The following is a 72,089-nucleotide window of genomic DNA, read 5'->3' on the forward strand; positions in this document are numbered from 1 at the left end:
AGGCGGTTCCAGGTGGTCCCCAGCTAAATGATGGATGGAGTTGGTAACCAAATGGACCCTTATAGATCTTTGACTCTCGAGAGCGCAAAAGGAAACCAAATGGACCCTTGTTAAACAACTGCATTACCTAATTTACAAGAAGTCTACACAATTAGAGAATGTAGAAGAATTGTTCTCTTCTAATGGTACCAACATCAATACAGCATGGAATTGTGGACAAAATATCCTTTAGTCCTGGGTCTGAGAGGCTAAATGTCATCAAATGGTGGTCCGTGTGGCTCAAATGCCGAATAAATAATGGCCTGACATGAACCCTGCCTTGAACGGGGTTGAAAACCACTGCTTGAACCGAACCGAAGTCTTGATTTCTGACAGAATATGGCTTTAATCCGTTGTTGAATTGACCCCCCACGGCCCCTCCACCTCCACCTCTCTGTATCTTGAAGCATGCATGGTTTTCTATGGTTTCGTACAGGCTGCGTTGATGCCTATTATCAATGGTGTGGAAAGAAAAATATATCAGAGCAAATCATGCAAGTATGTTGTGATGTCTTTCAAAACTATCGAAACATAATAAAAATAATCATTTTGTTATCTTTTCTACAATTAAACACAGCAGGGTATCATAGTCATTTTGTGCGTGTGCGTGTGCGTGTGCGTGTGTGCGTGCGTGCGTGCGTGCGTGCGCATGCGTGCGTGCGTTACATGCTTACACTGATGTGTGGATGATGATGTCATAGATGACGTTCCGTTGATATTTTTTTCTGCACTGATGTAAATGTCACATGGTTTGGTAGCACTGTTTCTCAACGTAAGGTCCGGGGACCACCAGGGGTCCAAGTCCATGGACCCTTTTACAGGTTTGTAACTCTTGAGTGTGGATTCCATTGTATGATTGTACACTCTCAGAGTTAAATTAACACTGGGGATTTCACAATGCAGATCTCTACCTTCCTGCCTGCCTGCCTGCCTGCCTGCCTGCCTGCCTGCCTGCCTGCCTGCCTGCCTGTCTGTCTGTCTGTCTGTCTGTCTGCCTCTCCTGAAATACCAATGGTAAAAAAGTTGTATTTATTTTTTTGCCCAGAGAAACATCCACAAACGGAATCGATGTATCCTCGCAGCAGGTCATTATAATGTGTAGGATATTACATGCACTAAAACTGTTTTCACTATTGATTAACACATAAATCATACACCATAGAACCTCCGTTTGTTTTGCTCCATTTAACAGTGGTGGAAAAAGTACTCACATGTTTTAATTTTGTAAAAGTAAAAGTAGCCTATCAATATTACGGTATGTAGAATAGAAAGTAGAAATACTCCATAGAAGTGCAGAATTCAAAATGTACCTACTTGAGTAGGAGGAAATTCGGAAAAAACTATTTTGATCCTGTTTTTTAAACTAATTTAATTAGCTGGGGACCCCGCTGGGTATTTTAAGTGGGCGCAGTCCCGTGCACACGCCCTCGGGTGACTAGACCTGGATTGTGGTGAGCTGTAGGCCTCTTTTAGACGGATCTCCAGATAAAACGGCAAGTCCCGTTGCGTTCTCATTTTTGATCGACCCTTTACACAATATGAAAACGCTACAAAGTGCATGCATATATATGCCAGGTCGCTAGGTGGCGCGTGTCCGTGTGGGTCCGTGTGACGTGGCGCTTATATAAACCATAGACATAAGTCACGCATGCGTAGAACTACTTCCGTTCTACTACACAGGAAGTAAACAAAGCCGCGTAAATAACCCTTAGTAGGGGGCCCATGACGATTATAAAAACATTTCGTCTCTGGTAATCAGTGTTGCTATGTCTGGTTATTATAAGCGACTTTGGGCTTGTTTTTCTGTTTTGATTGATTGATTGAAATATTTATTAACAGTACAGAAGTACAGTACATTTCAAGCACAACTCAATACAAAGACTGTTAACTGTGAGTGGACGACCCAATAAAGCATTACACTTGTTTACAAGAGGGTCCACCTTGTTCAATTCATCAAAACACATCTCCATGTCAAGGACCTCCACATTAATGTATTTGTCCAACTAAGGATCCTACATTTAAAAATGTTTTGTGCCAGGAACAACAAGATTTGTGTTAAAATGTTTCACATTTTTGTCCACATTGTTTTGAAACTAGCAGATCTACAATATATGCTATAGTTTCAAATGTCAGGCTTCTTTTGGGCTTGTTTTCATGGACCTGGTTGCTTGTTTCTCTCACACAATGTGGCAACACTAATAGTAATGAAAGGATAAGAGAGACCGAACCGGAGCGGTAGCAAATAACTATCAAATAACTAATAACTAGGGGCGACTGTGGCTCAAGAGGTAGAGCAGGTCGTCCAATGATCCATGGGTCGGCGGTTCGAATCCCGGCTCCTCCTGTCTACATCGAAGTGTCCTTGGGCAAGACACTGAACCCCAAATTGCTCCCGATGTGCTGGTTGGTACCTTGCATGGCTTCCGCCGCAATCGGTGTATGAATGTGTGTGTGAATGGGTGAATGTAATGCACAATCTATGTAAAGCGCCTTGGATAAAGGCGCTATATAAATGCACCATTTACCATTTACTAAATAAATAAATAATAAATAAATAAAAACGGGTTATAATAGGGTTATAATAAACCAACTGGCTATGCGAAAAAACGCTCCAAAACAGACAATTTTGTATGGACGGACGAAGAGGTAGAGATGTTACTCCACACTATACATTGGACTATAAAGCCTCCAACGCTCAGGAAAATGTAGATTGGGAATCTGTCCAGTCAAAATGGGCTGATATCGTGGAGGAATTTCTACAGCAGTACCCGACGAGTGAACCTGGATCATTAACCAAAACAGCCTACCCACACGACAAGATTTAATTTAGGCTTGGTCTGTATATGTCTTATTTTAAAGCACAGCTCAATACATACTTCTACACTCTTGCTTTTAGCTTTGCTTTTAGTTAATGCATTACTGCTATTATTTTAATGTTGTTTTATGTCTTTGCTTTTTTGCTGCATTTCATATCATAAAGGTGCTATACAAATACAGTGTTGTTATTATTATTATTATTATGCTTGCAATACATTAATTTCCGCATGCAATCAGATTACTTACTGGAACTATACCAAATGTACCCATATAGAAGCAAATAGTGAGTTACTCTGCTTTTTTAATGTTACTTTATAGCTTGCCTCTAAAGACAATTCAAGATAATAATTGCCTTTCTGGAAGCTATTATTTTCAATAACCACAAAGACCACAATGAATTGATGAATATTTTCCCTCTCTCTTTGCTCCTTCTTTTCAAGGAACAGCTCAACAACCATAAAGGTGACAGGCTGAAGAGGAAACTTCAAGTAGATATGCAGCAAGCAGACCTGGATATTAACAACTCATTCAGTGCCACCTGGCACATAAATAAAATAAAGAACATGAAATTCTATTGTGCATGTCATGTGCATGTCATCGGCCTGCACACCAGATTAGAGGCATTTAAAAAATATATTTTCAAAAAGGCGTCCAAAGGCGCCCATGGCACTTTAGGAATAAGGGGGCGGCGTCATTAGGCGTCCTGTGGCACTGAGTGAGTTTAAAATGAAAATAGTGGACATTATGGAGGAGGCAGAGAGGCGCAATACTGAAAGGCTCGACAAAATTGCTGAGGCTCATCAGAGGATGAGCAACAATTTCGAGACACATTTAACATCCCAGCCACAACCCTATGCACCACAACCCTATGCACCACAACCCTATTCAGCAAACCCCAATCGGAGGCATACTTTGGTTCGACATATCATTGGTTCAAAGGAGCATTGGTCCGAGGTGCGGAAGGGAGAGGGTTGGGAGAGGGTTATGGTTAGGTTTAGGTGTGCTGCCCCGTGGGAGGTTAGGTTTCTGGTGAGGGTTTGAGATAGGTTGTCGTTATCGGACCAATGGTATGTCGGACAAAACGCATGCACCCAACCCCAATACCAGCAGCAGTGAAGGTCATGTTTATTATTTATTACTACACAGCTCAGGGAAGATAATTTGAGTTCAGTTTACTGTTGACACTTGATAACGTTAATTTATTTTGTCTACTGTGGCTATTTCCTGTACCCGTAGATTGAGCTGTCACACTGACTGAAAAGCATTGGCAGAATGTTATTTCTGTTGTTCAGGACGAAGCATGCATAAATTACATTTGGCAGGTCATGCAGATTTATGTCCATAGGCCGCTGCAAAGCTGCAAACCTGGCCTTCAGCCGGCCAAATGAACATTCGATGACCATGCGGGCCTTACACAGCATAAGTCTGAAGTACTGTTCTGATGGGGTAGAGCCACCATTAGAGTACTCTTTCATGAGATAAGGCAGAAGGGGGTAGGCAGGGTCAGGTACCGTAGGCTCGTCATCCACAAGCTGCTTCTCCAGTGGATGTATCTTCCCGGTCTTCAGATAGGTATTCACCTTGGAATTAGCAAAGACACGTGCGTCATGGACACTTCCAGGCCCCTTTATGACGACATCCATGAATCTGTAAGGCAAAGCAACATAGTACCTTTATTACAAAGCAAATAATGTGTGTGTGTGTGTGTGTGTGTGTGTGTGTGTGTGTGTGTGTGTGTGTGTGTGTGTGTGTGTGTGTGTGTGTGTGTGTGTGTGTGTGTGTGTGTGTGTGTGTGTGTGTGTGTGTGCGCGTGTGTGTGTGTGTGTGTTGGGGGGGGGGGGGGGGGGGGGGGGCTGGTCTTACAATAGAAAAACAGTAGCCCTCCCTGACACATAACACAATACAAAGTCTTTATCAAACAAATAGCTCTTCAGCCTTCAGTACCTGTATTTGTAGTCGTATATACAGCTTGGACATTCAGGGAATGTCTGCACTTCTTGTTAATGTAGTCCATGGAATTGACAGATGGCTGTTTGAGATCAATGTGGGTCCCATCAACCGCTCCCAAACATTGAGGCGTTCCGTGATCCCGCATGAACCCAGAGACCAGCTCCTCTGCCTCGGGTACAGTGAACGGTAGCTTTATGTACTTTGGGCCGAGCAGGACAGTGATGGCTTTGCAGGTTTGTCTGATTATGACAGACGCAGTCGGGCGTGCTATGCCGAAGGCATTAGCAGTTTTTAGTAGCCGTCCCTCGTCACTTAAATAATAGAGTGTGAGAGCTACCTTTTTCAGCACTCCAACGGGTGCTCTCATGTTTGTCATTTCACCCTCAATGAAAGGACGATGTTCTTCACTCAGGGCGACAAGAGAGTCTTTGGACATACGGAAGTTGTCTTTCCAAGCACGGTCGTCCAGAGACGTCCCCTGGTTCCCCTCCGCCGACGTATCGGTACATTCATTATTTCATGCAAGTAATTAATTTGCCTTCTGCGGTGAGCAATATCATCCGTGAGGATTCGATACAAATCGAAAATTTAGCTCCTGACAGTTCAATAATAATGGCAGCGTGACTCGAAGGTCCGACATGGTTGTTGTTGTTCGTTTCCCCTAGCAACTGACGCACGCCTATGACATCATGTAAAAACTAGGGGTGTGCATCTCTCCCTTACAAGACGATTCGATACGTATCGATACGCATGGGCTACGATGCGATTCGGGGACGATACATTTTATATACAGAACGATTCGATTCAGTCCAAATCGATGCGATTTCGATTTTGTGGAATTTCATGGAATTTGATGCGATGCGATGCGATTCGATACGATACGGTGCGATCTGACACATTTAACCTTTTTTAGATTTTTTATTTGAAGCTAGATCTATAAAGAATAGGGTTGGGACTTCATTAAAAAACATCTAATTAATTGGAGGCTTTGTGATTAATTAATCTCAATTAATCGCATATCAATAGGCCTATTTGACCTGAGCAGTGAGCTTTTTTTTTCAAATGGATTTGGATATGAGTGAATCAATGAATAGTGACTACATAAGCATAGGCAATAAAACAAGTAGTAATAATAATAGAGAAAGTACTTAAAGACACTTTTCAAGGAGAACATGAGAAAACAAATAAAAACAACTTTATTGGAGAAAAACTAAGACTATGGAATAAAATAAATGAAAGTGGAATGAGATAGCAATATTCCAGAGGTGGGTTTGAATTTATAGGTGGTGGCATGTCTCTGAGTTTTGGGAAGTGCATAGTTTTGACAGGTCTGCCTGCTGTGGACAGTGAAACCCTGACCATTAAACACGGGCAGACGCAACGATACAGTCTATCATTCATTGTTAAAGCTCCAAATGATATTCCCATTCGTCTTTGTGTCTGCCCTCACACTCGCTGCACGCAGCAGCAAGTGTGAGGGGTTGGGGAACGGATGGAAAGCACATAGTGTTATTAAGGAGGACTCCTTCTAACTCCTTCTAACGATATGGAAGTTAAACTAACGTTAGCTCCCATGCTAGCTACTAGCTAGTAGCTTCCCTCGTCAGACAACAGAACACCACCACAGATCGGGTGGAAGCTGCTGATATCACTGCTTGTGCCCGTGGATGGGAAATAAGATTTAAAAGGCTATGGAAGCGTGGATGAAAGCACAGATGTGTGCAATAAAGTTGTGTCGGATCTGCCTGTGCATCCCGTCTGCTGCTCGTGTGTTCTGTTGTGACTGTCGCTGGCTGCTGATGCATAGTTAATGAGCGTCATAAGCATGCGCCCTTACTGCGCTGGAAGTAGCAGATCTACAAGTTATCTACCCGTCGCAATGCACAGCGCTTTGGGCTTGTACATCTGTGTTTTTCCTGCAGTTAGTTGAATTATATTGATTCACAACTTTAGGATCGAACCAACGTCCGATGCAGACGCTATTTTGACCGATCCAGACACACGTGCATCGGTGTAGTCGCATCGTTAATGTTAAAATCGATTATCGATTCATATCGATATTTTTTGACACCACTAGTAAAAACGTAGGACGCGGGGCGAGCCGACCAGAGCTGACGTAAGCCATGATGTCACAAGTTTTGCGGATCCACCGTTTTGCCTGTTTATACGTAGACCATAGGAAACGGCGTTGTCAAAAATTTCCACTCTGGGAGGTGGTTTCACTTTGTTGCGTTTTCACCTCCTGGAGATACTTTATTTTTGCCGTTTCTTATGAACACCATTCTCGTGTAAAGACCACCTTAGTCTGTTGATTCGAAGCTAAAGACGTTTTGCTTTGGTGATTATCACATCAAAACAACTTGTCCTTTTCTGTTATCACATCAAAACAACTGGTCCTTTTCTGTTATCACATCAAAACAACTGGCGTCTGGCATTTCATTTCCACAGACAGTCTCATGCATGCAGCTATAAGCCTTTCTTTCCCACTTGCATGCGTGTGTTTGGTGTCTGCTGCTGCAGCTCTATATATAACGGCGTGCGATGTGAGCTCTTTCGAGCACCCCCCCCCCCCCCCCCCCCCACGCCCCCCTGCCTTATAATTACGCTGCACACAGACACTGACACGGGCAATTAATTTGGTGGGTGAGAGGCTGCTCTTAATTGGCCATAAGTGGGGTTTTCTTTCAGGAGAGGAAACGACCACACAGCGGGGAGGGGAGGGGAGGGGAGAGGAGAGGAGAGGAGAGGAGAGGAGAGGAGAGGAGAGGAGAGGAGAGGAGAGGAGAGGAGAGGAGAGGAGAGGAGAGGAGAGGAGAGGAGAGGAGAGGAGAGGAGAGAGGCTGCCAGAGGAATGTAGAAGAGAGAAGCAACTGCAAAGCCTGTGGATAACAATCTCTCTCTTTACTAGTCCTTCTGGGGCATACATGGACAACTGGCGGCCCGGGGGCCACATGCGGCCCCCACCATCACTCAATGTGGCCCTCAGGTTGATATCACAATACTGAGTCTAAATTAGTAGCTAATTTAGTATTTAGTTAGTTAACATAACTGTAATTAAATTTAAATTAAATCAAAATGTTGCTCTTAAGGATTCCAATTGAAAAATAGCAAAACATTATTCAGGATTTCAATTCAAATAATAGCAAAAATAGCTGATCTACAAGCTGAAAACGCATTGCACTGCGACGCGTTTTGAGCTTGTAGATCGGCCCTCTGGAGTGAGTGTGGAAATATAGTGGCCCTCTCCATCGTCAAAGTTGCCCACCCCTGTTCTGGGGCATTAGGGGCAACAAGCCATCTCCTACTAGTCCTTCTGGGGCATTAGGGGCAACAAGCCATCTCCTACTAGTCCTTCTGGGGCATTAGAGGCAACAAGCCATCTCCTACTAGTCCTTCTGGGGCATTAGAGGCAACAAGCCATCTCCTACTAGTCCTTCTGGGGCATTAGAGGCAACAAGCCATCTCCTACTAGTCCTTCTGGGGCATTAGAGGCAACAAGCCATCTCCTACTAGTCCTTCTGGGGCATTAGAGGCAACAAGCCATCTCCTACTAGTCCTTCTGGGGCATTAGAGGCAACAAGCCATCTCCTACTAGTCCTTCTGGGGCATTAGGGGCAACAAGCCATCTCCTACTAGTCCTTCTGGGGCATTAGAGGCAACAAGCCATCTCCTACTAGTCCTTCTGGGGCATTAAGCCATCTCCTACTAGTCCTTTCTGGGGCATTAGGGGCAACAAGCCATCTCCTACTAGTCCTTCTGGGGCATTAGAGGCAACAAGCCATCTCCTACTAGTCCTTCTGGGGCATTAGAGGCAACAAGCCATCTCCTACTAGTCCTTCTGGGGCATTAGAGGCAACAAGCCATCTCCTACTAGTCCTTCTGGGGCATTAGAGGCAACAAGCCATCTCCTACTAGTCCTTCTGGGGCATTAGAGGCAACAAGCCATCTCCTACTAGTCCTTCTGGGGCATTAGAGGCAACAAGCCATCTCCTACTAGTCCTTCTGGGGCATTAGGGGCAACAAGCCATCTCCTACTAGTCCTTCTGGGGCATTAGAGGCAACAAGCCATCTCCTACTAGTCCTTCTGGGGCATTAGAGGCAACAAGCCATCTCCTACTAGTCCTTTCTGGGGCATTAGGGGCAACAAGCCATCTCCTACTAGTCCTTCTGGGGCATTAGAGGCAACAAGCCATCTCCTACTAGTCCTTCTGGGGCATTAGAGGCAACAAGCCATCTCCTACTAGTCCTTCTGGGGCATTAGAGGCAACAAGCCATCTCCTACTGGTCCTTCTGGGGCATTAGGGGCAACAAGCCATCTCCGACCTATACACTATTCTGAGGGGCGGACAAACTAGCGCTGGAAACCGACGCCTACTGGTTCACCGACCTATGAGCCCAGTAGAACACAGCTGAGAACGCTGACGTCACCAAATTTGGAGGGACGCCCTTCGATGTATATGCATCCGTTATTGGTTTAACAAAATACAAGGTTCACTCCCACTGCTATGCCACTTTTCCTGGCTTGTTCGCCCAGGCTTTTCCTTCCCCATTGATAACAAAACGCTGCAGTTTCCCGAGACTACATTTACACAAACTCCCAACACTGAAGACACACTATGTCCCTTAGCGGTCTTCATGTGGAGATAGACTCACTCTGTCCCTTAGCTGTCTTCATGTCCCTTAGCTGTCTTCAAGTGGAGATAGTGGAGGTGCGACAAAGAAAGCAGGAAGACCATCCTTCTGTATGAAATAAAACTATGTCCCTTGTGTCTTCATGTGGAGATACACTAGCTATGTCCCTTAGCTGTCTTCATGTGGGTTTGATATCCGGAGTGTTGACTTAGTGGAATAAAGCCTTTCTTTATTAGGTCAGAGCTCCTCCAGTCCTGATGCAGTCGTTACTCGTTAGCGATGCTGAGGCCAGATTATAGCTCCGTGGTTTCGTGTCTCTTGGGCTTTGGGCTCTGCTAATCTCCACATAAATGTCCAATTATCTGCTCTCCGGTCAGAGCCAAAGCTTTATGCTGCCTCTGTGTCCCATCGCTGACCAACTGGGAACCGCTACCAACATGACAGACGGCTTGTACTTTTACTTCACTTTTCTTCTGTTTTCTTTAGTCAAGGAGTAGACTGTGATGTTTAGCCCATTCAGGGCGGGAACCCCTTTTGGTGTTTGAAGCATTGTGTTATACTTTAGCTAATGAAAGATAGCAGATCAAAAAATTGAAAATGTGGCGCAAATCTTTTAATCACCGGAAGGAAAAATCTTGTCTATGGGGTTTTATCTTGGCAATTTCGGTAGAGGGCGCAGTGGAGTAACTAAAAGTGTTTTTTCTTCTGGTGAAAAAAAAACATTTTCTGGCATTTTATACGTGTGGTGGGGGGCTCAGAGTGCATCCACCGCAGAAATTAGGCTTTCTAATCACACAAGCCGCCTTTGTATTGGGGAGTAGCGAAAACGTTTTTATTTTCACTACAGTCGAGAGGCTGGTCTGCATTTCATGCGAGCGCAGGAGGTCGAAAGTAGCATATAGCTCTTAATGCAAAGGCCTTAGAGCTATGGACCAGAGCTAAGTTTGGTGTACTTTTAATAATAATAATAATAATAAAAAAACTTTATTTGTATAGCACCTTTCATGACATGACATGCAGCTCAAAGTGCTTTACAGAGCAATGGAGAGGAAAAAAAGAAAATAAAAGCAAGGCATAAACATTCAAAAACAAGAGCAGTAATGCAATACAGTGAGGACATGAATAACAAAAAAACAAAAAAACAAATCAATTAAAAGCAAGGGTGTAGAAGTGGGTCTTGAGCTGTGCTTTAAAAATGTCTACAGAGGCTGCCTGTCGAAGGTACAGTGGGAGTTTGTTCCACTTTAGCTTCATTCCTTTTCAGGTAGGTTGTTTTTGGCTGGTTTGAGGCTGTCCCTGCTGCTCTTGCTCGATCCTTACTACAGTAAATGTTCACCTTTTTGGTTACTCTGCTGTGTGGTACATTTATTTTAGCTATGTGTTACTCCCTTTTAGCTTAGACTCGCAACTCCTCGCAACAAAACAGTTTTAAGGTGAACCGCACCAATGCAACTCCTTGCAGCTGTCATTAGGGATAATGGTTGTGAGTACAGTTGCATGTTGCAAGGAGTTGCGCGGCGAATCATTGGTGCAGTTTGGGTTAAAGTTGTAACAATGTAACATGTGCAGAACAGGGTATAGTTCTGCTATCGTCCTTCTGACGAGCGCCATGTGAACCGTGGCTAACACAGTGGGTGATAACGAGACGGTTTGGTCTTTATAGGCATCATCGTCATCATGACTGCAGGACAATCTGGCTCTGCTGTTATCTGGGTATTATTATTATTCTTATTATTACACAGCCCAGGTCAGGCTCTCCTTGCCTGGGGTTGTTGTTTGTGGGTGTTTTTTGTCATTATCAGCGGGCTGGTTGGCAGCTTTGGTAATTGTGTGTCCACTACGTCTAACGGTCTGTCCCTGCAGTGACTGTGACTGTGTGGAGCATCACAGAGAGAGAGAGAGATAGAGATAGAGAGAGCATCAGTGTCTGTGAGGACCGTCTTATCCTTATTACAGTTTTAATCAGAGGGAGAACCAACCGTCCAGCCGGCCATTATTCTCATCACATTAGTGTCTCCTGGTGTTTCGCTCTCTCTCTCTCTCCATCTCTCTCCATCTCTCACTCTCCCTCGCTCTCTCTCTCTCTCTCTCTCTCTCTCTCTCTCTCTCTCTCTCTCCATCTCTCTCCATCTCTCTCTCTCTCTCTCTCTCTCTCTCCCCTCTCTCTCTCTCTCTCTCTCTCTCTCTCTCTCTCAGGGTGGAGAGACATTTGAAATGTGTTTGTTTGACAGTCATGAAAGATATGGAGTATGACAGTACACAATTAACCGTACCACTGCCACCTGGTGGATATATGAGTGTTCCGCCAGCAGTTGACAGTTGGATTTTAATTGGCGGAACGCTCCGTCCTGAGCAGTTTTTGTGTTAACTGAGTCACATGACGTCTCTCTGTCGGGGCATTGTGTTGAGGAAGGTGTGTTGCTCTCTCTCTCTCTCTCTATCTCTCTCTCTCTGTATGTCTCTCTGTATATCTCTGTGTATCTGTCTCTCTCTCTCTCTGTGTGTATCTCTCTCTCGCTCTGTGTATCTCTATCTCTCTGTGTGTATATCTCTCTCTCTATCTCTCTCTCTATCTCTCTCTCTCTCTCTCTCTCTCTCTCTCTCGCTCTCTCTCGCTCTCTCTCCTTCTCCCAGTTCAACACTGTATCCTGTAATGTAATCTCATACACCCAGACGGTTAATTGTCATTTTGTAAATCACATATCTGGACATCATGAGTGTAATTGACCGGCGTGTTATTAAAAACGCTGTGGTGAAATGGTCCAATGCTCTGTGATGTGGGAGAACAATCGTCGCTGCTCTCGAACGTGTGTACATTTTTCCGCTAATATTTCTCTGTCAAATTAGAAAAGTTTAAAGAAATGAACAATTCCTTGAGGGACGGCATAGTTGCTAGTGACACGTATCAAGTGCATATCTGCCTCGGCTGAATGAACGATGCCTCTTGGATAGTAATGCGAGAGGTGATATTTTATTAACGGGCTCACATGTGCGTGGGATCAAATGATGCATTTTTTTCATGACCGGATCGTAGTACGGTATACGAGTCCATGCCACGGTAGCCTGAAAGAGACCTATGCTTCCCTCGGCAGAGAGGGACGGGTCAATCTAGCGCTGGAAACAGACGCCGCCTCCCTATTGGTTCACCAACCTTGAAGGAGGAGTTTGGGTGTGAGCAGACTTTCGCGTCAAGAGGCACCAATAAAGCGCCTAGTCCAAGTGCTCAATGTGCTTTATGACAAAATGTCCCTATCCTTCTCGGGTCTGATGTTCAAGACTTTCTTCCACCACAGGAATTTCTCAGTCTTTCAGTTGGGATCTGGCTTCCGGGTTTTTAAACAGCTGGTGGATGGAAATGATGCTGGCTTCAACTTGTAGCGCTGTACAAGGTGAAGCCACGCAAGGCGTTTTCTAGGCGTTTTCTTGACGCGACTGTCTGGTTATATATATTATTATACTGGCTGGTTTATGTGTGAGAGATAGAGCGAGATTGAATACAGTTGCAGGGCATGATCTAATCAAGCAGAGAGAGAGAGAGAGAGAGAGAGAGAGAGGGGAGTTTAGCGCCATGGTACATTTCCAGGAGGTCTCTCCCAGGAAAAAAACATTCTTGAGATCAACGTTTAGCTGTAGGCTAAATGGCATTGTGTGTTTGTAGGCTTTATGGCTGTCATGTTGGATATACAGCATACCATCCATGCAGCCCAGCAGGTGCTCTGAGCCTTTGATTAGGCGGCGGCCTTTTATAGAGCAGAGCGGTCTGATATAAAGACATAACACACCGCTGAATTCAGCGACTGACCAATCAGAATCAAGCATTCAACCATGCCGTGTAATAAATTGAGATTAGTGCTATCTGGCTGTGAAATGTGATTAGAGAGAGACCTCTAAGCCCTTTGGTTTTCACCGAGCGAGGCACGACGCATCCTCAACAGCCCCGCCCACACAAGGCCGTTATTTCAAAGAAAAGCAAACGGTATACTCCAGACTAGAGCAATAAAACCCTGCGTTGAAATATAAATTAATAGCTGAGATGATGGGAATATGGGGGAAATGGCAAATATTAAAGGCCATGCGTGCACTGAACAGAATTAAATGAAATTGAAGTCCATCATTTTGAGCGACCCTAAATCCTTCAGATTCCTCTCCTGATCACAGCCGCTCAGGAGCGTACAGTCGGTTCACCGGTCGTGCACGCAGTGCAGCGCTCCAATTGAAATACATGAATTCAAATTGAGAATTATAACCGCGGCATTGTGAGCCTCGTTGTCAACGATGATGGCGCGTCTCGTTTCTCATCCGTCTGTGAAGTGCAGAGTGCTTCTCCATTTGATTAAACTCTAGCCACAGGCTGCATCAATTATGTATCGTTACAATAGAGCTAATGGACTGACTGCACACTGCAACACTCTCCACGATGACTTGACTCCTAGTAAGAAAAGTCTAACTTCAGCCCATTAAGGAAAGCCCCTCTTCCCATGGGCAGCCTTTACGTCTTCTCTGAAAAATGACTCTTCAAGTCTTTGCTTTCTTATTGTGTTAGAGGGTTAAAGGGGAAATCACACAACAACAACAACAACAACATATTGGTTTATCTCTATAGCACATTGTTGTGTATCTGATAATGGAACTTCCAGCATGACTGGTTAAAAAATGTCTAGAGATACACGTTTGTCGTTTACTTTGCCGTTGTGAAAATAAACATTCTTCAATAATGTATCTGGCTATTGTAAACAGGACTGGCCGAGAAGATGAACCAGACACACTAGCATCCCCGTTGTCTCACTAGGAGAAATCTGCAAAACTGAAACATTGCGGATAACTAAAATATGAAAGTAAATTAAATGGTATTTAAAAGACTGACACAAATCAACGCTGGCATGTTATACGTGTGTCAGCTAAGCCCATCCAACCTCTAGAGTCTAGAGGCTCAAATCGCTCCATCATAGGTTGATTGACATTGATTGATTGACGTGCATCAAAAAGGGCCTGTCAGCGCCTCAAACCCACAATGTAATACTACAGACATCAGTAGCATTATAAAGTTATATGAAAAAACCCTACCAGTTCCATTGCCGCACGTTTGCGCCGTTAGGTACATTTTAAACTATTTTCAGCAATGGGATTATACTTTTTTTTGTGGATCTTGTTGAGCTGGTCATTTTTAAAGTAGCTCGCAAGTCAAACAAAGTGTGGGCACCCCACTCTAGACGTTGTCTCCCTGTGGGGTTCTGAATGTAGTCCCATGGGTGGTCCTTCATAGCAGAGAACAGAAGCTTCTGACTGTAGTCCCATGGGTGGTCCTTCATAGCACAGAACAGAAGGTTCTGACTGTAGTCCCATGGGTGGTCCTTCATAGCAGAGAACAGAAGCTTCTGACTGTAGTCCCATGGGTGGTCCTTCATAGCACAGAACAGAAGGTTCTGACTGTAGTCCCATGGGTGGTCCTTCATAGCAGAGAACAGAAGAAGGTTCTGACTGTAGTCCCATGGGTGGTCCTTCATAGCAGAGAACAGAAGGTTCTGACTGTAGTCCCATGGGTGGTCCTTCATAGCACAGAACAGAAGGTTCTGACTGTATTCCCATGGGTGGTCCTTCATAGCAGAGAACAGAAGAAGGTTCTGACTGTAGTCCCATGGGTGGTCCTTCATAGCAGAGAACAGAAGGTTCTGACTGTATTCCCATGGGTGGTCCTTCATAGCAGAGAACAGAAGAAGGTTCTGACTGTAGTCCCATGGGTGGTCCTTCATAGCAGAGAACAGAAGGTTCTGACTGTAGTCCCATGGGTGGTCCTTCATAGCAGAGAACAGAAGAAGGTTCTGACTGTAGTCCCATGGGTGGTCCTTCATAGCAGAGAACAGAAGGTTCTGACTGTAGTCCCATGGGTGGTCCTTCATAGCAGAGAACAGAAGAAGGTTCTGACTGTAGTCCCATGGGTGGTCCTTCATAGCAGAGAACAGAAGAAGGTTCTGACTGTAGTCCCATGGGTGGTCCTTCATGCCAGAGAACGAGAACAGTAGGGGCTCATCTATGGATCTAGCATCATTCATTGTACAATCACTGACCCATCTGGCCACCATGGGCCAGCGAGCCTAAGAAACAAAACATCAGACACGTTGTGTAAACACCATGTCCAAAATACGTCAGGCTGACTGATCACACAGGCCTCCTAATAGGTGGAAATGTCTGTCCGTCCGTCCGTCCGTACGTCCGTCCGTCCGTCCGTCCGTCCGTCTGCACGAGGTGGGAAGTTATAGTTGTGGGCTCGCTCCAGCGAGCACACACTAGTTCGCTACAGACACTTTTTGGCATCTAACTAGAACTTCAACATGTTCAGCTTTATGCTGGTATTCATGCTCGTATTTTTTCATTTTGCTAAATTTTATTTTGTAAAAGTTTTCGCATGAGTAAGTCTTTCTAGTTTCACACTGAGGTGCTATCTGTGGTTGCTATAACACCATCCATCATCACAGCGCCGGGCCAATATGGTCCAATTTTGTTGTAGGTACTTTTCTTCAGCTTTAATACATTTTCTACTGTACGTTATATACATTGCGGGTTTTCAGCGAGCCCATGCACTTTAGGCAGGAACTGCTTTTCTAGTTTGATGTGTTATTAGCAGAAGTGCAGGATATGCACACAGGAGGCAAAGTGAGGGTTTCACACTGGATGGATTCTGGAATGAGCGGGGGGTCTCAACCTGTGGGTCAGGACCCCCAGGGCGGTCCCTGCATGATTTAATTTTGAGCGGCGCTAGCCCCTCCTATATACAGGTTTATGTTTGTTTTTAGTTCAACGTTTGTTTTAAAAACGCCATTGGCAATAAAGGGAAAATTTACGTCATCGTGTCCCTAACACAAACATTAAATGCCATTAATAATAAAGAGAATTTAATGTTTGTTTTACATCTCCATTACATCACCTAATCATAGCAACATGAGTTAGACTTTAATATATCAGCGCCATTCACTTCACACAGGTGTGATTTTTGATACATATCCTCCTATGCCCAGCTTTGTGTGTCTGTGTGCTTGTGCCACGGAAATGATTTGATTGGCTGAGCACGGAATGTGATGTATGATGATAAGCCAACCATGCATCAGCATACTATGGTCCGACGGAGCATTGGTTCGACATGCGTCCGCACCTCAGACTAATGCCTGCTCCTGTGCTTGCGGTTATTGGTTAGGTTAGGGTTTGAGGTGGGTTGTCGTTTTTCGGACCAATGAATAGTCGGACCAAACACATGCACCCTGCATTAGCAGGGTCCAGACTCCACAGATGTATCTATAGTCTGGATGGGCGGGTAATGCAGTGAGTTTATTATTCACAATAGACAACATAGTTGTCATTGGTGGATTTATTATTTATTCTGTTGCCTTCATGGCTGTGAGTTCCCACCTGATCGTGTGGGAGTTCAGACTGATCCAGACCGTATTGAATAACGGCTAGCTTGCATAACGTCTTCAAACCAGGATTCAAGTCTAGCACGTACAGTAGACTGGGTTTATCTCTGATGTGTCCTCTGAAGAGGATGACACGATCTCCCACCATGCAACAGCACATACAATTCATCCACAAAGGGCACTTCCCCTTAATTGGGCTCAACCTTCTTCCAGGAGAAGGTCAATGGATTGCATTTCCACAGATCATTGAAGTACTGCTTCAACTTACGAGAGTAGCCACCACATATGTACAGCTCTCCCTTGTAGGCAAAGGCTGAATGACCACCACGTCCTATTATAAGAAGCTGTGTAGAAGGCGTGCTCAACCAACAGCTGGGCTGCGTTCGAATTCATTCCCTATGCCCCATATAGTGCACTACTTTGGGGTTCCGCCATTTTGTTTTAGTGTCCGAATGTGTAGTGAGCATTTTTGCACCCTAATGTAGTGGACTGAAGTATCCCACAATGCACCGGGAATTGTAGGGACCATCCGATGGTCCCTACAATTCCCCATAATGCATAATGCATTGGCGCAAGCTCGCTCTTGAGCGCAGTTGCACGCGTTTGCGCGCGTGCGCTGCTTCTGCATGCATGCGCTCCAACTCAGATGGGCAGTGTGGCCTGTGTATAAACATTTTAGTGACGTCATGTGAGTCAATAATACATCATTATCATACTGTAGCCTACTGTACTGTACTGCAGGGGTCATGATATGGTTTTATTTTCTAGTCTGTATGCCAGGGCTTTGTCCTCGGGACAATATCTCTCCAGGACTTTCTAATCTGGGGCAAATATTATTTCTGGGGGCCCAGTTTTGGCCCTCGGGCCACCTGTTGCCTACCCCTGCTGTAGGCTGTGCCATATCAACATTATGTTTTTGTTTAATATTATGTTTAACATTGTGTTTAATATTTTATTTTGATTTGAGTCATAACTCTACATGAAAATAAAATATTTCCAACAGATTTTGACTGTCCACTTACATATAGGCCTACCTTCATTTTAATGATTTTTTAAATGTTTTCTTTCACATCAGGTCATAGTTTTCTGTCTTGTTGTCTAATGTTTTATTTTCCTTTATTGTTTGTTGACAAAGTGTATGTTATTGTGTCTAGAACCTCCTCGAAAACGAATAATTATTATTCTTATAAATCCTATAGGCTACCCTTGTATTCAGTAACAGTTACACACCTCCTCCTACAGGTGGCAGCAGCGTCTCCCTGCATAGGTTGCTGCGCAATGCTCGGTGTGACTGACACGTTGACCCGGAAGTAAAACGCGTCTTTGTTTTCATCGTAATGGCGGAATCGGACTTTGTGTTGCTGTGACGGTCTCACAACTAAGGAGCTCAAATATCTCGTAAAACGAGTTAAAATGTATCATAAAGAAGGTAAAACGCGTCACATGGAGTCTGTACGGTTGGAGATAAACGGACACATGACGTCGGTGGGAGAGCAGATATTGTGTGTTTTGGACAAACACACAACAAGCGGTGATGTTGGTCGGCTCAGAGTGTTTGTGTTGGAGCGCCTCAGCACGGCCGCACAGTTCATGTGCAGCCTCTTGCAGAGAGAGATGGAGACACCGCTACACACCGCTGCAGGTTTGTGTGTGTGTGTGTGTGTGTGTGTGTCATTTCTCAAACATGTTCATTTCAAATTATAGCTCTGTTTGTAACCTCTACACCAGTGTTTCCCAACCTTTTTTGTCCCGGGGCACACTTTTCATAGCCTAAAAATCTCGGGGCACACCTAGATATACGGGGGTGTGCATGTGTGTGTATATAGTATATATATATATAGTAAAACGTCTTTGATACCAAACACATTATACTTTTGACAGAGTAAAACTTATTTGAACCCAATATACTTTTAAAAACACACATGACAGCACTCATCAAATAACTTTAAAGAGAAAGAAAGGGACAGAGACAGTGCCTCAGTTTCATCAATTTATTTTTGAAAACTCAATATACAAAATATAGCACACACATGTTCAATTTGTCAATGCAAAGTAATACTTCTAAATAAAAAAAGGAGTTGTAAAAACAAGAACAAAAATATTTTGCCACAATACAATGGTCTTAAACTTGAGCTCAGAAATGACCCGACACAAGACACGATTGGTTTTGTATCCAGCGTTGCTGCAAGGAAACATGTCCAGCTTGCCCTTGCCTGCAGCCTGCTGCCAGACGGCGAGTTTGTTCCGAAATGAGTTCAGTTTTGTCGTGCTTGTAAGAATATTCTCATTTCGCCCTTGCATTTTCCTGTTCAGTTCATTCAGATGGACAAAAATATGCCATCGGTCCCAAGCTACATGGTATACAGACGGTCTTGCCATCAGAAACCTCCGTGCTGCGCTGTTTGAGAACTTGTGATATGTTTCAAAAGAAGCATATAGGAGACAGCGGAAACCTCAACGAATTTTCCTTTGGCGCAGAAGCCGTTAAGTATTTTTAATCTTTGCTTGACCGTTTTGGCAGCTCTGAAATTCTCTCTTCCTTCCTTCCTTGACTTCCTTATTGACATTGTCAATTAATTCATTCATTGTACCGCCTCCAGCGCCGGAACTGGCTAGCTGCGACAGAGCAGATCAGAGGCAGGAACGTAGGGACGCGCAGCTAGCCAACCTGGCGCTGGAGGCGGTACAATGGGATGTCAATAAGGAAGTCAAGGAAGGAAGGAAGAGAGAATTTCAGAGCTGCCAAAACGGTCAAGCAAAGATTAAAAATACTTAACGGCTTCTGCGCCAAAGGAAAATTCGTTGAGGTTTCCATTGTCTCCTATAGCTCCTATATGCTTCTTTTGAAACATATCACGAGTTCTCAAACAGCGCAGCACGGAGGTTTCCGACGGTAAGTCCGTCTGTATACCATATAGCTTGGGACCGATGGCAAGGGACCCTACGGGTGAACGATGAAAAGAGCTCAACCGCGGGGTCCCGAGAGGGGCTAATCCTAACCCTAACCTCCCACGGGGAAGCACACCTGAACCTAACCTGTTTTAACACACCCCTCACCAACCTTAATCCGGTCGTTTTAAAGCACCCCTCACCAACCTTAATCCGGTCGTTTTAAAGCACCCCTCACCAACCTTAATCCGGTCGTTTTAAAGCACCCCTCACCAACCTTAATCCGGTCGTTTTAACACACCCCTCATGAACCTTAATCCGGTCGTTTTAACGCACCCCTCACCAACCTTAATCCGGTCGTTTTAACGCACCCCTCATGAACCTTAATCCGGTCGTTTTAACGCACCCCTCACCAACCTTAATCCGGTCGTTTTAACGCACCCCTCACCAACCTTAATCCGGTCGTTTTAACGCACCCCTCATGAACCTTAATCCGGTCGTTTTAACGCACCCCTCACCAACCTTAATCCGGTCGTTTTAACGCACCCCTCATGAACCTTAATCCGGTCGTTTTAACGCACCCCTCACCAACCTTAATCCGGTCGTTTTAACGCACCCCTCACCAACCTTAATCCGGTCGTTTTAACGCACCCCTCATGAACCTTAATCCGGTCGTTTTAACGCACCCCTCACCAACCTTAATCCGGTCGTTTTAACGCACCCCTCATGAACCTTAATCCGGTCGTTTTAACGCACCCCTCACCAACCTTAATCCAGTCGGACCAATGCTATGTCTAACCAATGCTATGTCTAACCAATGCTATGTCTAACCAAAGTATGCCTCCTAACCTTTTCGCAGTATCGTTTCCAAAACGTAAAGGTATCAGAACCGAGGACAAGAGATCCAGTATAAATAAAACACAAGTCATTTTACACTTGGTTGCATGCTGAAAATAGCCGATCTACAAGCTCACAACGCGTCACGTTGTGTGCTTGTAGATCGGCTATTTTCAGCAAGTGTAAAAATCTGTCATTATGACGGCATCAAGGCCCGACAAAATACATTTTAGTCGACTAAATCAACTGTAGATTTAGTCGACTAAAATCTTATATTTAGTCGACTAAAACTAGACTAACACTAAAACATTGCAGGTGACTAAAATGTGACTTTTATTCCAAAGACTATGACTAAACTAAAATATAAATTTCTGCCAAAAACAACACTGCTCCCTATCTAACATGTTTACGTGCTAAGTGTATCATCTGTAGCTCGGTTCTGATACCTTTACTGTTTGGAAACAATACTGTGAAAAGGGTTTTCTCCACCGTTATTGTACGTCTCAACCCTCGTTCTACCGATGCAGGTGTAACCCAGGGTTGAAAAGACCTGAAATGTGTTCCAAACATAATGTTTATTTTATATGGTGAGCCATATTAATTATATTAAGACACTATAGTTAAGATAAGCTGTCAGGATACAAATGGTTAATATATATCATTAATCTAAACTAAAGATGTCAACTATTGTGAAGTCCTTATTTTGAGATGAGTGCTTTTATTTTGAACATGACACTTCCTGTTTGAGCAAGCTAAGCCCTGTGTGCAGACCAAGCAACTTCCTTTCTGAGCCACATGAGTGAGAGAAGAGACAGCAGCTACTGACTGAGTGAAGCCACAAGACAGTATTTAGTAACAAAATAGTCTGTAAAACTCAAGCTAGAACAGTCTGCTGACTGTATTACCCAGAATCTCTTCTGGGTAATACCTGGTGTCGAAGTTTGTGTTTGTTGGAGAGATAACCATGGTGAGAAGCTGTTCACTGCTATGCTAACTATGCTATGCTAGTAAACACACAGGGAACTGCATTGACTTATGCTACAAATGATAGCATGCTAATTCTGAAGTGGTCATGTGAGATAAATTATGTTGATGTTGATGTGATGTTTTATTGTATCTCTGCACAGCTTGTACAATGCTGAATGTTTATTGGGAGTAGTGTTAAACACTTTCCTGTGCCTTTTGCACACTAAGAAGCACTTTGGTGTAAGAACTATATTTTTACTGCATGTGTCTGTATAGGCAGCCTGCCCTTGCACATACTACTGGAGGCTGCCATTGCAGTATACAGATCACATAGCAATGTTTTGATTCTGGTGTAGCTGTGTTATGCCATTTATGTGAAAATGTTTTTGTATCAAGACTGATTATTTCATTTTGATTGTTTTATTGTTTTTGGGATTAATGGAATTTTACATTAGTGATGTAATGTAAAAGAATTACAATGATTGTATTGACATGAGTAATGTGAATCTGATAAGATAAAGTAAGGAATTATTTTATTATGGGGATCATAAAACCCTATATCAGAATGTGATATATACTCTGACTTACTTACTGTAGGTCAGGTTTTTTGGAAACCCTTGGATTTTGGAGTTTGATTCTGCTGATGTCCAGCATGGCGAGCTAAACCCACAGAGATGAACCAGAAGAGAACAATTGCATGCAGAAGATTGGAGAGTTGATCCGCTGACTGTCTCGATACCCACACAATCCAACTCACTCAACGGTGTGGTAGGAAAATCAGAACTCCACTGCACATATTGTGCAGTAGGACGAGTACACGTACCACCCCACAGTGGTGTGAACTGAACTATTAGTGGTGGTGAATCAAACAATTGGTTCTACATATACTGAGTGCACATCAGTAACAGAGACTGAAGGGAACTTGAATTTAGATATTGGCCAATTAGGATTTATTTTGTTTTGATACCCGGGTCTGTATTTTCTATTTGAATTGAATTGAGTAATTGTATGTGTGTTTTATTATTTTTCTATTTCATAATTAATTTATTAATATTAAAAAGGGAAGTGTTCACAGTTCATTAACTTCCAACAAGAGATAAAACTGTACACTGGTGTTTATTCTGGTACTTGGCTCCATAGTCGATCCTAGCACTTCTGGTAACTAGTCCAAAACCCAACATAAATATAGCAGGTATTTATATTTATGCTATAGCCATAACCCCTCTATTGTAACGGGTCACACAGGTTACATAACGTGGCGAGCTAGCCAGGAGCCAGATAAAACCAGAATAGACACCACTTTCTCATACAGCCCACCGTGCATTTCCACAAGATGGATATTGTTGAACAACAAAGTGTTAAAGTCCCAAATGCTGTTATAGTGAGTTTAACAGGGGCAGAGAAAGGGACAGAAAAAGACAAAGAAATTCAAAACTTCTTGGAGCCATATGGTTCAATACGTAGGGTTCTTAGTATAGACGACCCAGACTCAGAGTTCGATAAAAATATTATTGTTGAGTTTGACAGCGGCACCGCTTTACAAGCATTAGAACCCCGTTTGCCATACAGTCAACCATTTGCAGATAATCCTGATGTCACATTCCATGTGAGGGCTTTAGCAGCAGTTTACACACAAAGGGTGGGGAGCAATGTTACGCAGACTTACCTTGACGAGTTAAAGGGCATAGCCAAGCTGAGTGGAAAGGATTTTGAAGAAGTGTTGAGGGATGTCATGTCACAAATAGCAGGGTCTATTGGTGGTGAGTCCACTGAGCAATGCACTTCTAAAGCTACAGAGAACCCTGATCCGAGAGCAGAGCCCAGCCAACCGTCACAGTTGTCTGTCACTTCCCCTTCTTTTAAACCTGCCATCAATACTGCCCATTCCCCCATGTCAGGCCCGGCTGATATTCAACAGGGTGCGACATCCACCTTCTCACATAGATCAAGGACCCCCCTGACTCTAAACCCCAGTGAGCTCAATCCACCTGAAGTGCAAAAGATTGTGGTGGAGCACATTCACTCTACTGTGAGATTGAGAGCCTTTTCAGGAAAGCTCCCTAAACCACACAGTGAGGTTGACTACGACACTTGGCGTTCTCACACCGAATTGATGATGAAAGAGACAGTGTCTGACCTTGAGAAAACTCGCAAGATACTTGAAAGCCTTCTCGTCCCAGCTGCTGATGTCGTCAGGCACCTCGGGCCTGAAGCGCCACCTACTGCCTATCTGCAGATACTGGACTCTGCATTCGCCACAGTCGAAGATGGTGAAGAACTGTTTGTCCGGTTCATGAATACACTACAAGATTTCCCTGAGGAGAAGCCGTCTACCTACCTGCAACGCCTTCAGGTGGCTCTGAATAATGCTGTACGCAGAGGAGGAGTCGCAGTGCGAGACGTAGACAGGCACCTTCTGCGACAGTTTTGTAGAGGCTGCTGGGAGAACAGTCTGATAACTGACCTCCATCTTGAAGACAAAAAACTAAAAGATAATCCCCCGTCATTTGCAGAACTGTTACTGCTTATACGCACAGAGGAAGACCGACAATCGGCAAAAGCCACAAGAATGAAACGGCACTTAGGAGTCACAAAGCAGAAAGCTGTGCTGCGTGTACAGAGTGAGTGACAACGACGATGAAAGTCAAGCCAGCTCTGACACAAGTAGCATACAAGAGCTAAAGAAGCAAGTTGCCGACCTGAAGAGTCAGCTAACGTCGCTGTTGAACAACAAGCCAAAAGCTCCCAAGAAAGGCCAATCGAAAGAGACTAAACCTAAAAGACCTGACCATGCACAGACTGAATCCAATCCATCTCCCCATAAAAACAATAAATCAAAGCCAAGGCCCTGGTATTGTTTTCGCTGTGGAGAAGATGGACATATTGTTGCTACTTGTGAGTCTGATGCAAACCCTGCTCTCGTAGCAGCAAAGAGAAAAGAACTGAAAGACCGACAGCAGATATGGGAAGCAGAAGCTTCCGCAGATTCTTTAAACTGAAGTCAGTTCCTGTCGAGGGACAGACCGGAGCTGTAGATGATCAACCACGTCCCATTGAAAACAAACCCAAAGTGACTGCCAAGAAGCGTACCCTGATGAAAATGTCTCAAACAAAAGAAAGGAGTACCTTCAAGCTACCAAAAGGCTTAGTAGGCACAAAGAGCACAGCACAAGTTGAAATAGAAGGACACCTTGTCAACTGTCTACTCGATACAGGTTCACAAGTCACCACGGTCCCTCAGTCATTCCTGCAGCAATGTATGTCTGAATACCAGATCAAACCACTCTATGACTTGCTTGAAGTTGAAGGAGCCAACGGTCAGTCTGTACCTTATCTGGGATACATCGAGCTAAGTGTCACCTTTCCCAAAGAGTTTGTTGGTTCACAAATTGAGGTTCCCACACTCGCTTTAGTAGTCCCAGACATCAGAACTGATTCTAACTCACTTGTGCTGATCGGAACCAACGCGCTTGATGTCTTGTATGAGACCTATTCTGAAGCCACTTCTGAGACACATCAACCAGTAGCACATGGCTACAAAGCAGTGCTAAAGGTCCTTGAACTGAGAAAGCGTCAAAACGAGGATGGTAACCACGGGCTGGTTAAGATGCATAGCACAAGTCCCCAGTTAGTCCCAGCGGGCCAAACGGTGGTACTGGAAGGTCGTGTCACTGCAAATGTATGCACGACTGCGAGGTCTGTAGTTTTGGAGCAGCCTTCCTTGTCCTCCTTGCCAGGTGGAATTCTGGTGAACACCTGCCTCATTGACTTGCCCCAAAACCAACCTTACAAAGTACCAGTAGTACTTTCCAATGAGTCCGACCATGACATTATTATTCCGCAGAGGTGTGTCATTGGTGAGCTCAGTGCATTTCAGAGAGTCCTCTCCCAAGAGCATAGTGCCACTTCACCAAAATCAGAATCTCCCCAGAAATCCAATGCAAGGTTCAACTTCGATGACTCTCCTGTCTCTGCCGAGTGGAAGGAGCGTATCACAGAGAAGCTGAACAGCATGCCCGAAGTATTCGCTCAGCATGATATTGACTTCGGAAGAACTGATAAGGTGAAGCACCAAATCAAGCTCTCGGATGAAACCCCCTTTAAACACAGAGCCCGTCCCATACACCCTCAAGACCGGGAAGCGGTCCGTAAGCACCTGCAAGAACTTCTGCAAGCTGGAGTGATCCGTGAGTCGGAATCCCCATTTTCCTCGCCTATAGTAGTAGTACGAAAGAAGAATGGAGATGTCCGCCTCTGTATCGACTACAGGAAACTCAACCTACAGACTGTAAAGGATGCTTACGCGCTCCCAAACCTGGAAGAGACATTCACGACACTCACCGGATCCAAATTGTTTTCAGTTCTCGACTTAAAATCCGGCTACTACCAGATCGAGGTTGACGAGTCAGACAAAGCCAAAACCGCTTTCGTCTGCCCCATGGGATTCTGGGAGTTTAATCGTATGCCCCAAGGCATTACAAATGCTCCAAGTACATTCCAGCGTCTGATGGAAAAATGTATGGGCGATATGAACCTGAAAGAAGTGATTGTATTTCTTGATGACATCATCGTTTTCTCCAAAACATTGGAAGAGCACGAGACAAGACTGATGCGAGTTCTAAACCGCCTGAAGGAATATGGTTTGAAACTCTCCCTCGAGAAATGCAAATTCTTTCAGTCATCAGTCAAGTACCTGGGACATGTCGTATCCGAACATGGAGTGGAGACCGACCCTGAAAAAGTGAAAGCCCTGAAAACGTGGCCGACGCCCCAGACGTTGAAACAATTGCGATCGTTCCTTGGCTTCTCGGGGTACTATCGCAGATTCATAAAAGGCTACTCCAGCATAGTCAAGCCTCTCACTGACCTGACCTCTGGATACCCGCCACTGCACAAGAATGCCAAGCCTAAGGTGACAACTCACCAGTACCATGACCCGAAAAAGCCCTTTGGTGATCGCTGGACAACCACCTGTGAACTTGCATTTAACACCATTAACATCATTGACAAACTTACTACAGCCCCTGTTCTCGGTTTCGCCGACCCCAAGTTACCGTATGTCCTTCATACTGACGCCAGTACCATCGGGCTTGGGGCAGCCCTATACCAGGAGCAAGAAGGTTGCATGAGAGTTATTGCATATGCCAGCAGGGGTTTGTCTCGCAGCGAGTCACGGTATCCAGCCCACAAATTGGAATTTCTGGCCTTAAAGTGGGCAGCAGTGGAAAAGTTTGGTGATTACCTGTACGGAGGCCAGTTCACTGTCGTGACCGACAGTAATCCACTAACGTATATTCTTACCACTGCGAAACTAGATGCCACTAGCTACAGATGGCTAGCAGCCCTGTCCACTTTTGACTTCAAACTCCAATACCGTGCAGGAAAACTGAATTCTGATGCAGATGGTCTTTCCAGAAGGCCCCATGGAGAGCTGACTAATGACCTGATGTCCCAGAAGGAACAGGAGCGCATAAGCCAGTTCACCCAAACACATCTGACTGACCCTGAAGCTGGTCTAAGTCAAGAAGTTGTGCATGCCATCTGTGAGAAACACATGGTCTGTAACCCAACAGATGAAGACAGCGACGGAGCCATAACTCTGGTGCAGTCACTAGCAATTTCGCCTGATGCCTTACCAGATGACTTCGTGAATGAGGAACAGCATGGTGGTCTACCTGTCCTTCCTCACCTGTCTGAAACAGATATCAGAGACAAACAACAAGCTGACCCCTGTCTGAGGGAAGTCATATCCCACATTGAAAGTGGAGAAAAGGTCCCACCAACAGTCAGAAAAGAGCTCCCTGATATACCATTCATTCTAAGAGAGTGGAATCGACTCGAAATGCGCAACCAAGTTCTATATCGAAGACGGCAAGACAATAGCGGTGTTACTTATCAGCTTGTCTTACCTGAAGAGCTCCGAGCTGTTGTTCTCCAAAGTCTTCACGATGATATGGGTCACTTAGGTATTGAGCGTACCCTAGACTTGGTTAGAACCAGATTCTACTGGCCGAAGATGGCAGCTGACGTTGAAAGAAAAATCAAGACCTGTGATCGGTGCATTCGAAGAAAAACACAACCACAGAAAGCCGCACCATTGGTCAACATAACATCCACCAGACCACTAGAGCTTGTCTGTATGGACTTCTTGTCGATAGAGCCTGACAGAAGTAATACGAAAGATGTCCTAGTGATAACGGACCATTTTACAAAATACGCTGTTGCCATCCCAACACCAAACCAGAAGGCCCAGACGGTTGCAAAATGTCTCTGGGATTACTTCATAGTCCATTACGGAGTCCCAGAACGTCTGCACAGCGATCAGGGACCTGATTTTGAGTCACGTACTATCAAGGAACTATGCAAGGTTGCTGGTATCCGTAAGATTCGTACTACCCCGTACCACCCCAGGGGGAATCCAGTCGAACGCTTTAACAGGACGTTGTTAAACATGCTAGGAACGCTGGAAAATAAAGACAAATCACAATGGCGAAACTTTGTGAAACCCCTGGTGCACGGGTACAACTGTACGAAGAATGACGTAACAGGGTACACACCCTATGAACTAATGTTTGGTCGTCAACCAAGGTTGCCTGTCGACCTGGCATTTGGATTACCCCTGAAAGAAGGTGAACACAAGTCTCACTCACAGTATGTGCAGAATCTCAAGTCGCATCTGGAAGAGAGCTACAAGATAGCCACCTTCAATGCCAAAAAGATAGCAGAAAAGAACAAGACAAGATTTGACAGACATATAACCGCTTCTAGGCTAGAAGCTGGTGACAGAGTGTTGGTGAGAGCTGTCCGCCTTCGCGGTAAGCACAAGCTTGCTGATAAATGGGAGTCAGACGTATATGTGGTGGTGAAGCAAGCTGGTGATCTCCCAGTCTATACTCTCAGACCAGAGAACAAAGATGGTCCTCTGCGAACTCTACATAGAGACCTTCTACTTCCATGTGGATCTCTCCCACTGACTGAAGAGGAGCCTGATTTACCAAAACCACAACGACCAAAAACACGAAAGTCTGCTCAACAACCTGAAGATGTGAGCGTACACTCAGACTCTGAGGATGAAATTCCTTATGAGTGGTTCAGAGAGCAGCCTGCGGTGGAAAACACCAGATTTACAGCAGTCTATGAAACTCCCAGAGCAAACAACTGCCCTGATCCAAGCTTTCAAGATAAAACGGAGACAATACATGACATTGACCTACCTGATGTTGCTTCAGGAGAAGATCACTTACATGATGATGCCCTAGATGGTGAAGAGTACCTACCTGATCCCTTATGCAGTACAGAAGTGAGAAACGTACCTGATGTTCCGCCAGCCGCTTCTGGTGATGAGTACTTACCTTCTACTGCTGATGAGACAACTGAAAAGGATAAAAACACTGAAGAACTTACCGAAGTAAACTTACCGATGAATGTCCACGAGACTACTGAAGAGGAACCTCCTACCGATGAAACTTCACAAACTCCTACAAAGGATGTCCCTGTGGAAGAAAAGGAAACAGAAATTAAAAATGTTCCAGTGGCAACTGATGATGCAGTGCCAGCTGAAGATGCTGAAACCGATGGTCAAGCAAGTGCTGTCCGACGTTCAACAAGAAACAGAGGAGAACCTGAAAGATTTCAGTATTCAGCTCCTGGGAACCCACTGATATCCGTTGTCCAGTCCTTATTCCATGGTCTGAGCACCGCTTTCACTGAAGCCTTAATGGGAACCAAAGCCACAGACACTTACCTCAGCCCATTCCTAAGACCTGATAATTGCTCACCCCATCCCCTTAAACCTGTTACCAAGCAGCCGTGCCAATGCACAGGGACGTGCATAGATTCAAGAGGGGAGGGTGTAACCCAGGGTTGAAAAGACCTGAAATGTGTCCCAAACATAATGTTTATTTTATATGGTGAGCCATATTAATTATATTAAGACACTATAGTTAAGATAAGCTGTCAGGATACAAATGGTTAATATATATCATTAATCTAAACTAAAGATGTCAACTATTGTGAAGTCCTTATTTTGAGATGAGTGCTTTTATTTTGAACATGACACTTCCTGTTTGAGCAAGCTAAGCCCTGTGTGCAGACCAAGCAACTTCCTTTCTGAGCCACATGAGTGAGAGAAGAGACAGCAGCTACTGACTGAGTGAAGCCACAAGACAGTATTTAGTAACAAAATAGTCTGTAAAACTCAAGCTAGAACAGTCTGCTGACTGTATTACCCAGAATCTCTTCTGGGTAATAATAAATCTTCGAAGTTTGTGTTTGTTGGAGAGATAACCATGGTGAGAAGCTGTTCACTGCTATGCTAACTATGCTATGCTAGTAAACACACAGGGAACTGCATTGACTTATGCTACAAATGATAGCATGCTAATTCTGAAGTGGTCATGTGAGATAAATGATGTTGATGTTGATGTGATGTTTTATTGTATCTCTGCACAGCTTGTACAATGCTGAATGTTTATTGGGAGTAGTGTTAAACACTTTCCTGTGCCTTTTGCACACTAAGAAGCACTTTGGTGTAAGAACTATATTTTTACTGCATGTGTCTGTATAGGCAGCCTGCCCTTGCACATACTACTGGAGGCTGCCATTGCAGTATACAGATCACATAGCAATGTTTTGATTCTGGTGTAGCTGTGTTATGCCATTTATGTGAAAATGTTTTTGTATCAAGACTGATTATTTCATTTTGATTGTTTTATTGTTTTTGGGATTAATGGAATTTTACATTAGTGATGTAATGTAAAAGAATTACAATGATTGTATTGACATGAGTAATGTGAATCTGATAAGATAAAGTAAGGAATTATTTTATTATGGGGATCATAAAACCCTATATCAGAATGTGATATATACTCTGACTTACTTACTGTAGGTCAGGTTTTTTGGAAACCCTTGGATTTTGGAGTTTGATTCTGCTGATGTCCAGCATGGCGAGCTAAACCCACAGAGATGAACCAGAAGAGAACAATTGCATGCAGAAGATTGGAGAGTTGATCCGCTGACTGTCTCGATACCCACACAATCCAACTCACTCAACGGTGTGGTAGGAAAATCAGAACTCCACTGCACATATTGTGCAGTAGGACGAGTACACGTACCACCCCACAGTGGTGTGAACTGAACTATTAGTGGTGGTGAATCAAACAATTGGTTCTACATATACTGAGTGCACATCAGTAACAGAGACTGAAGGGAACTTGAATTTAGATATTGGCCAATTAGGATTTATTTTGTTTTGATACCCGGGTCTGTATTTTCTATTTGAATTGAATTGAGTAATTGTATGTGTGTTTTATTATTTTTCTATTTCATAATTACATTTATTAATATTAAAAAGGGAAGTGTTCACAGTTCATTAACTTCCAACAAGAGATAAAACTGTACACTGGTGTTTATTCTGGTACTTGGCTCCATAGTCGATCCTAGCACTTCTGGTAACTAGTCCAAAACCCAACATAAATATAGCAGGTATTTATATTTATGCTATAGCCATAACCCCTCTATTGTAACGGGTCACACAGGTTACACAGGGATATCCTGACACGGAACCTCTTTTCTGAGATAAAGCTCCATTATTTATTAACCCGACCCAAAACGTAGAATATTATTGTTGTCGTTGGATAAGATTTTGTCCACAATTCCATGCTGTATTGATGTTGATACCATTAGGAGAGATAACAAACAATCAAAATATTAATTCTTCTATATCCTCAATTATGTAGAATTATTAGGAATTAAATAATTATGCAGATGTTTAACAATAATTTAACCTTTGAGAGTGTAAAATGGAACCAAATCGACACGTAAGGGTCCATTTGGTTTCATTTTACACTCTCAAGTGGACTAGTCCTTATTCTTGCTGGGATCGATAACTTTACGTACATCGCATCAAGATCTTTCTTTTGTTTTTTGTTTTGGTGAACATGGGTGTAGGAATTGGTGAAAAAAAGAAGAAAGACAAAGAAATAAAGAAAAGGTCCAAAGGAAAGAATGAGACGGGTGAGACATAAAACAACATTACTATCTGTATTCTACATGTATGTGAATATTGTTGCTAAAAACAATACATTCTTCATTGTTTCACCTGAATATGGAGTGTCTCAATGACTGTTTGATCTGGGTTAGACTAAGCAATAATTCCTCCCCACACACATTTGATTGATTGATTGATTTGAATTTATTAATGCAAGAACAATGGCTTCCATAACAGCATGCTAACTAACTTCCATAATAGCATGCTAAAGTTTGGACAGGGCCCAAATTGTATCTCCATATATGGAGCTGGCCTGTTCTGACATCACACTGACACAAAAGCCTCTGCCTGGGCTCTGGACAGAGCGCAGATTTGCCAATTTAATTGAACGCAAATTGGATGAGTGGGGAGTCAATGGAGGCCAGTATTGAGTGGGGAGTCAATGGAGGCCAGTATTGAGTGGGGAGTCAATGGAGGCCAGTATTGAGTGGGGAGTCAATGGAGGCCAGTATTGAGTGGGGAGTCAATGGAGGCCAGTATTGAGTGGGGAGTCAATGGAGGCCAGTATTGAGTGGGGAGTCAATGGAGGCCAGTATTGAGTGGGGAGTCAATGGAGGTCAGTATTGAGTGGGGAGTCAATGGAGGCCAGTATTGAGTGGGGAGTCAAAGGAGGCCAGTATTGAGTGGGGAGTCAATGGAGGTCAGTATTGAGTGGAGACTGGGGAGTCAATGGAGGCCAGTATTGGATGAGTGGGGAGTCAATGGAGGCCAGTATTGAGTGGGGAGTCAATGGAGGCCAGTATTGAGTGGGGAGTCAAAGGAGGCCAGTATTGAGTGGGGAGTCAATGGAGGTCAGTATTGAGTGGAGACTGGGGAGTCAATGGAGGCCAGTATTGGATGAGTGGGGAGTCAATGGAGGCCAGTATTGGATGAGTGGGGAGTCAATGGAGGCCAGTATTGGATGTGTGGGGAGTCAATGGAGGCCAGTATTGAGTGGGGAGACAATGGAGGCCAGTATTGCAACTCTAGATTCATCCCATTATAACAAAAATCTAGAATTGCAAATTGCGGCTAGATCACCCCCCGATTTCCATATATGGAGTTGGCCTGTTCTGACATCACAATGATTGTTCTTACATCGGCATAGACTCCATATTTGGGCATAGGCCTACCTGACAAAGAACTCCATATATGGGCATGGAATGCATTTCCAACTTGCATCGTTCCAAGTAGGCCAGTGCCCAATGGGCACTGCTGTAGTTATTTACGATAGGCGGAAGCTAAAATGGAAACTGCATTTTCTGTTTTTCCCCCTCGCCAAAATGTTGTCAAATTTTGAATCAATGAAGTATTTACCCCACTTGCCGACAAGGTGGCATGACAAGGTCCCATTGGAAACCTGAGATTGTCTAGAATCAAAGAGCATCTATCTCTACATTTGAGCGTGTCACAGTCGCTGAAACAATCTCGCCGGTGTTCTAGACAGCAATTCCGCTGGTCTCATAGTGGTAATAAAACATTGAGGAAAAAAAATGAAAAAACCCCACACATACTTTTCCCCCGTATATTAGAGTCCGTATATTAAATCCGAACTAAAAAATAATTATAAGGGAGGTGTGTGTGGACCCGTCCTGGGGCCTCTACTATAAACAGGATTAGTAAACTGCAAAAGTGGTGGATTAAAAACAAGCTTTAAGCCAAAGTTAATATATTTGACTTAGACAATGTACGAACTGATGTACGTTAAATATGGAACGTCCACGGCAGTACAATACTGTTACTGTCACTGCCATGGAACTGTTTGGCCACTGTGCCAATTCTTATAAACATTTTAGTTCATTAGTTGATATATTAGAGGTCCTATGGATGCCAAACATGGATGCCCTAATTCCTAAAACTAGAAGAAGAAAAAATAAAGGGGCTGCACGTGGATCCTTCCGCGGGCCTCTACAATTAGACAACAAGTAGAATGACGGTTTTGTTCGCCAACAATATTATGTATTTTGGTAGGTTGTGGTACTGTTAAGTAACTTGAAACATAACCATAATAATGACAAAATATTGTGATATCGTGAATCGTCATGATACGGCTTGAAAAATTATCGTGATATTAGATTTTTCTATATCGCCCATCATATCGTAATGATTAGTCAACACTAGTTTTATTTCTTAAGTCTACATACAGGATGTAGACAGACATTTGTAGCACCCTGAGATAATACTTTGAATGAGCTCGCTGCCTGGCTTGCAAAGTGCGACCAAGTAAAGGTCTGTGACTGTGGAACGCTGTGTGATGGTGATCATCTGACAGCTGGAAGGCCGGGCCCCTGGAGTCCTGGGCTCCTGGAGTCCCTGGAGTCCTGGGCCCCTGGAGTCCCGGGCCCCTGGAGTCCCAGGCCCCTGGAGTCCCTGTAGTCATGGGCTCCTGGAGTCATGGGCCCCTGGAGTCATGGGCCCCTGGAGCCGCAGGGCCCCTGGAGTCATGGGCCCCTGGAGCCGCAGGGCCCCTGGAGTCCCGAGTCCCTGGAGTCATGGGCCCCTGGAGCCGCAGGAACCCTGGAGCCGCAGGGCCCCTGGATTCCTGGGCCCCTAGAGTCCTGGGCCCCTGGAATCCCTGGGCTCCTGGAGTCCTGGGCTCCTGGAGTCCTGGGCCCCTGGAGTCATGGGCCCCTGGAGCTGCAGGGCCCCTGGAGTCATGGGCCCCTGGAGCCACAGGGCCCCTGTAGTCATGGGCCCCTGGAGCCCTGCAGTTTGCTTAGCAGGCAGACATTGAGGTTGATGATGCCATCATATTCCTGCTCAACAGGGCGCTCACCCACCTCGACTCCCCGGGCAGCACAGTCAGAATTATGTTTTTTGACTTCTCCAGTGCCTTCAACACGATCCAGCCCCTACTGCTTGCAGAGAAGCTTGCACTGATGGGGATGGACCAAGGACTGGTGGCGTGGTTCACTAACTACCTCACGGGCAGACCGCAGTATGTGAGACTGCAGGGCTGTCAGTCAGAGGTGCTGGTGAACAACCAGGAGAGAACCTCCGGTGCCCAGCACCATTAACGGGGAGGTGGTGGAGGTTGTGGACAAGTATAAATTCCTAGGAATACACCTGAACAACTCTCTGGACTGGTCGGACAATGCTGTGGCACTTCATAGCAAAGGGAAGAGCAGGATGTTCTTCCTGAGGAGGCCGTTACATATGTTCTACCAGTCTGTTATGGCGAGTGTTCTCTTCTTTGGAGTAACGTGCTGGGGGGGGCGGGGGGGGGGGGGGGGGACAACGGAGCGGCTGACACTCACAACCTAAACAGGCTTGTGAGAAAGGCAGGCTCTGTTGTCGGGTCTCGCCTGGTGGGAGTGGAGGAGGTGGCCAGGGTGAGAACTGCAACTAAGTTGGACACAATCCTGAATAATCCCTCCCACCCCCTCCACCTAGAGATAATGGGGTACTGGAGTAAGCGCGGGAATGACAGATTCTCTCTCCCAACTCGCAGGTGTGAAAGACTTGGGAAGTCCTTTGTGCCTGTTGCGCTGAAAGGTTACAATGAGACACACAACGGCCGCTTGGCTAGGACAATCAAAGCTGGAAACCTGGTTTCTCATGCTTTCTTGCACTGGTCACTTGTTTTTGTTGTTTTTCCTATGATGAGACGCAGTAATTCACTTTATTATTCGCATATTATAACGTGGGAGTGGACGGGAGCTGTCGTGTTTATAAAGGCTCTAACATGGGAGTAGACTCTGTCTCCCTCTAGTGGACGGGAGCTGTGTTTATAAATGCTCTAACATGGGAGTGGACAGGAGCTGTGTTTACAAATGCTCTAACGTGGGAGTGGACTCTCTGTCTCCCTCTAGTGGACGGGAGCTGTATAGTATCCTGGTTCCTGGTTTCAATGGGAATCGAACGGTGAATCATAGGTTAGCTTAGAGCGCCACAAAACATTGGCAGTGTGGGCTTAAAAAAAAGATGTAATGGAAATCTATGGCAGGGAATTAATATGAATGTGAAATCTTGTTTGAAATAAAAAAGCTTTGTCTACTAAGGCTGTACCCTAGCCCTGTTTTTAGGACTCGAACTTCGGCAGGAATTTTCGAGCGAACATCCGAACAATTAGTTTGTAATTCATTTAAAAAAAATAACCTGAGGGGGGGGGGGTTGCATACGGAGTTTAGCACGTAACTTTGGGACTTTTGGGAGTGTCATAGTAGCTTGTTTACAACTGAAACGGACTTCCTGTGCACTAACTTCCTCTTCAAAATAAGAGCCACATGTAATGATTAGTCAACACTAGTTTTATTTCTAAGTCTACTTACAGGAAGTTAACATCTCATTTGAGTTCCTTTTGAATGCCTGTCAGATTTCTCTACATAACTATCAAATGAGCCTTGCATCTACCACACAGAAAACATTTTGATGCCTGCGCACCAGTTGTGTACCCCCCTGATTAATAACATCTAAACATGAACATGTAAACACAACAAACATAGTACTCTTATTATGCATATCACATTCTCGCCGAGATATATTTTAGAGTTGAAAAAAGGAGAAAAAAATTATATTCATTAAAAAAACACAACAAGGCCTGGGCCATGGCTCAGTGGTCCAGGCACCTTGGCTGGTAATCCAGTCTGGCAGTGAGCCGCGGGTTCGACTCCCGATCCCGACGGCCTTTACTGCATGTCTTCCCCCCCATCTCTCTCCCCATTTCCTGTCAGCCTACTGTCTGTCCCTCCATAAAATATATAAAATAAAGGCGAAAGCCACAACAAAAAACATTAAGAAAAAAACAAAAAAAACAACAACTAATGGTTCAAGCCCATTAATTAAGATTTGAGTGCCAACCTTAACGAGCGAACATTCGAACCCTGAATGTTTGGGGACAGCCTTATTGTCTACACCCTCCTCTGAGAAACAGACAAGTACTAGATACAATATGTTTTAAGTTTTATCATGAGCATGAGTAGGGGTGGGCGATATGGACAGAAGTATTATCACAATATTTTTTTCAAGCCATATCACGATAAACAATATCACGATATTTTTCTGTGCGTTTTTGTGGTTATATTCAAGTTACTTAACAGTACAACGTAACAAAAAACTAAAAAATACCATTTAGTAGACCCTCAAAGTCCTTGATTATGCAATGGGATATGCAGGGTTAGGGTGGTTAGATAGTTCAGGGTTTTTGGTTTAAGGACTTCAGTGTTTTGTACCATACTATTGTATGTACAGAACATGTACAGAACAAAGCATGTTTGCTTTCACCATCTTTGTTGAAGAAGAGTCTGGGAAGATTTAGTCTTACTAGAAACACTAAGAGTTTCTAAATCTTATATTTAGATTTAGTGGACAGAGGATGTCAAACACAGCAGTAATATATCACAATTCGGCGAGAATGCGATATGCATAATAAGAGTACCATGTTCATGTTATGTTTACATGTTACATGTTTAGATGTTATTAATAATCAGGGGGGCACACACAGGGCTCCAGACTAACTTTTTCACAGGTAGCACTGGTGCCACCTACCTTTTCATTTGGTAGCGCCACCACAAATTAGGTAGCACCATTTATTTCTTTGTATAGCGTGGTATTAATACATGATCTTATCATGCCCCCACATCGGGCGCCATTTATTTATGTAGTGGTTTCCACCATTAAAACCCCCTACAAAGGTCACTGTGTAAAAAACAGCAACCTACCTGGTTATACTTCAAAACACTGTAGATGGTTTCAACCCACCACAAAGTCACTCAGTCAATAAAGGCAATATTTATATTCCACACACAGAAAGTCAGTTTAAGGTTTTGGATTAATAAAGTGACAATTTGTACAATATCTCCATTACCATTATCCAAATTAATTCCTTATTATAATATTTCTACATTTTGGAAAAAAATCTTTTGCAATGTGAAATGCCACCAAATTCTTAATCCTTTTCCTTGTCTTTATGGGCCAACTTGTGAAAGCTGCATGCTTTTATTGTGAAGGCAAAAGTTTCGGAATGCTCTCAGAGCCTGCATATCTCCGCGTGCTGAAAATAGCTGATCTACAAGCTCACAACGCGTCGCGTCCGCAACGCGTTGTGAGCTTGTAGATCAGCTATTTTCAGCACGGAACACGAAGAATAAATCAGGCATCAGTGCTCTTCACTCACTGGGAGGGAGATTAATGTATTTTGTTGGCCCATCAGCATGTATGGACATATGGTATGGACACATAGGCTACCTCCTCGATGCAAACATAACAAGCTTTGGAAGCTATTTTTCGTGGCACATGTTTAATCAAACAACACGTTTACTAAGTTTCACTCAGTGTTTGGGTCGGGAGTCGGCTGTCTGTGTAGATCATGACTGATCATCATGCAGTTAGATATGCGCGCTGCGCGCTCCAGTGAAATTGTACAGCTGAGAAAGATTAGTTAATTTGTGTCGGATAAGCTGCGTTCAGACCTGAATATATATTCGCCTCGGTTCGTCCAGTTTGTACCGCGGCAGGTCGCGCCGCGCCCGTTTGCGCAATTCTCGTCTTTGAATTGACTTTGTATGTAATCGCGCCGCTCTGACCATCCAAGTCTGAATGGCTTATTTGTGGGTTTTCGTGAACGATCGTTCTTTGAACACTGCGTCAGGCGAACGTCCTCCACTCATCCTTCCAGCAAGTCGCACCTGTGCGACCTCATTCAATTTTAAGTATCACCCTTAATAAATTAAGTCGCATATGCGACCTAATAGGTCGCACGCTGGAGCCCTGGGCACACAACCGGTGTGCCAGTGCGCATACGTCGTCAAAATGTTTTCTGCGCGTTAGATCAAAGGCATGCAAGGCGCATTTGCGCACCAACAGCTGAGACAGTTATGTAGAGAAATCTGACAGGCATTCAAAAATAACTCGAATGTGATGTTAGAAATAAAACTAGTGCTGACTATTCATTACATGTGGCTCTTATTTTGAAGAGGAAGTTAGTTCACAGGAAGTCCGACACTTTCCCAAAGTTACGTGGGGGGGGGGGGGGGGGGGGAGAGAGAGTGTAAATCCACGCCCGTGTCATCCTCCATGGACCACTTTGTTGGATCTGCTGCATTTTAAATGACTCAACCGATAAGTCTATGGCAACCCAGTGGAAGAGAGAGCCAGAAAATGTCAATTAATCAATTACTAATTTAAATGTTCTCCCCCTAGACGTCCTCGCCTCCACAGAGGAGGTTCCTGGTGAACATCAGGAGAGGAGATCCAGTCTGGTCCAGGAGATCCAGGAGACGAGCTCCAGTCTGCTCCAGGAGATCCAGGAGACGAGCTCCAGTCTGCTCCAGGAGAGGAGCTCCAGTCTGGTCCAGGAGGAACCACAACATCAGGAGAGGAGATCCAGTCTGGTCCAGGAGGAACCACAACATCAGGAGAGGAGATCCAGTCTGGTCCAGGAGGAACCACAACATCAGGAGAGGAGATCCAGTCTGGTCCAGGAGGAACCACAACATCAGGAGAGGAGATCCAGTCTGGTCCAGGAGGAACCACAACATCAGGAGAGGAGATCCAGTCTGGCCCAGGAGATCCAGGAGAGGAGATCCAGTCTGGTCCAGGAGGAACCTCAACATCAGGAGAGGAGCTCCAGTCTGGTCCAGGAGGAACCTCAACATCAGGAGAGGAGATCCAGTCTGGTCCAGGAGGAACCACAACATCAGGAGAGGAGATCCAGTCTGGCCCAGGAGATCCAGGAGAGGAGATCCAGTCTGGTCCAGGAGGAACCTCAACATCAGGAGAGGAGCTCCAGTCTGGTCCAGGAGGAACCTCAACATCAGGAGAGGAGATCCAGTCTGGTCCAGGAGGAACCTCAACCTCCACACATTAAAGATGTACAAGAGGAGCTACTTCAAAGAGCAGAAGAGGCTGGTGGGTCAACGTTGACATTGCCAGCAGTGCAAAGTGAAGATGATGATGAAAACAGAGAGACAGAGCCTGTAGCCGGTACCTCAACCGAACACATGAAAACACAAGCTTATATAGAGTACTGGGTACGATCACAACCAACTAGTGATGAGCAGCACCTCTCTTCACACTGTTCTGAATCTGACACTGAAGACAGTGATGAGTGGGAGGAGACTAGGGGAGATCAGTCAGCTTTAAACACACTGAAATCACAAAACACACAAAATGTGGGAGGACAGCGCAAGCTGTCCCAGGACCTGAAATCATCAAAGCAAACTGACTCCATGAGGAGTCACACAGGGAAGAAACCTTTTAGCTGTACAGAGTGTGGCAAAATGTTTAATCTAAAGGGAACTCTAAAAAGACACACAATGATTCACACAGGGGAGAAACCTTTTAGCTGTACAGAGTGTGGCAAAATGTTTAATCTAAAGGCAAATCTAAAAAAACACATGAGGAGTTACACAGGGAAGAAACCTTTTAGCTGTACAGAGTGTGGCAAAATGTTTCATCACAAGGGAACTCTAACAATTCACATGAGGATTCATACAGGGACGAAAAGTTTTAGCTGTACAGAGTGTGGAAAAATGTTTAATCACAAGGGAAATCTAACAATGCACATGAGGATTCATACAGGGAAGAAACCTAGCTGTACAGAGTGTGGCAAAATGTTTAATCACAAGGGAATTCTAAAAAGACACATGCTGACTCATACAGGCGAAAAGGCATTTTATTGTACAGTATGTGGCAAAGGCTTTAATAATATGAGTTATCAAAAAATACACATGAGGATTCATACAGGTGAAAAGCCCTTTTTGTGTACAGTATGTGGTACAGGCTTTGTTTGTGCAAGTGATCTAACAAACCACATGACGAGTCACACAGGTGAAAAGCCATTTTCTTGTACAGAGTGTGGCAAAATGTTTAAGCGCAAGCAACATCTGAAGAGACACATTGTGATGATGCATGCAGCTGAAAAGCCATTTTCTTGTACAGTATGTGGTAAAGGCTGTCTTAACATAAGTCATCTAAAAACACACATGATGACTCATACAGGCGAAAAGGCATTTTCTTGTACAGTATGTGGTAAAGGCATTGTTAGTAAAGTTGGTTTAAAATTCCACATGAGGATTCATACAGGCGAAAAGCCATTTTCTTGTACTGTTTGTGGTAAAGGCTTTGTTTGTGCAGGTGATCTAAAAACACACATGAGGACTCATACAGGCGAAAAGCCATTTTCTTGTACAGTATGTGGCAAAGGCTTTAGTCAAACGAGAAGTCTAAAAACACACATGAGGACTCATACAGGCGAAAAGCCATTTTCTTGTACAGTATGTGGTAAAGGCTTTAGTCAAACGAGAAGTCTAAAAACACACATGAGGACGCATACAGGCGAAAACTAAAGCCATTTTCTGGTACAGGCTTTACTCAGAAGATGAATCTAAAAGTACACATGAGGACTACAGGGGGAAAGCCATTATTTTAAGTCGTATGATCAGTCAGTCTAATCCAAGATGACAATTATGCAAAAGCTGTCACAGTCACATACTTTTGTCATTCATTGTAATAGTCTAGGTCTTGTATTTCTATGTATAGTTTCCATGGTTCTATGTTTGTTTGCTCCAGCTGTGTCTCATTTTGTAATCAACCCTCATGTGTGTATCAGTCTTGTTCCCCAGTCAGTCCTTGTTGAGTCATTGTATCCTGTCACCTGTTTCAGTCAGTCTGTTTTAAGTTGTTCATGTTCACTGTCTGGTCTTCTGTATTAAAACACCTATTCATGGGTCTTGAACACTACCATGCCTGGCTGTCCTGCGTTTGGGTTCTAACCTCGCTCACACGTGACAAAAGCAGAGGAGCATACATAATCTGAAAATATCAACATGACTGAATAAAATGGACATTAATAGTTTCTTGTGATGTATTTTTGTTTTTATCTTGTGCATGTGTCTTATTTTCTATTCAACATGATGGAATTTCATTTGTATTTTCTCTTGCATTATTCCCTCCAGCTCATAGGTGACTGGTAGTACAATATGAGCATCAGTGTGTGTCCTGGTCAGGATTTAACAAGTCATATTTATTCATATTCATGCAATAATTATTATGTTCATTGATATGCAGTAAATTATGGTGCAGTAAAGTGCTGAAAAGCTGCTGGGTTTGTGTAGCTGTTCACTGTGTGTTGACATGTGTGTTGTTTACATTGTTACATTATCATAGTACATAATATGGTAGATTCCAGAGAGACAGACAGTGGACATTCCACATAGTTTTTTTTTTTTTATAGGTGTTTTTATAAACTCAAAGATCCACTTTGAGTTTATAAAATCCACTTTTATGGGGACACGGTGGCACTTAAAAGCGACCGGCCGTTTACCTCGCTAGATGCATTCTTTTGATGAATGGACACTTGTTGACACAAGGTGCGTTTCCATAAAGCCGTTTTTTTGCGCATTAAGGCTCTTGCGCAAAATCTCCTGGATGGAAACACATCAACATGCGAATAAGTCTCCATTTTTCGCAAAAACACTTTTTCACTTGGAGGTTGCGGATTTAGGCTTTTTCGAAAAAAGGGAAATGCGCAAATAGTGTATGGAAACACTTGCGGAAAAGGTTTTTAATTAGAAAGCATTGAACTCGCATTATATCGCTTTTGAACAGTTGGAAAATAAAATAAAACAACGATGGGGAGGCAGTGGAGTGAACGGTGCATGGGATGGTGGACAGAGAGGGAGAGGGAGTGATGTGGATACATATAAGGTCCCAATTTACTACTACCCGACCTGTCCGATTAATAATTGTGTAGCGTGTTCAAAGATCCCATATGAAGTCTGAATCCTCCCGAGTTGATCGGGGCGCTCCGATCATTTTGATATCTGGATCGCTACTGTATGGATGCAAGACACACACACACACACACACACATATGCACACACACACACACACACACGTGGACTACGAGTAGTGTAGTAGACTACACTTTTATATAACCTAGCTGCCTGGGTCCCTACTCCCTGCAGGCTATTCGATTTCGATCCATGCATATGCTTCATCTATTCTTATATATTTATATTCATTGCATAAGATAAGCAACCTAAACGTGTAGGCTATAGGCTATATAGCCGATGAAACAAGTTATTCACAACTGTTTGCAGCTGCAATCAATCAATTTACAGTATAAACGACCAGTATGCTCCAATCGAGTCCCGTGACAAATAGGCTACATGTGCCCCGAATATATTAAGACAAGCATTACACAAATCGTTCTTTGTACGTTCTTTGACTGTAGGTGTCGTCAATACTGTGAAAGCAGCAGACGGTCGGTCAGCCGCTGACCAGGGATCAGATTACAGCGCAGTATATGTGGGGTCCTGTCCGTTAAACTGATAGCACACATACAGCGCATCAAATCAATGGTGTGAACATCGATTAGGACTACTTTACATGAGCCTCACTTTACTGGCAAAACAGTGCAACCTACTGCACATTTCATGAACTTATTGCATATGCGCATTTTATCAGTTTAATGGAAACACCGACAATTCGCTTTTCTTTTTTCGACTTAATGAACATACGCTTCCTTTTTTCGCAAAGGCTTAATGGAACCGCACCTACAGATGTCATCTGCCTTTATTCTCTTACAGTAAAGGCAAGTATCGTGACTTCTTCAATTACTTTTGTAATTCAATTGTTGATCGTCTTTTGCATGCAAATGATTACCATACAATAATAACATTAACAGTGGTGTCGTTACGATCCATAATGCAGAGGGTTAATGCTTTAGTTGTAAATACATTTTATAGATCCTATATACTGTGGATCAGTGGTTCCCAAACGTATTCATGGCAAGGACCCCCAAATTTACACTAATTAGCCCGCAGACCACCATTTGAAAAGATATATGCCAGGGACCCCCATAAGACAAGATGTTTACTGCTAGCAGTGATTCTCAACCCGTTTAATTTCAAGGACCCCCAGTTTGACATGCATTAGTCTACGGACCCCCATTTAATGGCATTTCTATCTCTGAGACCCCCAATTTATATTGTAAAATCTATGTTAATTTAACTCAGAGTGTAAAGACCCATACACTATCATTTAGCTGGGGACCCCCTGGAACTCCCTGTTACTGTCCTGTTATTGCAACGTTAAGGCGTTTTTCAGGGTTCTGTTAGTGTTATATTTGCAACATTAACATTGCAACATTTTAAGGAGTCACACCAATTTGCCAGCCCATACATCCAAACAGAAAAGTCCTATATGATTGTCCAACACTTGGACAGAAAGTATAGTAGTAGTAGTAACACTTTGGAGATAGAAATAAGATAATTCAAGCTTTCTGTACGATATACACCTTTTTTGTTTTTTGTTTAATACAATCTGGTTGGATATGGGCTGTCAGTGGTTGGTGTTGCATATGTTGTTGTTGTAGTTGTTGTTGTTGTTGTTGTTGTTGTTGTTGTTGCTGCTGCTGCTGCATATTATATTGTAAATATGTTAGTGTTGATAGTGTTGCAAAATAACAAGTACTATAACGTGTGTAGATCTATCATATCTGAAAATCTGATGATCAAATGATCTGTATTTGCAGTTGATTTGGAGTAAGTGAAAAATAATGTACAGTGAATATATACATTAATATATTATATATACTGCAGTGTGTACTGTACATATCACCAGCAAATATATGAATTGTTCTACAATTTAATAAGTATGATTGAAGTACAGTCTCAAGGGTTACGCTTAACAGGCATCTGTCAAAGTTTGACAATGTAGGCCTACCCTACATACATATAAAATCACACCCGTGTGAAGTGAGGGGCGCTCTTATCATTTTGTCTTTAATGTTTGTGTTTACACAGACCCTCAAAGCTGGACATAGGAGGGGCTAGCACCCCTCAAACAATAGTACAAATTGATTAGGTGATGGTCCATTTGGTGCATTTAGATGGTTTAAAACAAAAAGGATGTTTTTTAATTCATTGCGTTTCATTCTTTTCCAAGGCGTAGGTGGGAATCGAACCCACGGCCAGCCCTACATTTTTATTTATTTAAAGACGAACATTGAACAGTGCTTCTTAAATAAATAATCACAGCTAATAACAAAATATAAGTAGCTACTTTTGTAAAATATTGTAAACATGTCTGTAACATGGGGTCCCAGTGCAGAGATGAAAATCATAATGAAATGGCCTAGGACCCTGTCACCCTAGGCTAATTCATATACATTTAATTTGGGGGTCCTTGAAATTAAAATGGCTGAGGATCACTGGATTAAACTGTGAGTTAATTCACAGAAAATACAATGACAGACAGCCTACATTCATTTTTATAGCCCTATGTTTCTGTTCTGCCTTGTTTGTTTTTGTTCTGCTATATTGTCACAACTGTGTGATATGTTCCTTGTTTTTAATTTTATTATATTGTTTATAGGCTACTGTGCAAATTGTTCAGCACCTTCTAACTTTGTTTCGAAAGGTGCTTTATAAATAACATTTACTCACTTACTTACATAACTTTTGAATGAGGGCTTGGTTTAGAAAAGCCTATATTTTGTGCTAAAGTAATATATTGAATAACATATAAATGTATATTTTAAGGCTAGACTGGCATATGGCATTGTGGGGCTGCAGGACTGAGGACTCTGGAGATAAGTCAAGTGTAAAAAAGCATTTTGTACAATTGTGTGCTTATGAAGGTACCAGGTCGACTCGCCCTTTTCCAACTCGCCCTCGCGAAAAGTGAAGACGGCTCGCCACAGAATTTCGAAAAGTGAAGACGGCTCGCCACAGAATTTCGAAAAGTGATGACGGCTCGCCCCGAGCCGTGGAGAGACCACCCCCATAGTGTGGACAGCTCGCCCCACAGCGTGGATATCTCGCCCCAACGCACGGATATCTCGCCCGTGTTTATTTCATGTTTATTTTACCTTATTTCTCATATTAGAACATTGTTTGTCAAAGGAGAACATTTAGAACCAGTTTGTTTGTTGTTGGTCAAATTAAAATTATGCATGGATAATGAATGGCTTACTCCCCTCCATTGTTCTGGAAATTCCATTCCAAGTACAGTACTTGAAATTATATGCACTCATGTTTACATAATGTTATCCAGTAACATTCGTTTTTGCATGTCATGGTATGGAGTTGCTTATTTCATTGTTTGGACAGGTGGATTTTTGAAAATGACTCAAATCATGAAGGCAATTTACGTGGAATCTTTCACAGACTTTCATACTAGTCTACTACTACTAGCCATATGCACTCATGTTTATGTTGCATGTCATGGTAGGCCTACCTGCAATTTTGTTGTTGTACTAATATACATAATAATAATAATAATAACAACATAATAATATAGGCCTACCTGCATTTTCAGCAGGTGGCACTAAAGTTCTTGTTGCTTCCCACTTACATAAAATTGTATTACATTTATTTCAGCAGGTGGCACTAAAGTTCTTGTTGCTTCCCACTTACATAAAATTGCCTGCCTGTTATTGTATGCTGTGTGTGTGTGTGTCAAGTTCTTGTTGCTTCCCACTTACATAAAATTGCCTACCAGACACCTTTGATGATGGGCCATTCTGTAGAACAGGTAGCCTACAGAATGCAAATGCTCCAACCTCAATACAGGTCCATATAGTCCTATAGATTACAGGAATTTAAAACCTTAGACCAGTGTTTCCCAACCTGTGTGCCGCGGCACTTTACTGTGCCGTTTGATGTGTCCAGGTGTGCCGCCTGTGATAGATAAATTCTGACATATAGATAAATTCTGACATGTTGTTTACACGTCATGTCAAGTTGGCCATTCCATCATATTCTGTTGCTCAACACATATAGAACTTGGGCCCAGACCGTGTTCCATATAGGTCATATTTGGTCATCTTGCCCTTTTATCATCATTTTACTCTTAGCCTACTGCCTGTTTACTCCGGGTTGTTCTCCTTATCCTACTTATGTCATGTCACCATCCACGTGCCTAATCATCTCAGCCCTATATTATCCTTTATATTATTTTATCATACTTATATTATGGATTTCCTGAGGCCACATTCAGATTTAATATCATATATCTTGTTGACTCCTTATTCGGTCTCCATACTGTCTGTCCCCAGGCAAGTAAACTTGCCATAATGAGAGGCCTATTTTGATTTGAGACATGTATTTGACCTTGGTGCCTAGTGAGAAAGTAGATAGGAGTATTTCTCTCTGTCGAAAGAGTTCACAGCTAGCAGGGAAATAATGTTATCTTCAGGTTGCCATAGCAACACCAGCCTCTGTGCTTTCCCGGTCTATGGCCCTCAATGACGGAACCAAGGAAGATGTCACGATACCAGTCTCATCATCCATGTGCTGGTCCAATGAGTGCTCGACAACCAGCGCCACCGTGGGATATTGCGGAAATGAACAATCTATTGAGCCAATGAACGTTTATCAACAACTGACGTCAGATGCAGTATAAGCCAGGAAGATACTGTGAAGAGGAGTTCAGGTTCAGTTCGGATCCATATTGGAACAATTGAATACTCTAAATTATAGTGATGTATTGTACTATTATTATTATTATCTGAACCATGTAGCACATTCTCTATGTAAATTGACTTTATTACCTACTAAAAATAATAGTTAAAACCTTAAACTTCCTCAGAACTTTATTTCGTCTGTCTCCAATTCGTTTTTAAGGTATCCTTCTATTTTTTATGGTACCGTGCAGCTGTCATTCAAGATTTAAAGGGCTATCCACTCATTTGTAAGGTAAATACAGCACGGTATTTGGTCTCCCTGCTGGGTTATTGAAGGTATATATATATATTTACAGTCCTTTCTAATTAGCATTACAGAATAGATATCATTTATTTTGATCCATTAGATGGCCTTTCTCGCCATCTTTCCAACAAATTGATCCTTGGGGTCGCCGGAATTTTATTTCCATCAATTTGGTCCCGATCGAGCCGATTCAGAACCCTGCAAGTGTTAATCACTAGACAGGGGGACAGAAAAAAGAATCAGTTTTTTCCAAATTTACAGTTTTTCCCCAAGCCTCCCCCGAAAGCAATATTATAGCTACTGGGCTGCAGGCTTCCTATTGTTGCGTCGTTGTTGTTGTCACACGTCTGTGCGATAACGACGGAACAATAGACTCTAACGACCCTCGGCCATTGAAATGTTAATGCAAAAGAGATGCATCCAGAAGACGCTACATTTCGCGCATATGCACGTAGACAGCAGACACATACAGTCCTACATGTCCCGACCCAAACACTGAGGAGGTAAAGTAAACGTGACGTTGTTGTGATTAAACATAATGTGCCACGAAAAATAGCTGTCCAACTGTCCAAGTGTCCATACATGATCGCCTCGTTCGGCCAACACAATATATCTCCCTCCCTCCACAGAAGCGCAGTGATGCCTGATTTATTCTTCGTCGTACACGTGTTCCATGCTGAAAATGGCTGATTTACAAGCTCACAACGCGTTGCGGATGCAACGCGTTGTGAGCTTGTCGATCAGCTATTTTCAGCACGTGGAAATATGCAGGCTGTGAGAACTGAGACCCTTCACAATAAAAGCATGCAGATTTCACAAGTTGGCCCATAATAAAGACAAGGAAAAGGATTAAGAATTATTTTTGTATTATTAAATCTGCCAAAGTTTTTTTATTCAATAAAGTCTGAGGTTCTATATTGCTATGGGCTGTGGTACTAACGGAAAATAACTAAAATAGTTCATTTTTTGGAACCATGAACTTTAGTTCAAAATATTGAATGATGAATATATATATATATATATATATATATACTGTATATATTATATACACATACATACACATATGTATGTATATAGATAGGCCTATACACCGTATATCTAGGTGTGCCCTGAGATTTTTAGGCTATGAAAAGTGTGCCCTGGGACAAAAAAAGGTTGGGAAACACTGCCTTAGACTATGATGGCCTGCCAGACACCATTGATGATGGGCCATTCTGTAGAACAGAATCCCATGCCAGACACCTTTGATGATGGGCCATTCTGTAGAACAGAATTCCGTGCCAGACACCTTTGATGATGGGCCATTCTGTAGAACAGAATTCCGTGCCTGACACCTTTGATGATGGGCCATTCTGTAGAACAGAATTCCATGAATTAAGTCAATGAATCAATGATGGCCTGGAATGTAGCCTACATAATGCAAATGCTCCAACCTCAATACAGATCCATATAGTCTCTTCTTTACTTTCAAAACTCAGAGTCAATAATAAGGCAAAGCAACATCATCACACATCATGTTGTATGTCAAGACTGAAGTAGTCGATCCCAGATAATCCCCCCAATCATCACAAACAACACAGGAATATGCAAGAGCGCAGCACAATCAAACAGCTGTCAGTGAGACATAACAGCTACATGTAAAAAATCTTTCTCTCTCTTTGTTGGGGCGACTTCTCCGGACTTTTGGGCGAATTCTCCGGACTTTTGGGGGCGAATTCCTCGCGCGTTGGGGCGACCGCTCTTCCCGTTGAGGCGACCGATCTTCGCCGCTTTGGGCGAGTTGGAAAAGGGGCGAGCCGTCTTGTATTCCTTATGAACATTTACCACGTTATGTCCGCATTGATACAGAGATTAATGATTATTAAGCGAGCGACACGTGGTGTACAGTGAGCGCGCTCTGGTGCTTGGCTACTAGCGTTTGGCTAGCGATATTAGCTGTGGCCAGCTGAGCCTGGCATGCAGTACAGTGATCTATATGCAGTGCAGTGGTCAATGTATGGGGTCTATAGATGCAGTACAATGGTCTATATATATGCAGTACAGTGGTTTATAGATACAATTCAGATGTCTATAGATGCAGCACAGTAGTCTAGATGCAGTACAGTGGTCTCATACAGATATAGATGCAGTACAGTGGTTTAGATACAGTACAGTGGTCTTGTGCAGCTATAGATGCAGTGCAGTGGTCTAGATACAGTACAGTGGTATCTAGATACAGTACAGTGGTATCTAGATGTAGAACAGTGGTCCCATGCAGCTATAGATGCAGTACAGTGGTTTAGATACAGTACAGTGGTCTTGTGCAGCTATAGATGTAGTACAGTGGTCTAGATACAGTACAGTGGTATCTAGATGTAGAGCAGTGGTCCCATGCAGCTATAGATGCAGTACAGTGGTCTCATACAGCTATAGAAACAGTACAGTGGTCTCATACAGCTATAGAAACAGTACAGTGGTCTCATACAGCTATAGATACAGTACAGTGGTCTCATACAGCTATAGATACAGTAAAGTGGTCTCATTTTTACAATAGGCAGAAATAAGAAGAAGAGGCTTGAAGGTATATGGTAAATGTAAATGGGTTACATGGGTAACCCATTTCCATTCACATATATTGAAGTGACAGCTAAAGGGACCTTTTGGAAAATTACTATGTTTTTCTCTCGCCAAAATGTAGTCAAACCTTGAATCAATTAGGTATTTACCCCCCTTCCCGACAAGGTGGCATGGCAAGGTTGGTCCCATTGGAAACCTGTCTAGAATCAAATGGTATCTCTATCTTTGGTCTATCTCTAAATTTGAGCGTGCCACAGTCTCTGAAAGACGATGTTCCAGACAGAAATTTGGCAGGTCTCATAGGGGTAATAAAACATTGAAAAAAACACACTTTGGGCCATTTTTGTTCTTGGGATCATCAAAATCTGTATATTAGAGGTCCTATGGATCCCAAAAATCCAAACTAGAAAAAAGAATAAGGGGGGTGCGCGTGGACGCCTCCTGGGGCTTCTACTACATTGGGAAATCGATAAATAGGTTTTAACATTAAACAAAGACCATTATCTCTTGAACCAAATGTCGGAGAAATATGTTGCTTGCACCTCTAGAAGCACGTGTTTCATTTCTTTCATTTTAAATAAGCTAACCCTATGGTTAGTAGTAGTGTTACGCAGAGAAATATGACTTTTGGTCACGTTCTGACCATGTGATTGTGGCCTTTGTTGAATTTTCGACAAAGTTGTACAAGTCCATACGAAATCACACTCATGGTATCAGATGCGTCTTTGAAAGGCCTTTCTTAGTGTATGTGGTTCAGTGCTATAGTATACTCCAAGCCGGAGAAACAAATACAAAACTAACCCTTTGAAACTGGTAAACATTGCAACTGACAGATCATGCTAAGGGTTAAAATCTGGTTAACTAGCTTGTGCTGCTCATTAGGCTGCACACCTGCTGTTCATTCCTGATTGCAGGTGTTGCCCTGCCCAACACCCCTATAAAAGCCTTGCAGTACAACACTCCTGCTTTCTCCAGTCAGTCAGTCAATGCAGCACAGAACAGCGGCATGTCCTCATTGTCCTGTTACATTTTGTTTTTTGTTGAGGAGAGTGGTTAGAATGGTCCTATGTGGGACTTGCCTAACCTCTCCTTTCTTTTCTCTTCCATTTTGGCTGACATCCAGTCACTTTTGGTTATTTTTCTTTGACTCCTGAGTTTAAATTCTACTTTAAAATGAGAGTGACTAAAGGCTCATACATAGTCTGGATTTTCGGTTATGGGGTGACCACCGAACTACAACATGACGTCACGAGCCGCGGTGAAGAGCAAACCACTGCCACCGCTCCAGCCCTTCTCTCTGTTTTTACTCACCACCACTCAACGTTATTTCAGCTCCGGTGGTCAGCTCATGGTGGTCACCTCACCACCGCAAATCCAGACTATGAATAAGACATCTTTTTCAATCCATGAAATCTATTTATTAGCCTTAGTTTTTTGGTCAACTCAAGATTGCAGTGGTGAGTGAATCAGAGCAGTGCCATGGGCTAAGTCACTGGCGACAGGTGCTTGTCTAATTGTGCTGTCCTCCTGATTCTACCAATGCCAGAATGCCTTCAGTATAGTTCTCAAACTTTAGTGCCAAGGAACTCCCAAAATGATATATATGGCTGTGGACCCCCATCCGAGGATTTGTGCCAGGGACCCCCCAGAAGTGAACATTGATTCAATATTCAACATAGTTTGTGAAAGAAAAGTTAAATAATGGTTGATCTACAGCCTTAATTTCAGTTCAGTCACTATTTTTTCAGAGCCATGCACTGTTGTAAAGAGTTTTCAGAAAATCATATTTTGCTATATTGCTAAAATCCCAAAAGACGGATGCTTTCCCGGTTTTAATGGGTTAAAGTAGTATGCTGGACCAGTGTGGTTAAAGTCTTATTGCGAACGCAGTGAGCATTTTTGCGAACGCAGTGAGCATTTACTATGAGACCCAGCAGATCCTGTCTGTGTGTGTGTGTGTGTGTGTGTGTGTGTGTGTCACGCTGTAACACCACCCGCCCACCACCAGAGGGCGCAGCTGTATCACACACAAAAACACACACATGCACGCGCACACACGCATGCACGCACGCACGCACGCACGCACACACAAAACTTAACTTAAAAAAAACTTAACTTAAAAAAAAACTTAACTTAAAAAGGAAAAACTTAAAAAGGAAAAACTTTAAAAAAACTTAACTTAAAAAAAAACTTAACTTACAAAAAAACTTAAACACAAAAAAAAGAGAACTTAAAAAAAACCTTAAAAAATTACGTAATTTATTCTAATTGTTGTTTTTGCAATTTACGAGCTGCGTTCGCTTCCCGCGTTTGCGCGTCTTACTTTAGTTAGCAGAGCAGTGTGTTGGACATGTCACAATCACAACCAAAGAAATTGTATAAAAAGTGAACATTTCAAGTCACTTATCATTGTGGTCATTTTAGTCTGGGGGGGACAGACTAAAGCAACTCTAAAAAGAAACATTCTGGATAGTCACTCTTAAAGCAACAGTATTCCCTGGTCTAAATGTTCATAGTGACTTCTCGAGTCCTCAACAACAGGCTACTCAGCCACAGTGTTTGATTTTGTCGACGAAATATGTTAGTCTACTACCTTTTTTCACTGACAAACTAAAAACAATCTAAAAACGAGGCTATATGATGACTAAGACTAAGGCCCTTTCCCAATTCCTTTTTTAACCCTACCCCTCAGCCCTTGTCCCTTCCCCTTATCCCTTGCCCCTTCCCCTTGTACATAATGAGTGTCAAGGGGAATCATCCCCCTAGGAATTGGAACGTCCCTTATAAATTCCAACGGCATCGCTGTGCGACGCAATTGTGCGACGGAAACCCTTGGACGTAAACATCCGGTTTCAGCGTTCCAGTGGTAAACCAACCTGTATAATGCCTTCTCCGGCTATTATTGTTTCTTTCGCCTGGGCGATTACTATTTTTCTGCGGGTGACGGCGGCGAAACAAGCGGGAGCAAGAAAGCGAAGGTTCATCCGACATGTGGGAGTATTGGTGGCGCAGTTAGAGGTATGTAGACCCGTAGCAGCAAGCTAGTGTAATAATAAGCTCATAAGCCCTCGAGCTTGGCAATGTTGTAACTTATAACGTTACAGCTTCGAACTAACGTTAACCAACGATTGATTTGTATTTGTTTAACTAGTAACTTGTTGGTTGATAGCCATTTGTGTCGAAATACACACGTTGATTGTGTGATCTGTTTGTTTGTTTTCCCCTGTTTGTTTACTGCCCTACTACAGAGAGACCAGGACCATGGCTGGGGTAATGAAATGGATGGTAGATGGTCTACATCTACTGGCTGGCTCATGGTCTCTCGTACCGGTGTGTGTTGAACACGTTCAGCATCCCCCTGTCCACATGCCATCGAATTGTCCACAGAGTGGCCAAGCACATTTGTCGCCACCAGAGCCTCGCCATCCGGTTCCCTCGGGCAGATGAGCTCCATGCTGTCGGCCAAGGATTTGCACACTTATCTATTATAGACGGCAGCCATGTGAGGATCAAACCCCCCAAGACGCACCACCTGGACTATTTGAATTACAAAAACTTCTATTCAATTACCATGCAGGCAATTTGTGATTCGGATGGGAGGTTCTTGGACATCTTTGTGGGTTACCCGGGGGCAGTTCATGACACCCGGATCATGAAGAACAGCACCTTTTTCAGGGCCAGACAGTACCCCCCCCCCCCCCCCCCCCCCCCCCCTGGCTACATCCTTCTAGGTGATGGGGGCTACCCCTGTTTGGAAACACCAATCTGTCTCATCACACCCTACAGAGAACCCGTTGATGGAATCGTAGAGAGAAGATTCAACACCTGTCATAGAAGGGGGCGTGGCATCATTGAAAGGGCTTTTGGTATGATGAAGACCAGATGGAGGTCGACACTTTTCAAGGCCCTGGAGGTGAAGCCCACATTCGCACCAATGGTCATTGCCACCTGTGCCTTTCTGCACAATGTCTGTATGGACAATGGCGATACACTTGAGCCAGATGACGATGTTGCTGCAGACATTCTCGAACCCCGTGCTCCCCTTGAGGGCCTGGCCAATGGCGAAACCTCAGGGAACGACGTAAGAGACAGGCTAGCCGCTCTGGTTACAGCCCATGCAGACGGTGTATAATATATTTTTGTATTATTGTGAAGTCAACTTGGAGAAATGGAGAGCAAAGGGTTAAAATCTGGACTGACACTCATTGCCACTGACACTCAGCTGATTGTCACTCAATCACTCCCCAATTGCCTGACTAATCAGCGTCTGTGCATTCACTGCACCTGAGAGTAGGGCGTTGGCTAAACACAGGAAGAGAGGAAGAAAGAGCAATCCTACACAAACCTCCATGAGGAACAACAGTGTGCATCCAAACAGGAGCAACACACACTGAAACATCAGAGCAGAACGGTGCAGCCATATAAAAGCTGGAGAGACAGCCGGTGAGACAGAACTGTTTATTTGTTTACAGATCATGCCAGTTCATGGACACTTGTTATTGTTTGTTGTTGTCTGTGATGACTTGAAGTTAAAGGAAACATGATGGCCAATTGGACATGAACAATGAACATGATTATTTGATTTAAAATACATTTGAATTGATTATTGATTGATAAAAACGGTTCAATGATACTAATTCATTCTGTTTATTTAATTTACATTTCATGAGATTATTATGTTTAAAAACTGTTTAAAAACGAATTGAGTAAAAATGGATTGATTTAAAATGAATTGATAAAGAGACACTATTAAGTAAGAATGATATTTACAGGTGTTTAAAACAGATATGAAAAGTATGTGTATTGATTTAATGTGCATTATACTTAGATTCGTTTTTTATTTTCCCTTTAAGGTTTTTCACCTGCTTGCTTACTCAATGCCCATGCATGTACAACTGTACTCACTACTCAACTACAAAAACGAAGTAAAGAAGAGTAAAAAGAAGGAAACCGTGTGATAATTGTTTGAGTGAAACCCAGTTAAAATCTCCTTATGGTCTGTACCATCCCTTTCAAGCAGGGAAACTGCAAAATACACTAAATAGCTTGACAGTGAAAAACCGGGGCTGTGAGCTGGAACAGTGACAAACCGGTGCTGTGAGCTGGAACAGTAAAAACAGTGACCTGGAAAAATAAAATATCCACCTTGTAACCCCAAGTGGACCCAAAATCCAACATGGCTGAATCAACAGTCAGGATAACAGTGGAACAGCTAAAAAATGAGCGGACTACAGCAAAACGATCCTTCACACGACTAGCAAACAGTATCATCAGAAATCACGACGACATGTCAGAAGGTCAGCTCAAAGAGAGCTTCAATAAACTCACCATGGAAGCCGACAAAGTCATGGAAGCCAATGACGACGTCATGGCAGGTCTCATTGCTGAAGAGGAGGCAAAGCTCAAAGACAAGGAATCAGTGGAGCTAACCGAACAGCAAAATGCTGACATAGCAAGAATGACAGAGCAAATGAATGTGGCTTAAAGATGAAGGAGGTTGTGGAGCTAATTAAAAATGATCTTTGGCAAAAGTTTAGAGATGAACTGTCTATGGCTATAGAAATAGCTGAAGTAGAATGTGACGGTGTTACTGGAGTACGACCTGATGGCAACCATGAGGCCTACGAATTAGGCTCAGTCACCTGAAATCACTGATGGAGACTGCAAAGCAAGCTCATTGCAAATGGCAACAGTGGATTCCAGTGGAAGACCAGAGAGAGGTCCGCAGTCGGTTGAAAGAGCTTGAAAGCCGAGCAACCGTGCAGGTTTCTAGGAAGGCTGAGTTCATAAAGGCAAGACGAGAGGAAGACACCTCTCGTCTCAAGGTCAGCACCAACTAACGCTGCTGCCAGTCCTCTCATCTTTACCCCAACCATTAAGCTGAAACCCACAGCTCTCCCCAAGTTCTCTGGCTACAAGCGTGATTTTCACAGGTGGAGAAGAGACTGGGAGTCGCTCCAAAAACAAGGAGAACCTACCGGCTCCAAAGAAGTGAAGAAAATACAGTTACTAGACAGTCTTGATGACAGGATCAAGAAAGACTTTCGCCTCACTACTTATAACACTGCAGACGACATTTTCCGTGTCTTAGAGAACCGCTATGGCAATCGAACGGCCATTGCCATTGAAATAGTGGAAGACCTACAGAAGATGCCATCTGTCAGAAGTAGCCAACCAAGGAAAATTGTAGAGTTGATTCAAGCCGTGGAGAAGGCACTCGGTGTCCTGAGTGACCTCGGAGACACAGGCGCCATAAAGAATCCCCTCGTAACAAAATCAATTATCAAAATCAAAGTAAACTTCCTGACTCCCTCAAGAAGGAGTGGCTTGTCTACGTAGCCAATCCAAGTAATGGTGTGACACCAGAGGAACGGTTTGACCATCTCTTGGCATTCCTCAAGCAGCAGGAGACCATCTATGAGGAGCTCGAGCTGCTACAAGATGAGGAGCCAAGTAAGTCAAGTTGGAAGAAGGACACCAGTTGGAAAGACACCAGAAATGATAATAAAAGTGCCAGAACCAAGTCTACAAAGGCAGCTGATGACCAAGGCTGTGTAGTCTGTGGTGATGCCAAACACAAGAAAAAGCTTTATTTCTGCAAAGAGTTCAAGGCTCTGAATGCAGCAGAGAAGAAGGGTTCAGTAAAGAAACTGGGTGTGTATACAAGATGTCTTGACGTGCACGAAAACCAGTCGCCCTGCAAACCTGGCTTTCTATGCAGAAACCAAGACTGCCAAGACGAGCAGGGGCCTGAGCATCACTTCTACCTCTGTCCCAAATCTGTGTCAAAGAGGTCTGCAGACAAATCTGAAAAGGATAAAGGCAGAAAGAAGTACACAGAGGTTCAAGAGGAGTTCATCAAACATCTCCCACCAGACCTAGCAAAGCAGTGCAGGGAGGTTTTCTCAAACGCTGCCTCAAAGAGTATTCAAAACCTCAAATGACCAACAGAGTCTACTGATAAAGAATGGAATGCAAGAGCTTCTAGTGATCATGATGCTACTCGTCGTCACAGCTAACGCCGGACAGAAGGTCGGGACACTTATCGACTTAGCATCTGACACAAATTACATCACTCACAGAGCGGCGAGCCGTCTGAATTTAAAGAGTGAAGACATCATGCTCGTTGTCCATGGAGTTGGTGGGATGAAAGTCCAAGTAAAGACAAAGCGCTATCTCCTCAAAATCCGTGTATCCACCCCCAAGGGCACACTGAGAGCACATCAGTTGGTTTGCTATGGGCTAGACAACATTGCAGACGTCCACAAAAGTGTGACACCTGAACAGCTGCAGCCATTCTTCCCAGACGTACCTCTTGATGAGCTTGTGAGGCCCAAAGAAGTCGAACTTCTTATTAGCCACAGAGAAGGCCAGCTAGCTCCTCAGCGAGTCAGAGTCATGGGAGACCTCGTACTGTGGGATGGACCACTCGGGAAAACAGTTGGAGGAACACACCCCAAACTGTTTGAGGAGGTTGAAGTGTCAGCTCATATGTCAAAGACACACTTTGCAAGATCAATGAGAGCAGCAGCTGTGAAATATGAAGAGCTCACTAACAGCATTCCAGAGCAAAACGCCTCAAGCAAAGGAGCTGAAATTGAGGGATCTACTGCTTCGACCCACAAAGAGTTTCCTGGAATGGTGGAAATGGGATAGCATTGGCGCATCATGCGAGCCCAGATGTGGAGGCTGTCGGTGCGGAAACTGCCAGCCCGGTGGTAAAGAAATGACTCTTGCAGAGGAAAGGGAGCTTGAGGTGGTAAAGGAAGGACTCACCTATGTCACGAGCATAGACTTGGCCAATTCTCACATGTCTCCCCCCTGCTCCGCTCCCTGCACTGGCTCCCGGTCGCTGCCCGCACAGAATACAAAACTCTGATGTTGGCATTTAAAGCAACCAAAGGTATGGCTCCCCCATATCTTGCCAGCATGATTGAACCCTACAAACCCTCCCGCGCACTCAGATCAGCCAACGCAGGGAAGCTGGAAGTACCCTCACTAAAAACGCCGGGACAACGCTCCACACGTCCCAAACTCTTCTCCCTTCTGGCCCCAAAACTGTGGAATGCACTTCCCGTTGCAATCAGAACTGCAGCATCACTCCCGATCTTCCGCCGTAGTCTGAAAACCCACCTTTTCAGACTCCATCATGGCCCATAGCACTTACCCTACCCCCCTTAGACAGCACTTCTTAGACTTATATAGCATTTGAAACAGACTTATAGCATGTCATGTAGACAGCACAATAAGTGCATTGTATGTAGTCATAGCACTTCATAGTATATATGTACAGCATAGTATAGCATATATGTATAGTTTATATATATAGTGTCATTATATAGATATGTTCTAGTTATAGTTTATATGTATAGTGTCATTATATAGATATGTTCTAGTCACGTTCTTAGCTTACGCATGTTTCGCGATAAATGCATTTTACATATGTGATGTATTCCCATGCTTTTTGTTCTTGCTTAATGTAAGTCGCTCTGGATTAAGAGCGTCTGCTAAATGCCTAAATTGTAAATTGTAAATTGTAAATTGTACGAGCGATGATCACAGCAGAGAACCACATTGGCATGCAAAGTATCCCTGGCTAGAGGATCCAGCCTCACTGCCGAACAACAGAGGGGCAGTTGAAGCAACGTTCTTAAGGACAGAGAAGCAGCTAGCCAAAGAACCAGAGTGGAAGTCGGCCTACAAAGCTCAAGTGCATGACATGGTCGACCGAGGAGCAGCAATCAAGTTGACTAAAGAACAAATCATCACCTGGAAAGGACCGGTATGGTTTGTGAGTCATCTGATCGCACCAAACCCACACTCTACTACAACCCCAGTGAGACTCGTCTGGAACAGCAGTCAAAAGTTCAGAGGCATCAGTATGAACGACCTGCTGATGAAAGGGCCAGACGTGCTCAACCAGATACATGCTGTCCTCCTGAGGTTCAGAGGCGGAACACACGCAGCCTTAGGAGACATCCGTAAAATGTACAACAGCGTATGGTTGGAAGACCGTGAGATGCACCTCCACAGGTTCCTCTGGCGAGATTCAGAAGACGAAGAGTTGGAGGAGTATGCGATCACCAGAGTTAATATTGGTGACAAACCAGCAGGATGCATCGCACAACTCGCAATGAGTGCTACATAATGAAAGCTACGTTGACGACATTCGTACGTCTCACAACAACCTTGAGAAGCTGAAAACCATCACAGCAAACGTGGAGCAAATCCTAAAAGCTGGAGGTTTCCTGCTGAAGCCTTGGGTCTTCTCAGGCCAAAGTGGGAGGAAGGAAAATGACAACGAAGCAAGTAAGACCAAAGTCAACAAGATGGTCCTCCCGAATCAGATGAGGGACGAGGATAATAAAGCGCTTGGTCTGGGCTACCTTGTGAAGGAAGACAAGCTCCATGTCATGTCATCTATCAACTTCTCAAGGAGAAAGAAGAAGATGAGACTTGGCCAAGATCTTCTACTAGACCAAGTAAGAGCGCAAACCCCAAACCCTTTGACAAGGAGGGACCTCCTGAGTCAAGTCTCAGGGCAATATGATCCAGTTGGCCTGGTGACTCCTGCCAAGCAGAAGGGTGCCATCCTTGTGCAGAGAGCATTCCAGGAGGCAAAGAGCGACAACTGCCCTGCCAAAGAGTTGGTGACCGCTGCCAAAGACAGCGTCAACAGACTGCAGAAGAAGGCGTTTGTTGCTGCACTGACCAGAGCAAAGGCCAAGGCACAACTGCCGTCAGATCCAAAGGATGACAAAGCAGAAAAGCCATCAGAACCAAAGCAGGATCAGGAACCAACCCAAACACAACCAAAGAGACCACCAGCAGGAGGATCAGCTGTCCGAAACCTTGTGGATGTCAAGCGGTTCAGCAACCTCAGCCGACTCATCAAGACAGTTGCTTGGATTTGGAGAGCAGCGAAGAAGTTCAGTAAAGTTGGAAAGCAAACTGCCAACAATCCAAAGTGGGAGGCAGTATCGTCTTCACAAGTTATCTCGGTGCAAGAGAGAGAAGACGCCCTGAGAGACATCTTTCTTGCGGCACAGCAAGGTGCATCCTTCCCAAGCACAACCACAGACAGGCTGGCGGTATACAGAGACCAAGATACTGGCTTGTTGGTCTGTGGGGGCCGTGTGCAGATCTTCAATGAAGACAAAGTTGCTGTCCCTATCTTGCCGTATGATGCCTGGGTGTCGACGCTACTAGCACGATAAGCCCACGAGGAGAACCACGATGGAGTGGCCGGGACCTTGCTCAAGATGAGAAGAAGAGCATGGGTCGTGAAAGGCCGGAGGATTGCTCAAAGAGTGGTCGAAAACTGCATCCACTGCAGGAAAAGAAAAGCAAAAAGATGCAAGCAAATAATGGGTGACCTACCCCCAGAGAGAACTGAACCAGCTGCCCCATTCGAATTCACAACAGTAGACCTCTTCGGACCATACCAAGTCAGAGATGATGTCAAGAAAAGAGTGTCACTGAAGGTCTGGGGAGTTGTGTTCTGTTGTATGGCCTCCAGAGCTATTCACACAGAGCTCGTAAACTCTCAGTCCACGGAAAGTTTCCTGTTTGCCTACCAGAGGTTCACAGCGCTAAGAGGTCATCCACAGAAGATCTGGTCAGATCCAGGTACCAACCTAGTAGGGGCAAAGCCAGTCCTAGAAGAACAGTACCGATTCCTTGCCAATCTTGACAAAGCTACCCTCGACGAGAGAGCTGCCAAGAATGGCACAGAATGGACATGGAAAATTCATCCAGACGATTCTCCACACCGGAACGGTGCTGCAGAAGCTGCTGTGCGCATCGTCAAAAGAGCGCTGCAGAGTCTCGAAGGAGAGACAGGGCTAAGGTGGAGTGAATTCCAAACAACTCTCTACATGGCAGCTAATCTTGCGAATGAAAGACCAATCGACGCCAGGACACAGAGCCGGGAAGACAGCGTTCAGTTCATCACTCCAAACTGTCTCCTGCTCGGACGAGCATCGCAGAGTGGAGATGTGAGAACTTTCAACTTCAGTGACTATCCCTACAAAAGGCTTAACGAGATGCAAGCGCAAGTTAACAAGTTCTGGAGGCACTGGAGTCAACTAGCTGGTCCTAACCTATTCGTAAGAAACAAGTGGCACACAGCCAAGAGGAACGTCGCAGTCGGTGACATCGTCTGGATGGCGGACCAAAACGCCCTGAGGGGTCAATTCAGGATCGCAAGAGTGGTCAGTGTCAACTCTGACAGCAAAGGAATTGTGAGGGATGTCAACGTCAGAACCTTCCCAAGCTACCCAGTTCCTGTCACTAGGCCTGCCACAGCAAAAGCAAACCACAGAATGTCTAACAAACTCAAACTCGAGATCCCAGCAACAGTGCTTCACAGAGACGTCAGGCGACTGGTCGTCCTGCTTCCCACTGAAGAGCAGAACAAACCGGAAGACCCAAGTTTGCCTCTGTAAGGTGCGACCTCCCAGATGTTTCCACCGGAAGGTCGAGTGGGAGGTGTGAAGTCAACTTGGAGAAATGGAGAGCAAAGGGTTAAAATCTGGACTGACACTCATTGCCACTGACACTCAGCTGATTGTCACTCAATCACTCCCCAATTGCCTGACTAATCAGCGTCAGTGCATTCACTGCACCTGAGAGTAGGGCGTTGGCCAAACACAGGAAGAGAGGAAGAAAGAGCAATCCTACACAAACCTCCATGAGGAACAACAGTGTGCATCCAAACAGGAGCAACACACACTGAAACATCAGAGCAGAACGGTGCAGCCATATAAAAGCTGGAGAGACAGCCGGTGAGACAGAACTGTTTATTTGTTTACAGATCATGCCAGTTCATGGACACTTGTTATTGTTTGTTGTTGTCTGTGATGACTTGAAGTTAAAGGAAACATGATGGCCAATTGGACATGAACAATGAACATGATTATTTGATTTAAAATACATTTGAATTGATTATTGAGTGATAAAAACGGTTCAATGATACTAATTCATTCTGTTTATTTAATTTACATTTCATGAGATTATTATGTTTAAAAACTGTTTAAAAACGAATTGAGTAAAAATGGATTGATTTAAAATGAATTGATAAAGAGACACTATTAAGTAAGAATGATATTTACAGGTGTTTAAAACAGATATGAAAAGTATGTGTATTGATTTAATGTGCATTATACTTACATTAGTTTTTTATTTTCCCTTTAAGGTTTTTTTTTTGTAAATTGCATGCTGCGTTCATGATTTGAGGCTTTTGTTCAAAACGGGGCAATCTTGCAAACTGTGAAAGCCAATTATAGCCAATTAGGATGGAATATGAAATATCGGACAGATCCGACTTGAGCACATGACCATAGAGATACTGTGTAACGATTTGTGAGATTTTTGGACAGAATCTGGAGGAGTAATATCAAAAAATGTGTTTTACAAAAGTCGGCCTCCTGGTGGCGCTATAAAAGGCAGATGAGGAAAATGCAGGTCAAAGATTTGTCCTTGGCCTCTAGGGAGTGTGCATGCAACGTTTCACGCAGATCGGTGCAGTTTTAGGTAAAAATGTGAAAAGCTGCCTCATGGTGGCGCTATAACAGGCCGTTCTGGAAAATGCGGGGCAGAGGTTCATCGTTGGCATCCAGGGAGTGTGTGTGCAAAGTTTGGCATCGACCGCGTTATCGGTGCCGGAGATTAGCTGGTAACGGACGGACGGACACACACACACACACACACACACGGACGGAGTGCAAAACATATAGCCTGGTTAATAAACCAGACCGAATCAGCCGTTGGCAAAAAAAAGTTGCCTACCAGCGGATTACGGTCTGGCGAGGCTCAGTAGCACGCCTCTTTCCTACAGCAGAGAACAGGTCGGACCAATCGGGACACGGTATGCAATATAGGCGGGCTTTGGTACAGTGACGTTCAATGCTTGAGACTTTTGACTGACAGTAGCTCTGACCAATTGCGTCAAAGAGAAAATGTTCCCCGGGAAATGAAATCCAAGTGGAGCCAGCCCAGACTGATATACCGCGACAGTGTTGTGTGATATTAGTCTGGCTTATTAGCCAGGCTACAAAACATACTCTCTCCCCATGCCTTCGGCCTGGTGGAGACAAAGAAGGAAACCGTGTGGTCATTGTTTGAGTGAAACCCAGTTAAAATCTCCTTATGGTCTGTACCATCCCTTTCAAGCAGGGAAACTGCAAAATACACTAAATAGCTTGACAATTATTATTATTTTATTATTTATTATCGTCCTTCACTGACGTGTGATGCTATGTTTTCGGTCAGTCACCACCATTATTATTCCAGTTTAATAAGGCCAATCTTTTAGTTTGAGGATATATTGTGATTATCGACTGTCTTCTAAATCCTTTTGAAGACAGTTTTCTGAACTACCTCGTGTTTCTATGTCAGTGGTGCTTAATATCTCATGTCAAGGATCCCAAAAAGAAGCAAAGATCTTAGTTAAAAACTTTCGTTTTCACGATTTTTCAAAAATAGCAAATCTACAAGCTCGAAGTGCGGCACTCGGTGCCTACGTTGCCTATCCAATATGTTTATATTGTGCTCTTTTGGTTTGAAAGAAGAAACCAAATTCACAGTTGCTTTGTATCTGCAGGGTGGTTATAACCATCTAGTGTAAACCACTGTCCTGTACATGATGAGAGGAAACTCGTTCTTCATTTGATTTATTTTTACTTTATTGTTATCTTTTTTTTTTAAGCATCCACCTCATGGAAGCATAACTAACAATTTCTTTGAGATACTATTCCAGTATAGTGCTGCCAGAATTGGCCAAACATGACTTTGGTTCGAACAAATTTCGAATGATTCGAATGTATATCATTTTATTATGAAATATTGCAGCCTAATATGCTGTAAAACTTTTCTTTCTTTCTCTATATGCTCCAGTCCGGTATGGACTGCGTTTTGTGCTGAGAAATGAACTTTCTTGAGTCTTGCGAGATCGAATGAATGATTCATACTTATCTTAATAGCCTAATTCGTGTATAATGTTTACGTGGCACAGAGTCTCGTGAGAACTCACAGCATTTTTCTTATTTTTGTATTTAATTTAAAGTGTGCAAAGCAAAGTATTAAATGGAAGTGATTCTACTGTATCTGGGCTGTCACACAGCAAATCCTTGAATGTCAAATGGCCAATGCATTCCGAACATTGCTGGTCCACAACCTACCTAACCTGTGTTCCGAGGACCTCTTTTTATTAGGGGTGCACGATTATGACCGAACTCCGATTATTTGCAGGGTCATATCTGCTGATACCGATTCTGACCGATTCAGATATACAGAGAACCACAATGGAAACAAGCCTAGGCCCTAGGGGCTTAGCCCAAAGCCTGTTTGTAAAGTAATCAATACATATTTCATTTGGCTTTTGTCCTAGACTAGAGGTACTAGAAACTTTTGATTTATATTGAACTCATTGATGCATTTTTATTTTTACATTTGTATTTTTTGCTGGTAAACCGATGAAATAATCTATTTTGAGACCATTCCGTTACCAATGTGGCCTTTTTATGCCCGATTCCGATTCTATTGTGCATTACTACTTTTTATAGTTCCTATATCCCAAGTTTTTTAATGGGAAATTGAAAAATAAACTGACATGTTTGGCTAAAGTGACTAAAGTATTTTTTTCAATCTCACAGGAGGCCTGGTGAATATCAATGACAATGCTTGGACAACAACTTATCTAGGAACTATACACTGATCTGTACATTACTGTAGTCCCAGAAGTTTGTTTCCTGTTCCATTACATTTTCCCATGGCTTTGTTTGATTGGTTCAGCATCAGATTTGAACAGAAAACATGAATGTGTTTCCAGTTCAAGAGACAATCCAGGCAGGAAGCACGCACATCTAAAAAAATTGTGTACTGGTGCTGGACATAAATATACATAAGGAAGGTTGGATGTCCGCACACCGTGGTTAAGCTCCAAGTACTTGGAGCTTAATCAGTGTGCGGACATCCAACCTTCCTTTGTTTCAAACCTGCTTCTGAGCCAACCAAGCTATGGGAAATTGAACACAGGTATACCACCTTTGAAAACTGGAAGAAATGTAACGTTTGAATTAACTTGCAGGTACAAGAAAGGTTGGATAAAGGCAGGTAGTAAATAATGTATAAAATAAATGGTCATTTATTTTAAATGAATATAAAAAAAAACATGGCATGAAAAACGCCCTGAGTTTCAGTATCAGTACAGTACAGTATCTCCAGTACAAGAAATAGCAGCAGAAATAGCAGCAAACACAGCTGAACAGAAGTATTTTTTAGAAATAGCAGCAAATACAGCTGAACAGAAGTATTTTTTAGAAATAGCAGCAAATACAGCTGGAACAGCAGTGTTCAAACAGCAGCTAAAAGAAAACAGACCCTGGGTTTCAAATATTGTAAACAACAGAAATTCAATTCAACAGCAGCCAAAATAAAACAAATTGAGCAACTAAGATGGTGGATAAGCTGTGATATGTTGCTGATATATTATATCAGCAACATATCACAGCTTATCCACCATCTTCTCAAACAGCCCCAACAAACGGTCAGTCTTCTCCTCGCTCGCATCGAAGAGCTTCTGTTCCTTCTCACTCTCCTGTTTCAGGAACTCAACAATACCACTGCTGGTGCTGGTCTTCTTCTTTTTAGGAGAAGGACTAGGTGTGGTATTGGGGGGGGGGGGGGATTTCAGGGGTAGGGGTTGTGGCTGAAACTTCGGACATGGAGGCTGAGGTTGAGACCATGCTGGAGGCTGCTGAGGGCTCTACCATCTCCTGAAAGAAAGTAATAAGAAGGAAAGGAATTACAGTATGGTAGGAAGGAAGGCATGGCGGCGCACACAGTTGCTGCGGCTCAGTGCTCTCCCCGTCGGTGCTTTGTATGGCTTTTTTGTGTGTACTTGTTGTTGTTTGTCCTGTGTACTTTTTGTGAAGCATACACCACCTATAGCCGGCAGGATCTCCTTAGGATAGGAGTTTGCCACAAGCGGAATGTTACAGCCGAGTTTCACCGCTTACACAATACTCCTGCGGACATCGCAAGGAGCCCCGGTGTGACAATTTAACTTGTTTCCAAGTCAAGTGGATCCCGACTGGTTTTGCGCGTTCGCGAGCCGTCTTTCACAGCTGTTGTTTCAGGAAGGGGCGGAGCTATTTTAGCGCCGGCCGCAGCTAGAAGAATATGAAAACCAAACGATCCCCGAGCCTACACTATCTTCTCCTGTTCTTTTCAATAAAGATCATTAAATACCCATCCGATTGTTTGTGGAATCTCACTTGTATGAAACAGTGACAACATGCACTTATAAAACACAGTTAGAATGATAAAAAAAAAATGAAAATATCAGTGTGGGTGGGAAGTTGGATTCGAACCGTCTTTGCAATGAACCAAAAAAATCGGGGGAGCTGTGCTCTACCCATCGCGCTATGATAAGCTGACAACTGCTGTACGACACGATCTATTTGATCTTATGTGTGTCTGTCCAGGTGTGAACTCATGGGAACAACAACATGCCATGTTGTCTTGTGACTCTGGTTTTTTAACAAATATAAGCACTCCGTTGAACTGATCAATGAATAGCTGTAGAAACAAGTCAATGATGTTGGTATAGTCACACCATGAAACACAAACTTCTGTGGAGACTGACAAATGCAGAATAGCGTATTTAATCTTCATTTGTAAATATCGAGAAAATAACACTGTGCAGAGCATAAAACAGCACCACCTGCTGTTGTCTAGCAGGCAGTGCAACATGTCAACTTGTGACCAGTTGTTTTCAAACAAATAATAATATCACAGTCACAAGTTGACATGTTGCACTGCCTGCTAGACAACAGCAGGTGGTGCTGTTTTATGCTCTGCACAGTGTTATTTTCTCGATATTTACAAATGAAGATTAAATACGCTATTCTGCATTTGTCAGTCTCCACAGAAGTTTGTGTTTCATGGTGTGACTATACCAACATCATTGACTTGTTTCTACAGCTATTCATTGATCAGTTCAACGGAGTGCTTATATTTGTTAAAAAACCAGAGTCACAAGACAACATGGCATGTTGTTGTTCCCATGAGTTCACACCTGGACAGACACACATAAGATCAAATAGATCGTATCGTACAGCAGTTGTCAGCTTATCATAGCGCGATGGGTAGAGCACAGCTCCCCCGATTTTTTTGGTTCATTGCAAAGACGGTTCGAATCCAACTTCCCACCCACACTGATATTTTCATTTTTTTTTATCATTCTAACTGTGTTTTATAAGTGCATGTTGTCACTGTTTCATACAAGTGAGATTCCACAAACAATCGGATGGGTATTTAATGATCTTTATTGAAAAGAACAGGAGAAGATAGTGTAGGCTCGGGGATCGTTTGGTTTTCATATTCTTCTAGCTGCGGCCGGCGCTAAAATAGCTCCGCCCCTTCCTGAAACAACATCTGTGAAAGACGGCTTGCGAACGCGCAAAACCAGTCGGGATCCACTTGACTTGGAAACAAGTTAAATTGTCACACCGGCTCCCTATGGTACACCATCCCCGCCGGGAGGAGGCGAAGGCGGCGCGGCGAGAGGAAGCAGAAGCGAGGCTGCAGGGCTGGTGCGCTAGCCAGGCTACGTAGGCAGCCGCTCAAACCACCGCTTCCCAGCATATTTCTCACTAACGCCAGATCCCTCGCTAATAAGATGGATGAACTGAGGCTACAGACTTCAGCTAATAGAACCGTGAAGGACTGCTGTATTCTGTTGGTCACGGAGACTTGGCTTCACCCATTCATATCGGACTCTGCTATCGAGCTGACAGGCTACACCGCACAACGTCATGACAGGACTGAGAACTCAGGTAAGAGCAAAGGAGGGGGTCTCTGTATGTACATAAATAACTGGTGTACAAATACAGTGACTGTAGACAGTCACTGCTGCCCGAACCTGGAGTATGTGACTGTCAAATGCAGACCCTTCTATCTTCCTAGAGAGTTTACCGTTGTCATGACGACTGCTGTTTACATTCCTCCGGATGCTAATGCTAACGTTGCTATCGGGCATTTACATGGGAGCATTAGCAGCCAGTTGAGTAGATATCCTGACGCGGTGCATATCATAGCAGGGGATTTTAACCATGCGGATTTGAAAGCAGCACTCCCCAAATTCCACCAGCATGTTAAATGCGCTAAGAGAGGAGCTAACACTCTGGACAAGGTTTACTCTAACATCAAACTTGGCTACAGGGCAAAACAACTACCGCACCTGGGCAAGTCTGACCATATGTCCCTGCTTTTAATACCGGCATATGCCCCCCTCAGGAAAACTGCTCCCACCACCACAAAAACTGTTAAAACTTGGCCCGAGGATGCCTCTGAGCAGCTGCAGGACTGCTTTGACAGGACCAACTGGGACATTTTTGAACACCAGGACCTGGATGTGTTCACAGACAGTGTTCTGTGCTACATCAAGAACTGTACAGACAATGTCACAGTGGACAAACGCATCCGGGTCTACCCCAACCAGAAGCCCTGGATGACCACCATCAAGACAGGGATGCCGAATGTCTCGTCCGTCAGACTATCCCGGAAATATTGGCGTTGTGGTCGACCGTCGAAGTGTGCAGAAAACAGCTCAAATCCAAAGTCAAAATCGAGACATCCACATGTTAATAGGTCCAGCAGCACTTGTTTTACTCCTCTGAGTTTGTTCTTTTCATTTGTACTCTTCTCTATTGCATGTTCAATTTTGACGAGACTTTCTTCAGCAGAGAGTCTGCAGGGAAACCCTTAAATTCCTGTGCAGGTAGCTTTTACTACGGACATTTGTCCTAACGCTGTTGTGAGACGCCATAACTTTCCTTGTTTGTTGTTGTTCTCTGAGACTCTGACTACTTCCGGTCGTTTCGCGCGAGCGTCACTGATTGGCCAAATTCTGCACACGCCTGCTGTCTGGATAGGCCAAGCACAATGATTGACACATAGGGGGAACAATGAAAACCGGTCCTGTTGGGAAGAACCAAGTGAAAGCAACAGAGGGGTATCGTTGACCAAAGTTGTACTTTAATTCAGACAAGCTGTAGTATTATATATATATAAAACCTGGACTATTTTATTATCAAAAATGGATCACCCTCCCTTGGACTCGAGGTAAAATTAGCTCACCCTCCCTCTGACTAAAATAAAAAAGACATGACCCTCCCCTATTTTCCTCCAGGGCCCCATTTTCTAAATTTCGACTGGTCCCTAAACGAAATAAAGCAGCAAATGAAAAATATATATAACACTCATCTTTTACTTTCTCTAATAACCTAAAACATGAACCTTGGTTGAAAAACAACCAAAGTTGTCCTTTAAGGTTTAACATGAGGAGAAAAACTAAAGATCAGGAGAATGGAGGCCTCTATTGACAGGATTGATTGAATAGTTTATTAGACATGAATGTAAAACAGAAACAGAGTTCAGTCAAACACTGATTCCAAAAGGGAGAGAACAAAAACAAAGTCCTGGCGGTCTTCTTTCCATTCAGGTCCTATGTAATCAATTCATAATAGCAGAACAACAAAAATCACACTTTGTGTGAAGTGAGGGGCGCTCTTATCACATCATACATCACATTCCATGCTCAGCCAATCAAATCATCACAAATGTCATTCTGGAATTTCCGGCCAATCACTTCACTACTTCTGCCCTCACTGTTTTTATTCTCAATTATGTACATCAGCCAATCAAATCATCGCTATGGGATAATGATCAGCCAATCAAATCTTGTTTGTGTTCACACAAAGACAAAGCCCAATAGGACGAGCTAGCGCCCCTTAAAAAAAATCAACATCATCAAAAACAACAAAATATATCATTACAGGAAATAATAAAACGCTATATGTACAGAGTGGGAGAAAGTTAGGAGGGGGCGTGGTCACCTGTTTAAAGGAGAAGTGATCATTTCCTCTTCACTGGGCCTGCTGAAAGGTGTTTCAGGCTTTTTTAACATTTATACTGACACCTGCTGGACGCACAGCCAACCTCAGACTGCCGAGCGCTGCAGAGGCTATTTCAAGACCTCCGAACATCGCACGCTTTATCCAAACCACGGAGAGCTCCGTAGATTTCGAGTTATCCACCTTTTTAGTCAGCCTGTATAATGGGAGGTGGACAGGAGCGCGGTTGCGCAACCCGGTCTAGGATCGCTAAAGGCAGAATAATAATGAAAAAAGCAGCCAGAAGCAGTTGCTGGTTGGATTCCTTCTGACGGAACGTTCTGCCACGAGCAGCTAATCCATTAAAATATGTAAGTGATCTGCATTTTTTGAGGGAAGGGGTCAGGGCATTCCACGCCTGGGTGGCCGTGCTGTAGAAGGAGAATTTGCCATATTTGTTTTGAAATATAGGAGCAGTATAATAATATTGTCGTTGTCTATCGACCTCCCTACGAACATACAGCTGTTTAATTTGATCCTCCCAGGGAGCTCATTGTTCATTCATTCAAGTTTTGTTTATTCTCGAAATTACACTGAGTAATCAAACTCATTGTCAGTGTCGTCGAGTAACAATATCATATAGAAAGAAACATCACAATACATCAGAAGATCAGGAAAAACAAAACAAAAGATATACATGTGAATTACATAGCTTTACAAATAAAAAGATAAGACAAATTTCAAAACGATCTAAAAACAGTTACATATTGTGGGGGTCTGTATGCTCACCAAGGTTTTAAAACGACTTAAGGGTACCAATGTGGTCAGTTTCAATGTCATTTGCAGGTCATTCCATGTATTAGGGCCAGAGAAGCCAAAAGCAAGTTCAGAGCTAACTTTTGGTACCTTGAATTTGGGGAAACTACTTGACCGGGTGCGGGTGTACTTCAGAAAAGATTTAGGACAATCTCCAAGCATGGCTTTGTACAAGAACAGGTGCCAATGCAGTTTTCGTCTCTCTGTCAGGGAGGACTATCCAACCTTGTTATATAAGATACATTGGTGAGTACCATACAATTACAATTTAGGCATTTAGCAGACGCTCTTAATCCAGAGCGATTTACAAGAACAAAAAGCATGGGAACACATTAGGGATGCCGTCGATTAATCGTTTTTCGGATTAATCGTCCGAGTCTCCGAAATCGATTTTAATATTTCATAATCGAAAATAGAAAAAGAAAAAAAAAGTTTAGGCTAATAAGTAAGGCTGCATGATATATCGAACATGTACCTTCATCAGAGTGGAGAATATAAGTATAAATCAAGTTGAGCAAAGCCACTCTTCTCTGCCCCTCTCTCTAACAGACAGTTAACGATCGCTTGTTAAGTGCCTGCCAGACAGACAATCAGATTAAATGAAGGCAGTTGTAGAGTAGAGTGTAGACTAGTGATCTGAACGTTTTCTGTTTATATCAAGTACTTCATACCAGCTCCTTATGAAACTACTTCTCCCCAAATCCAAATGGATTTCATTTTCCATCCTGAATGGCAGTAACTAGCATATAATGAGAACTGAGAAGGTTTACTCATCAAAACTGATTATAAAACTGTAACCATCAAAGCATGCACTCAACATATAATGGTTATGTGACCATGGCATGTGCATAATATAAAATCTTAAAAGTTGTATCTGATATTGATTGGGGGGGTTCAATTAATCGGTAGAGCTGTCGATTATTCGATTTGGCTGATGGTCACTTTCTGGCATCCCTAGAATACATCACATATATAAAAAGCATTTATCATGAAACATGCGTAAGCTAAGAACGTAACAGTGGAATATCTATATAATTAAACTATACATATGTATATATGCTATTCATATGTACTATGACGTGCTATGACTACATACAATGCAATTATAGTGCTATAGTCTACATAACATGCTATAAGTCTGTATCAAATGCTATCTAAGTCTACAAAGATGCTATCTAAGGGGGTAGGGTAAGTGCTATGGGCCATGATGGAGTCTGAAAAGGTGGGTTTTCAGACTGCGGCGGAAGATTTGGAGTGATGCTGCAGTTCTGACTGCAACAGGAAGTGCATTCCACAGTTTTGGAACCAAAAGGGAGAAGAGTTTGGGACGTGTGGAGCGTTGTCCCGGCGTTTTTAGTGAGGGTACTTCCAGCTTCCCTGCGTTGGCTGTTCTGAGTGCGCAGGAGGGTTTGTAGGGTTCAATCATACAACCATAGCTATCACCCATAATAAATCGAATCGATGAGTGATAAACAGAGTCTAGGGATTTAAGAGTGGATGCTGCTGCATGACTATAGATTATGTCTCCATAATCCAAGACAGACAGGAACACATAGTGGAAACTTTCTTTTTGTTTACCCCATGGTGTGAATGCAATGGT

At 43.5% G+C, this 72,089-nt stretch overlaps 1 protein-coding gene across 3 annotated transcripts; it reads left to right on the forward strand.

The window, feature by feature from the left end:
• Positions 1-18,156: 18,156 nt before the first annotated feature.
• On the forward strand, positions 18,157-39,426 carry LOC306938106 (uncharacterized protein; the record flags this gene model as incomplete). 3 transcript variants are annotated; one of them, XR_013791676.1, is made up of 3 exons in its annotated part: positions 18,157-18,492; positions 31,485-31,550; positions 38,704-38,827. XR_013791676.1 is itself a non-coding variant. In XM_079522122.1 (3 exons), the coding sequence occupies exons 2-3, from the start codon at positions 31,542-31,544 to the stop codon at positions 39,424-39,426; spliced, it is 732 nt and encodes a 243-aa protein (XP_079378248.1). In that variant the 5' UTR covers positions 18,157-18,486; positions 31,485-31,541. The 3 variants fall into 3 exon arrangements, 2 of the variants coding, with proteins under 2 accessions (XP_079378248.1, XP_079378247.1); XM_079522122.1 differs by having other exon boundaries at positions 18,157-18,486; positions 38,704-39,426; XM_079522121.1 differs by lacking the exon at positions 31,485-31,550 and having other exon boundaries at positions 18,157-18,486; positions 38,704-39,426.
• Positions 39,427-72,089: the final 32,663 nt, after the last annotated feature.

This window comes from Electrona antarctica (genome assembly GCF_951216825.1).
Source record: "Electrona antarctica genome assembly, chromosome: 2".
Classification (NCBI taxonomy): domain Eukaryota; kingdom Metazoa; phylum Chordata; class Actinopteri; order Myctophiformes; family Myctophidae; genus Electrona; species Electrona antarctica.